This window comes from Sciurus carolinensis, chromosome 11 (genome assembly GCF_902686445.1).
Source record: "Sciurus carolinensis chromosome 11, mSciCar1.2, whole genome shotgun sequence".
Lineage (NCBI taxonomy): Eukaryota > Metazoa > Chordata > Mammalia > Rodentia > Sciuridae > Sciurus > Sciurus carolinensis.
Window position 1 is genome coordinate 30,502,500 of NC_062223.1, and position 72,089 is coordinate 30,574,588.

General features: G+C 34.8%; 1 protein-coding gene and 5 pseudogenes across 1 annotated transcript; 5 read left to right on the top strand and 1 right to left on the bottom strand.

Moving 5' to 3' along the window:
• Window positions 1-10,515: 10,515 nt before the first annotated feature.
• Window positions 10,516-11,446, top strand: LOC124960594 (olfactory receptor 4P4-like; annotated as a pseudogene).
• A 9,154-nt stretch (window positions 11,447-20,600) lies between these two features.
• LOC124959420 (olfactory receptor 4P4-like) lies at window positions 20,601-21,539 on the top strand. Its single transcript, XM_047517893.1, has one exon. It carries the CDS (start codon window positions 20,601-20,603, stop codon window positions 21,537-21,539), a length of 939 nt encoding a protein of 312 aa, XP_047373849.1.
• A 6,348-nt stretch (window positions 21,540-27,887) lies between these two features.
• On the top strand, window positions 27,888-30,085 carry LOC124959421 (olfactory receptor 4P4-like; annotated as a pseudogene).
• Window positions 30,086-43,875: 13,790 nt separating this feature from the next.
• On the top strand, window positions 43,876-44,796 carry LOC124959422 (olfactory receptor 4C11-like; annotated as a pseudogene).
• Window positions 44,797-53,868: 9,072 nt separating this feature from the next.
• Window positions 53,869-54,801, top strand: LOC124960734 (olfactory receptor 4C16-like; annotated as a pseudogene).
• A 7,407-nt stretch (window positions 54,802-62,208) lies between these two features.
• Window positions 62,209-63,133, bottom strand: LOC124959424 (olfactory receptor 4S2-like; annotated as a pseudogene).
• Between the last annotated feature and the right edge of the window lie 8,956 nt (window positions 63,134-72,089).

Sequence of the window (72,089 nt, forward strand, 5' to 3'; positions counted from 1 at the left end):
TTGATGTGTACATGGGCAACATGTTCCAATAGCAAAATGATTTTACTTACTGTGAAAATTTAACTATTTCATTTATACCCCAAATTAACAGGTCTTACAAGAGTGTATGTTAATATGACTCTGACTTATTTTTTTAACCCTCATAATTGTCAAAAAAAATCAGGGTGAAAGGGAATAGACATAAGTATTGTTAATAGGATATTCTTCATTTGTGAGATCCATGGAAAAATAGTGGAAGAGACGCTGGCTGCATACTTAGGTTTAGGTATGTGTGTATGTGTGTGTGTACGTATGCATGCATGCATGTATGTATGTATTCTGGTTACTGGAGAATGAACTCAGGGATGCTTTACCAGTGAGTTACATTCCCAGTCCTCTCATTATTTTACTTACTTGATTTTATTTATTTCATTTCATTTCATTTTAGACATTGTCTCACTAAGTGTGAGGCTTGTTTCAAACTAGTGTGATCCTCCTGCCTCGGCCTTACAAGTAGCTGTTATTACAGTTGCATATCATCCATAACTATTTAAAGCCTGGATATTATGGATAGAAACCAGACCATATTCTGTCTTTCATGTCCATTATCTGTAGCTTGACTTTTTACATTGTTTCTTTCAAGGTACCTTACTGAAAATGTTTTTGTAGTTTTATTAATACAAGAATGTAATGTACCTTAGCATTCCTTCTCCTATTTGGCAATACTGTTCTTGAAAGATCAAGGTTGGTAACATTATGCAAAAGTTCATTCTACAAAGCATGGTTAATTTTAAAAACTTACATTTAATGCTTTTGATGTATCTTTGGGAAGATGGGATTCAGATGATTTAGGCTGGATGTGGCTATGCTGAATTCCAGAATTCAAGGTGGGCCCAGGTTCCTCCAGGTAGCTTTTCATTCTCATGCACAAAGTAGCAATGTTCTCTTACTTTTCCAGTAAGATTGCACAACTTCCCACCACACAAGAACTGGGTTCAACAGAACACTGGAAAATGAAGCATTCTCACTCAGAAACCAAGAAGTACTCCTATATATGAGACCTGTTTTCATTTCGGGATGTATTCAATTAAGAAAAGGATGATACACAGGCAAATATGAAAAACTTGGTTATATATTTCATTGAGCCTTGCTTAGAAATGTGTCTCCAATGGTTTGTGCTGGTCTAGGGGAGAGGAGGATAGCCACTGAATGAAAAATGTAGGAATAAAAAACATTTTAGTATTTTTCATCTTGAAAATTAGAATCATTTCCAACTTTTTATCAAAGAAGTTTCCAACCAAACTCATGCTGTCATACCCCAGGGTGGCAGTCATGCTTATGCTCTTGCATCCACAGAATCAAAGGCTCTGTGGACCAGTTCCTCTCTCTAGACTGCGGAGAGTGTCAGTTCTCATGTTTCTCATTCATCTTCTTAGGAATCATACAAGACTCTCTGAGCTCCTCCGATGGAGAGTGACTCAGGGTATTTTGTGGACAAGTATGAGTTTATAAAGTCACTGAGTGAAACTTGAGTCCTCTGTCATGCGTTCAACTTTATCTTTGAAAAGCACAAATCAGGAAACTGCAACTTTCTCAGGGGCATCATCATTCTGATGTCACCAATACCCCCAAGCATTAATCCTTTAGTTCAATGGCACAATGGAAAGACTGTTCTGGAAAACAGTTATCAGATGGAAAACATATTTTTAACCCAGTTTTCTAAATTCAGTTCAGTTTTAGCAGAACAGATGGTGCTGTTATAATCCCATTGATGCATACATCTCCTGTGTTTATCTAAAGAACTGAAATCAGCATACTCTAGTGATACTCTAGTGATACAGGCATTAATCATTGATTAGTGTAATCAATGTGCTTACACTAATCACGATAGCCAAGTTACAGAACCGACCAAGGTGCCTGTAAATAGACAAACAGTGGAGTTTTCACTCAGCCATAAAAAAAAAGTGAAATTATGACATTTACTGGTAAATGAATGGAACCAAAGTGCATCACATCAGATTCAGAAAGTCAAGTGTCAAATGTTTTCTTCATGTAGGCAAAATAAGGAAAAAAATAAGGGAATAAAGGGAATGATTATATAAAAATAGAAAGGATACCAGGGAAGCAAACAGAGAGGATAGAGGGGGAAAGAGAAGGAATATAAAAAGTGCAGAATGAAACTGACCAAATTACACTATGCACATATATCAATATACCTCAGTGTATTTCATCTCTCCTTATATCTATAAAACACCACTTAAAACATTAAATAATTTTAAAAAGACAAATAGTTTGTGAATTTCTATGAATTTTTAAAACAAGTGAAGCTCATTTTCATTGAATGAGATTAACATTCAATTGAATATATATTTCAGTAGAAATAGAAAAACCAATCGTGAAATTCATTTGGAAAAATGAGAATCCCAGAATAGACAAAGTAATTCTTAGCACGAAAAGTAAAGCAGGAAGCATCATAATACCAGAACTTAAAACTATGCTACAGAGCCACAGAAACAAAAACAGCATGGCACTGGCACCAAAACAGACACATAGACCAATGGTGCAGAACAGAAGACACAGAGACAAAGCCACATAAATACAGTTATCTCACTCTAGACAAAGGATCCAAAAACATTCACCAAAGAAAAGATAACCTATTCAATTAACGCTGCTGGGAACAAAATGAAATTATACCCTTATCTCTCACCTTACATGAAACTCAATTCCAAGTGGATCAAAGACTTAGGCACTAGAACAGAGAACCTGCACCTAATAGAAGAAAGAATAGGCCCAATTCTTCACCATGTCAGCTTAGGACCTGACTTCCTTCACAAGACTCCTAAAGGACAAGAAGTAAAATCAAGAATCAAAAAATGGGATGGAATCAAGTTAAAAAGCTTCTTCCCAACAAAGAAAACAATTAATAACATGCAGAGAGAGTCTACAGAATAGGAAAACATCTTTACTATATGCATCTGAGATAGAGAATTAATCTCCAGGATATATAAAAATTGAAAAAAATGAACACCAAAACAACAAATAACCAATCTATAAACAGGTCAAGGGACTTAACAGACACTTCCACAGAGGAAATACAATTGATCAACAAATATATAAAAAATGTCAAAATCCTTAACAATTAGAGAAATACAAATCAAAACTACCCTGAAATTTCATCTCACAACAGTCAGAAAGTGCATTATCAAGAATATAAACAACAATAAATGTTGGTGAGGATGTGGGAAAAAAGGCACACTCACACATTGCTGGTTGGACTGCAAACTGGTGCAAGCACTCTGGAAAGCAGTATGGACATTCCTCAGAAAACCTGTAATGGAACCACAATTGGACCAGCTATTCTGCTCCTAGGTTTATACCCAAAGGACTTAAAATCAGCATACTACAGTGACACAGTCACATTGATGTTTATAGCAGCTCAATTCACAATATCTAAAGTATGGAACCTACCTAGGTGCCCTTGAACAGATGAATGGATAAAGAAAATATGGTACATGTGCACAATTGAACATTACTCACTTAAAAAAGAATGAGGTTATGGCATTCGCCAATTACTGGATGAACTAGAGAATATCATGCTTAGCCAGTCCCAAAGAACCAAAGGCCAAATGTTTTCTCTAATATGCAGATGCTATTTCACAATAAGTGGGGTGGGGAGGATAGGGAAGATTGAGGTATTTTGGATTAGACAAATGGGAGTGAAGGAAGGGGAGGGCAGAGGGAAGTAGGAAGGATATTAGAATGAATTAGACATTGTTAACCTAAGTGTATATATGATTACACAACTGGTGTAATTCTACATCATGCACAACCAGAACAATGTGAATTTATACTCCATTTATATATATGATGTTTCAAAATGCATTCTACTGTCATGTACAACTAATTAGATAAATTTAAAAACAAGTGATCCCAGAATCAGACAGTGGTGGCCCTTAATATTAGCAGTACCCCAGGGAGGGCAATAACAGGGCAGGGCCTGAGCAGAAGAGTGGATGAGCGAGTGAGTATAGGTATCATCACTTCCTGTGACCTCCACAGTTCAAGGGGTCCTCAAGGAGACACAATGCAACCTTTCAGGACTTCCTGAATCTGTCCCTTGTATCCATAACCTGGGAATGCTCTCCAATTTCACAAAGAAATTCTGCTCATGAACTCAATGTGGAGTTGTTACAGGGCCAGTGCATGTGGATGCATGACCCTTGTGTGTTTTTATCAAGTCACGTTTGCCAATAGGCTAATATCCACATCCCCAAAGCCTTGAAGAGGTTCAAGAAGCTGTCCATAGCAGGTAACAGTGGCACAGTGGCAGGTGACGAGAGAAGGTCCTATTCTTGTTTTAACACTAACACTCTTAGAGAGGTTCTCTCTAGAAGAGAATGAATGTTTGCTTTAAGTTCTTCTTAAACTTTCCTGTGGTTTCTGATTTCTTAAAAAACAGGTATTATTAGTTTTATAATCAGAGAACAAAAGAAAAAAATGATTTAAGATATAAGATCCTTTAAAAATAGTGTCTGAGACCTGAACGGTGTCTGAAAAGGTGTGAAATAGTATTATTCCAAAGAGGTCCTAAGACAAGATGTGAGCTTGGCACAGTGTTGTGCACCTATGTTTCCAGGTACTCAGGAGGTGAAGGGAGGATAACTTTAGCCCATGAATTCAAGCAAGTCTATGTAACATGGAAAGATCCAACTCAATAAATAAATACATAAGAGAATGAAAAAAAGAACTGGTCAGCTATTGAGAGATCAATTTATGACATTAAGCAGAATAATCTAAAAGTTATAGAATAAATATTTGCTAACTAGATATATTTTCAGAATATATATATATATATATATATATAATTTTTCTTATAAAACCAGAAGATCAAAATAGATTATTCTGTGATTATTCAAAGTGATGGCTTTACACAGACTCAGACTGAAATAAGATAGGACTGGGGATACAGCTTGGTGGGACAACAGTTGCCTTGCATGTGTAAGGCTCTGTTCAACCTCCAGCACTGAGAAAAAGAAAAACAAACACCACCACCAACAACAACAACAACAATGAAAAAAACAGGGCAGAAGGAACACACTTATTTATATCAGTCAATTTCAATCAAAGTTTCAAAGAATATACTTGTTATTTAACTCACAACAACAAATGAAAAAAAAATTCTAGCCCTAAATTAGAAATACATATTTTAGGGGAAATAATGAAAAAACTATTTGCTATTTAGTTTACAAATTATATTTAAAATAAATAAGCCAGCTGGCTATCAGTGGATGAATGACTAAGTAAGTTGTGTTATATTTACACAACGGAATTTTGCTCAGCCCTAAAGAGGAATAAAATTATGGCATTTGCTGGTAAGTGGATGGAACTGGAGAACATCATGCTAAGTTAATTAAGCTAGAAACAGAGAGCAAGTGTTGAATGTTTCCTCTCATATGTGGAAGGGAGACCAAAATAAGGGGGAAAAGAGGAGGGGGAAAATCTTATGAAAATAGAGCATAGATCAATAGAGAGAGGAGGAGGATTATAGGGCAGAGGAAGAATGGAAAAGATAGGAATGGTGGAATGAAATTGACCAAATTATGCCACATACACACATGAAAATTCTGTGAATATCACTTTTATATATTTATATAAAGCACTAATTAAAGAGGAAGACCAGTAGAGTAGAGAGCAGTGAACAGTGAGAGAGAGAAGGAGAGACAAAGAGCAAGTACTGGGGACTGAAGTGGAGCAAATTACATTTCATGTGAGAATGATTATGTCAACATGACTCCCAATAGTATGTACACCTATAATGAAGCAATAAAAACATAAAACGTACCTTAAAAGCTAATGTTATAATTTCCTGGCCCATTTCTTGATTGCATTGTTTTTTTGTTTTTGTTTTTGTTTTTTGATGTTTAGTATTTTGAATTCTTTATATATCCTGCAGATTAATGCTCCATCTGAGGTGCATGTGGTAAAGATTCTCTCCCATTCTGTAGGCTCTCTCTACTTGTTACTGATTGTTTCCTTTGTTGTGGAAGCTTTTTAGTTTGATTCCCCACCGCATTTTGATTCATTGTACACAAATGGGGTACAAAATTTTGTTTCTATGGTTGTACACAATGTAGATTCATACCATTCATGTAATCATACATGTACATAGGGTTATGATGTCTGTTTCATTCCACCATTTTTTATACCCGCTCCTCCCTCTCATTTCCCTGTATGTAATATAAAGGCTTGTGTGTCTATGTGTTTGTGTGTGTGTGTCTGTTTGTGTGTGTATGTGTGTGCACACATATGCATATATAGATACAAATGATATTAATCTTTAATTTTGTTTTCTACTTCACTATAATGTGATTTTGAGTTAGAATATATCCAACTATTTAAACCTTGAATCACTGTTACACTTTGAATATGTAAACACAATTGTGTAGGCTCAATATTTATACTTTGACACATGCTTGAATTATACTTCTATCTTAAACAATATTTGAATTGATAAGCCTCTGAAATATTGCCTTTATAAGGACTCAGGTGTATATCAGAATAATAATTTTGAATAATAAATTTATATTGGTGCATTATATCTAGGATTGTGTTGATTTTGCCATATTTGTACATGCACTTGACATAATTTGTTCAATCTCCTTCTCCAGTACCTTGCTTTTTTCGCCCCCTCATCCATAACTCTACACTACTGATCTTAATTCTGGTATTATTGCTATTAATTTAATTAGTGCATTATCATTATATAGATGAGTGGAATTCACTGAGGTAGATTGGTACATACACAGACCATAATTTGGTAGATTTTGTTTCCAAGTATCTTCCAATTCCCTCCTGCCTCTCTCTTGATTCCCTTTCTCTGCTCTATTTATCTCCCTTTTATACTTATGTTATCCCTCTTTTTAAACTTTATTTCCTCTCTATCTTCTGTATATGAAATAAACATCAGCCCCTTGACTTTGGGGGACTGGCTTTTTCCACTTAGCATGATGTTCTCTAGTTCTATCCTTTACCAGAAAATTACATATTTTAATTCTTCTTTATGGATGAATAACACTCTATTGTGTATGCATACCACATTTTTAATCTAATCTTTTCTTGAGCACCTATCCTGGTTCCATAACTTGGCTATTGAGAACTGTGCTGTAAAAAGCACTGGTATTCCCACGGGCAGCCACTGAGACCAGGGCAGGGCAGCCAGAGACTTCTCCAAGAAGCCCTGTTCCCTCCAGTGGCAGGCTCCTTCCACGGGGCGATTCAAGATGGTGGACTAGAGGGTGACTGCATCTCCTGTTGCTCCAGAACCCAGGATTCAAGAAGGGGAGGCATTGAGAGATTCGTACTAACATAGAGCCATGGGGTTAGTCTCCCCCACCAGGTGAAGCTCGGCCCAGGCGGCAGGCCCGGACAAGGGCGACTTCTCAGAGCAGGGCAGGGCAGCTACAGTCTTCCCCAGGCTACCCTGTACCTCCGGAAGCAGGCTCCTTCCCGGAGCCAGCAGCGAGCTCCGGTCCGCAGGCAGCCTCTGGTACCAGGGCAGGGCAGTCAGAAACTTCTCAAGCAGCCCAGCTCCCTCCTGCGGCAGGCTCCTTCCATGGCTGGCTTCTGGAAGCAGACAGCCCAGTGAGAGCCTTTCCCCACAGAGCCAGATCCAAACCCTGGAACCAGTTGCAGGCTAGGGGCAGCTTTCTTCGGAAGCACTGCATTATCAAGTTCCTCCAAGAATACAGGCTACTGAACGCTGCGAGGTGATATACTGGAAATCTACAAGGACGCTATAAACCAAAAGAGGAAATCTGCAATATCTCAGAGTCCCACTGATATCTGACCAATATGAGAAAACAAGGGAAGAAAATGTCCCAAACAAACCTAGATACTATATCATTAAAACCCAATGACAGCACATCAGAAGAAATGTCAGAAAGGGAGTTCAGAATGTACATAATTAAAACAATCAGAGAAGCAAACGAGGAGATGAAACTCTACACCAAGAATACAAATAATCCAATCAACAAATGGGCTAAGGAAATGGACAGACACTTCACAGAAGATGTACAAGCAATCAACAGATATATGAAAAAATGTTCAGCATCTCTAGTAATAAGAGAAATGCAAATCAAAACGACCCTAAGATTCCATCTCACCCCAATTAGAATGGCGATTATCAAGAACACAAGCAACAATAGGTGTTGGCGAGGATGTGGGGAAAAAGGTACACTCATACATTGCTGGTGGGGTTGCAAATTAGTGCAGCCACTCTGGAAAGCAGTATGGAGATTCCTCAGAAAGCTTGGAATGGAACCAACATTTGACGCAGCTATCCCACTCCTTGGCCTATACCCAAAGGACTTAAAATCAGGATACTACAGAGATACAGCCACCTCAATGTTCATTGTTGCTCAATTCACCATAGTCAGATTGTGGAACCAACCTAGATGTCCTTCAATTAATGAATGGATAAATAAACCGTGGTATGTATATACAATGAAATATTACTCTGCCATAAAGAATGATAAAATTATGGCATTTGCAGGCAAATGGACAAAATTGGAGAATATCATGCTAAGTGAGATAAGCCAATCTCAAAAAACCAAAGGATGAATGATCTCGCTGATAAGTGGATGATGACATAAAATGGGGGGTGGATTAGGGTTAGGGTTAGGGTTTAAGGTTAAGGAGGGGGACAAGAATGGAGGAAGGAAGGACTGTATAGAGGGAAAAGAGTGGTGGGAGGGGTGGTGGGGAAGGAAAAAAATAATAGAATGAATCAAACAACATTACCCTATATGAATTTATGATTACATAAATGGTACGCCTTGACTCCATGTACAGAGAAATAACATCTATCCCATTTGTTTACAATAAATAAAAATAAATAAATAAATAAAATAAAAAAAAATTTTAAAAAGCACGGGTATTCACATATCAGTACAACATGTTGATTTTACTTCTTTTGAATACAAATAAGGAGTGGGGCATTTGAGTCATGTATTGTTTCCATTCCTAGTGTTTTGAAGAATCTTCTCAGTGTTTTTCAAAGTGGTTGTACTAATTTGTAGATTCACCAATAATGGATAAGTGTACCTTTCCTCCACATCCTCACTAGCAATTCTTATTTTTATTATTTTGGGGGAGGGACCTGGCATTGAACTAAGGGGCACTTGAACACTGAGCCACATTCTCAGCCCTATTTTGTATTGAGGCAGGGACTCACTGGGTTGCTTAGTGCCTCGCTTTTGCTGATGCTGACTTTGAAAATTTGACCCTCCTGCCTCAGCCTCCCAAGTTGCTGGCATTGCAGGCTTGTCTCACCACAGACTTCACCAACAATTTTATTTTTATTGATGATGATTGTCATTCTGACTGGGGTAAGATGAAATCTCAGTGTAATTTTGATTTACTTTTATTCCCCTATTTATTTAGGATGTTGAGCATTTTTTCATATATTTCTTGACCATTTGTATTTCTTCTTTTGTGAAATATCTGTGTAGTTCATTTACTCATTTTTTGATTGGTTAATTTATTTTTGGTGTTAATTCTTTTTAGTTCTTTATATATTCTGTATATCGATCAAATGTTGGAAGAATATCTGGTAAAAATTGTCAAGTAGTCTGTAGCCACTCTCTCCATGCTGATCATTACTTCCTTTGCTTTGCAGAAGCCTGTGAATTTGATGCCATAGAACTTATTGATTCTTGATCTTTTTCTTGAGCTTCATCTTATTAATGAAGTCAGTGTTTCTGTCTATATGTTGGAATATTGACCGTAGTTTTCTTTTTGTAGTTGCATTGTTTCTGGTTTAATTCCAAGGACTTTAATCCACTTAGAGTTTATTCAAGCACAGGGTGAGAGAGGTTTAGTTCCATTCTTCTAAATATAAATATCCAGTTTTACTACACCAGTTTTTAAAAGTCTATCTTTTGTCAAACATATGCTTTTGACCATTTTAAGTGATTTTTAATTTTTCATAAACAGCATGTTTTATTTGCTCTTTTTATATATATTTTCACAGTATAGTATATTTTGACATATTCTACATATATGATGTATAACTTATTCTAATTAGGATTCCATTCTTGTGGTTGTACATGATGTGGGATTTCACTATTTGCATATTTAAATGTGAACATAAGAAAGTTATGTCTGATTCATTCTGTCTTTCCCATTCCCATCCACTCTCCCTTCCATTCATTCACCCTTTTCTAATCCACTGAATTACTATTCTTCTCTCCACTTGTGTCTTTTTAAGTTTTTAGACTGAATGTATTTATTTTTATCATGTCAAGATTGAACAATATTCCTGAAAAGTTGTCTTTTGAACTCAATCTGACAATAATCCAAAGAGAATAACACACTTTTATTAAAAATGACTTTCATTTTTCAACTTTGAAATCCTCTTTATGAAACATAGCCTCCTGATGTTAACATTGTCATCAAGACTCTCCATGAAATTTCTGACATTGACCTATGCACTATGTCTTTTCAGGTAGCTGTTATGTATTTTTACTGAACTGGACCATGGGCAGTAGGAATAATGTCACTGTATTTATTCTCCTGGGATTTTCTCTAAACAGGAACATTGAAGTTCTCTGCTTTGTATTATTTTTAGTTTGCTACATTGCTATTTGAGTGGGAAACGTGTTCATAATGATTTCTATCACATGCAATCAGGTCATCAACCAGCCCATGTATTTTTTTCCTTTATTACCTCTCACTCTCTGATCTTTGCTACACAACTACCATGACACCCAAACTAAATACGGACTTATTAGCAGAAAGGAAGACAATTTTCTATAATAAATGCATGACACAGCTCTTCATCATTCACTTCCTTGGAAGCATGGAGATCTTCATCCTCACGCGGATGGCCTATGACGGCTTCGTGGTCATCTGAAAGCCCCTGCACTATGCTGCCATCATGAGCAGGCAGACGTGCAACACAATCATCCTGGCGTGCTGGACTGGGGGATTTATACACTCTGTCAGTCAGTTTCTTCTCACTATTTTCTTACCATTCTGTGGCCCCAATGAGATAGATCACTACGTCTGCAATGTGTATCCTTTGTTGAAATTGGCTTGCACTGATACATCCAGAATTGGTTTCTTGGTAATTGTTAATTCAGGACTGACTGTTTTGGTAATTTTTGTGATTTTGATGGTGTCCTATTTTCTGATATCATACACCATCAGGGTTTACCCTGCAGAGAGCTGTGCCAAAGCTCTCTCAACTTGCAGTTCTCACATAACAGTTGTGGTTCTATTCTTTGTGCCTGCCCTCCTTGTTTATGTCAGAGCAAATGTAACTTTTCCAGTAGACAAAGTGTTTGCTCTTTTCTATACCATCATTGCCCCCATGTTCAGTCCTCTGATCTACTCACTGAGAAACTGGGAGATGAAGAAGGTCTTGAGGAAAATGTGGTGCCATCAAGTGATTCTGGAAGGGAAGTAATTTCTATGAAAGGCATTCTTGAATTTCACTTTAGAGCTGAACCCTAAATCTGAGAACTAGTATGGAATAAAAGCAAAATTACATGTAAATAGGAGGAATAAGTTCTAATATGTAATGGCACAGTAAAGTAACCATAGTGAACAATTATTTTCTGTAGCTATTTAAATAGCTAGAAGAGAAGATGATAATAAATGTTCAAGGTATTAGATGGCCTAAATACTCAGATTTATTGCATATATGTATTAAATTATCACTGTACCCATAACTATGATATAACTATGATAGATATATCATGTTTTATAAAAAAAATCATATAAAGCACATACAAAATGTGAGTCAAAGTTCAGTCTTTCCAGCATTTGTTCAGACCTTTGTTGGGCAATGTTATTGTTATCTTTTAATATTTCCTTTTCCTGTATTTCCAAATACTTGCCTTAAGTTCTCCTTAATGTGACTTTGTATTTTGAGTGCTTACCTGTGTCTTTCCTCCGCTCCATTTGATTTCTAATCTAGGCCTACCTAGATAGAGATGTCTTCCAGAAAATAGAGCATGTGGCAGGGTTAAGAGAAGGTGACACTAATGTGGATTCACTACAAAGCACTACTGGCAGAAGGTAAACTTGAACAACCAACAACAAACTACTTGGAACATCAAATGAAGAAACATAGCTGCACATGAAGAATGACACAAATATTCTGATTAATAAAAGACTGACAGAAAGAGTAATATCATATAACTGCATTTATATAAAGTTGAAAAACAGGTAAAACTAACCTATGGTAACAGAAGTCAGGGTACTGGTTACCACTGGAATCCTGAGGAAGGTAACCTCTGGGCGATAGCTGATATGCCCAGTCATAATCTGGAAATCTATGGCTGTTGCATGGGAATGTTCCATTCTTGAAAACTCAGAGTGTGATTTATGATTGTGCAATAAAATTAAAGCAATAACTGATAAGCTAAAGAAAAATTTAAAGCATTAAGTAGCTACATTGGAATATCAAAACTAAAATTATTGTTATATTCAGCATATGAAGTTAGATGACGACCAATAGATGGTATAAAAGCAAAGAAGTGAATGAATGAACAAAATAGAAAGAAACATCTAATGTCACTTTTCAGTTTAAAATATGAACAAATGTCACAGTTCTTATATGAACTGGCCATTTGGAACTAAGGAAAAGACCTATCTAAAAATGATTATATCTGTGTTGGTGGGAACACTGTGCTGAAATAAAGTAATGCTCCTTACAAAATGTATGCATCTTTCTGAATGTGAATATTCATGTATTTTGCTGTAGGAAATTTGCTTATGTGATTATGAAGTGTTACTTCAGATTTTACTGGGAAACTATGCAAAGTATACTTCATGGAATTCATTACATTATAAAATATGAAAAATTCTGTACTCATGAGCACTTCAAGAACAATGTGTATGCTGAAAGAAATGAATGGATTTACATTTGAGAAAAAGAAGTATAATTAATGAAAATATTCATATTAAAACAAAATGAAGGATAATTACAAAGACACAAAAAGTGATGTTAAGGATTCAAGGTAGAATTAAAGATGCACAAACAAATGAAATAAGAAATCACACTGAAAATAGATCAATGAACTTGTAAATAAAATATAAATTATAACATCCAAGCAAAATATGAAACAGTAATTAAAACAAGAGTGGTTCTGTTAATTTAGAATAAAATTAATCAATTATTTAATATAAAACTCTGGATTCAGAAACTTTTAAAGCAAAATTTATTAAACATTATGGGAAATGACAATTCTAATACCATAAAATCTTGTTCAGAAAAAAAGAGTGGAAATTCACTTCATTTAATAAAACTAGTATGATCTTATCATAGAAAGCAAATAAGAAAGAGTTGTAACTCCGATCTCACATATGAATATTGAGGTGAATCCTAGGCACATTATTAGAAAAACTAATCTAGCAATGTATGAAGTACTCTAACTCATCTTAACTGATATTTGTTTACCAAGAATGCAACATTTTTTACATTAGTAAGTACTCTTATATAAAAGGAGAAAACCTATGTAATTATCTCAACAGATATTTTAAAACAATATAAATTCTTGGCAGATGAAATTTTTATATCTGGTATTGGTTATATAAAAATGAACAAAGAGTATACTATTTAATGTGAAAGGTGAAAATATTCCACTTAACAAAAGCAAATCAGGGACCTCTGTCATCATTTCTATTTAATATTGTACTTTAAAGTCCTATTCAGTACATAAAGATAAAAGCTTTATAAACTATCATTTACAATTTACATGAATGACTGTATTAAAAAATTACTGCATCTGTATCCCAGCAACTTGGAAGGCTGAGGTGGGAGGATCACAATTTCCAGGCCAGCCTCAGCAACTTAGAGAGAGATTAAGCAACTTAGGGAGCCCCTGTATCAAAATTAAGAAAAAAATTGGGGGAGGAATGCTGCAAATGTAGTTAAGTGTTTAAGCTCACTAGGTTAAATCCCCAGTATGAAAAATAAATAAATATATAAATAAGCACCACGACCACCAACAAAAACAGCTTAAGTTAAAAGAATCATTAAGGGATCACTTTACTTTTTTTATGTTTACATAACTATAACTGATAACAAAACCCAAATTCATTTCTATTTACTAGCAAACATCAGAACATAAAACTTCAAACAGATGTATTTTTCTATAGAAACAAACATTAGGAACTCAGGACTAAATCTCACAAATCACACACAAAGTATACACTTGTTTAGAAGACATACAGAAGACTTTGCAAAATGGAGAGATGCTTGTTGTATAGAAAGCATTTCCTCCAAAACTGGTATATAGAATCTATGAAATTATAATTAGTTGCTCAGTAGTATCTATGATGGAACTCATTGGGCATATTCTAAAATATCTGAGAAATAATCAAAGGCATGTCTATACTGAAGAATAAAATGAAGAAGAATTGGTTATGAAGAGTTGACGGGAATTTCAGGGTTGATGAAAAAAGAATATATGACCTTGAGGTGGCAGTAATACTTGTTGAGTTTTATTTGATACTTTTGGACAGTTTTCTCCCAGAATGAGACCATCCTCAGCAACTGGGAGGGGACCTGCATTCAGAATGGGAGAAGAACAAGGGAACTCTGGGGGAGTGGACAATCACAGAAGCTCATATGTCTAAATGGTGTTACTCAGCAGGGAGGTGAGAGCCATTGGGTCAGGGAGCCCCAAAGGGCAGTAGACACTGGGGTCTTTAAAACTACAGAACTTATCTTTCCCATGGTTTGAACACGTTGGGTACAATTTCATGAATTATGCAAAGCAGGGAGACTCTGGATGACTTAAGATCTACTTATTTAGGTTTATATTAAAATAATGGAAAGGGTAAAGAGTTGAGTTTAGTGATAATGAACTTTTAAACTAATCAGTCTCAGCCTGCTGTGAGGAAAAAAGAGTTGATATACAGATGCTATCTTTGAATCATTTATATAATATTGACCTTTGAAGATAACATCATTTAATACATCCATATGAATTTATAATGTGTCATATTAGCACAGACAGGCACAACTAGTCCAATGTAAAGTGCACATTGGAACTACAGTGAAATAAAATTTCAGCTTCCCTAGTCTCAGACCATTCAAATTATGAATGGTCATGTTCTAGCAAGAATAGTAAACGCTCTTGCTCTCAATGTATGGTAACTCTCAAACATTACTTGTGAATATCAATTTTCACAACCTAATGGATAAAGATTAAATATTCAGTAGCATACATACATTTCCTGTGACTCAATTGATCATATTATTTGTGTTCATCAGTGATATTCTTACATATTTCTACCAAGATCAATTTCTAACAGTTTGGATGACTGTTAGAAATTGTGGATTAGTCAAAAAAAAAATGATGGATCGTTGAAATATAGAGGAACATATAAATCAATTTTATGTTTTTCATAAAATAAAACTGTTAGGTCAGAATTTGGGCGATTTTATGGCAAGGAGCAGAGCAACTGAGGCAAAGGGCAGTGCGCCACACAACGACCAATCAAACAGGCAGGAAAACTCCACTAACCCTAACCTTCACCTGTCACTCAGCAGGACCCCTGCCCATTCTGGCCTATGAAGACCCTGGTTTGGATCTCAAAAAATATAATTTTGAGGTGAAGGCATCATTCCTAAACTGGCAAAATCAGACAATACATTGTCAGGTCGTGTGTGTGTGTGTGTGTATGTGTGTGTATGTGTACATTCATGTCTAGGTATATATGAAACTGTACCCTACAGTCCAGCCCACGGGACCCCAGGCTCTAGCTGGACCCAGGGCCCTGCCCCATCTCCAGAGACCCTAATGCTGGGCTAGCTCCCACACCCACAGTTTCCATGATTACTTTTAACACTTGGATGCTAAGACAAAGGGTTAAATCTGAAAACTTTTTGTTACTGGGAGAATGAAGGAAGAGCTGGGTTCATTCAGATTTGAGATAACAGTTTAGAAATAAGCAATTTCATGAATTATGCAAAGCAGGGAGACTCTGGATGACTTAAGATCTACTTATTTAGGTTTATATTAAAATAATGGAAAGGGTAAAGAGTTGAGTTTAGTGATAATGAACTTTTAAACTAATCAGTCTCAGCCTGCCTTGAGGAAAAAAGAGTTGATATACAGATGCTATCTTTGAATCATTTATATAATATTGACCTTTGAAGATAACATCATTTAATACATCCATATGAATTTATAATGTGTCATATTAGCACAGACAGGCACAACTAGTCCAATGTAAAGTGCACATTGGAACTACAGTGAAATAAAATTTCAGCTTCCCTAGTCTCAGACCATTCAAATTATGAATGGTCATTTTAAACTGAAGTGGGACAGAAGAGGATGGACACCGGAGGAATTTTCAGGATAAAAGTTTATTGACTGCAGGGTCCAGAGGGCTGTCACCTAATAAAATTCTCCACTGAACCATGAGTATAGAATGTATGTGACCTTTATACCCAGTGTGTGTGAGGGGGGTGAGGGGGCTAGGAGGGTCACATGACAAGTCCTTTTCATTCCCTCTTCTAGATGGACCTTTAACAAGTTCTTTTTCTGCAAACCTGGCATTTACAAAAGAGAGGAAACTATCAACCACAATGTCCTTTCGTCAAAGTTTGTGCTGATAAAAAGCTTTCTGACAGATTAGGAGGAATTTACATGCCACAAATATGGTGGGGTTTCTGCTTAATTATGGTAAGTGTCTTCTGGGTGTACATCTCTAGCCTGCTTCAAAACAACTTTTGTTTTTCTTTTTTTTTTCCCCCCCCCGGGATAAACAGAGCTGCAAAACTTGCTTCTCATTCCCTTGGCTGTAGGCTTATCTGGTACTTTTTATTTCCTCTGCTCATACCTTAGTTTCCTACTCTTTTCTCAAAATTTGTTTCCACATCGAACTCAAACTTTAGGGCTTAACATTGAATGAAAGTGGACTCTTGGATTGTGCTCAGACTCCTCAGAGCACAAAGGATTAATAACCACCACAGAGCTATTTTTAAGGACCTGAGAGAATTTAAATTATTTTTAGCTGCATATTGCCCAACTTTTCTTCTGGGAGATGTCTCAGGCCTTAGAAAAATAAGAGAGGTTTGTGGTTATTCTGGCCCTGGTAATCTACTTTAAACGCTTGGATATTAAACAGAAATTTATATGTGCATTTGCATCTCTGAAATCATAAAGGATATGCAACTTTAAGATAGAAAACACAGAACTCTTTAAGTACAAATGCCAAAGATGCTTTCATTTCCTTTTGTTTAGAAAGTCATAGCGAATATTTTCCTTCTTGAATCAAAACTGGGAAGTCCTACAACTAGGACTCCTCATGTGGGCTTATGGATCATCTGGTAAGTAAACTTTCAATCAGCTGACAGGAGGTAAATGCTAGTATGGAGAGAGGAAATTAGAAGTCCATACACATATAAGGTATACATTACATTTTAATTTATAGGTATTCTATGTGTGCATTTTCTTTTTAAGCATTTATAAATATTTTATATACCATCCAATATTTAAGGCAAATGCATTGAATGTTGTCATAGTCCTTCAGCACATGTGCAAATTATGCAGTCATTTTTTTTCTTAGGTTTTAGAACATGAAGGTAATAACAAAACTATTCAGTGTCCCATATAAGATTTCTTAAAGAGAAGAAAAAGACATTGTCAGATAAGCTAAGTAACTCGAACTTAATGCAGAAAACACCTACAGAAAAAAAGAAATTCAGTTGAAAAAAAATGGAGAGAATACATTAGAGTAAAAATTTATTTTTGTTTTCCTGCTGGCTTTATTAGTTGTGATGAATATACTGTGAGTGTAGTGTGTAAAATATTATGTTTCAGAATACCATAGTATCACACAATACTGGACATTGGTGTGGAGCAAATTAGATGTGTACAAATGATAATAAGGTAAAAAGTAAGTGAGAAAAGAAATATAATTAGTTCAACTGAGGTTCTGTACTTTTTATAAAACTTCTGTGCTTGGGGGGAAACACCAGTTTGACCTTAACTTTTTGAGTAAAAATACTTCGTTGGAAGAAAGAACTAATAGAAAAGGAAATATATCCCTGTAATAATTCTAAAAATAATTTAGACCTGTCAACCACCTTATTAGTATCAAGACATCAAGAAAAATTAAAATATGTCAAAAATAATCATTATCAGCCAGTATTTATCCAAGGTATAAATAATACTTGCTTTCCTTTCTTGTAAAATAGACATAATAAAAGAACACTGGGTATTTGGTTTGATCATTGACCTAATACATATGAAATACTTTAAACTGCATCTTGGACATGGTCAACACCAACTGAAGAGTAAGTATTGTCATTTTTTTCTCTTCTAGATCTGTGCAAGATCTTAATAATAATCCATTTGACATGAATGATGATCACTTTCATCTTTCTTTTCATTGTTCAGTGTATTTTTGTTTTTTCTCTTTCCATTATATATATTATATATTCAATGCATAGTAATAAGAGAAGAAAAAAGTGAAAGTAAAATGAAAGAAAAACGAATAAGCATCGTAACGCAGTGAACTCCAGGTAATCCAGTCTGTGCAATCACTGAAGATTGATAGTAGAAATGTTCATGTCAAAAAGGAGTAGCTGAGTGTCAGGCAAGTTCTTGATCCAGATCTGATGGCAAAATCTCTCACCTGGTCTCTCCTCTGAGTCCAAAATTCACAGAATGACAGACACTGACTCGGTTTCCAAATCATCAAGGACACACACTATAAGGTACTGTGGTTACTGTGCGAAGAACAAACTTAAAATAATTAAATAAGATCTATCAACCCGCTGCTCAAAATTAAATGTTCATAATGAGATTAATGGGAGTGTATTAGGGAGAATTAAGGGGATAAAAATCATAGTTTGAAGAGACCACTAAAACTTCCTGGAGGTAGAGGAGAAAGTGATATCTTTTGAGCATGACTACAAAGAAAGGAACCAAATATTTATAGTTTCAAAAGCATGGTATGCTGGATGAATCAAAAGTGGGGAGAAGGCTATTTTAATAGAGATGAATGTCTCTGTGACAATCAAGGAGGCATGCCCTGGAAGCTGTGTTATAATGTCTTATTAATAGGAAGAGAAAGGTCTGAGAGTGGGGGATTCCAAAGCTCAAACCCTAACAGGTGACTTAAATCACTTATTTATGAAAAGAAGACATGGAAAACCAGTCTGTTACCTGATGCATCCTTTTATCATATTCTGAGACTCAAGTTATCAACCATGAACAGACCTTATGGAGTTCCAGAAAAATGATACAATCCTTATCTTTTAAGAAATAAGACTGTTTAGAGTTTAGAAAAGAACTGGATACCAAGGCATATAAATTGATATAGCAAAGTTTGTTTGCAAAGAATATTAATGTTAGAGAAACAGGGAAAACAGTGAGTCATTTAATTATTTTCCCATTGTGTAGGTGTAGAATCTATTTAAGATCAGAGAGAGAGAGAAAGAGGGTTTTTCAAATCATCCTGCCTATTAAGTAATGAAATTTTTCCTAGTACAAATTTTATTATTTTCATCAATATATAAATTATGTTATGCTTCAAAGCTATATAAACAAAATTTTAAAGTTATCATAAACCCATGGAAAGGATCCAAGGTATACTGAATAGTATAAAAACATATTGCCAAATTAATGGGAAATGAATGTATCAATAATCTGAACTGTGGCTATTTTTAAAATGATTTTTTTCTGATTATAGAATTCTAAAAATAAATGTGATATTTTTAAAAATGTTCCTTGGGATGCAGTATATACACAATCATTATTTCTAAAATCAATACTTAGTTTTTTTTATAAAATAGAACTAAAATAATTGGTCAAGTCATGTAATCACTAATATACTTTAAGTAATTATTGAAATCCTATGTATGCTAAGTGCCATTTATAACATTTTATTATTGTTGTTTCTGCCTCTGGCAGGAAATATACATTTCTCAACTCAAAATATTTAATAAGTACTATTTTTTAATCATCTGTGTAAGTCAAAAGAAGTATCATCTCCATTGGATTTCAAAAAGTATTATATTCTCTTTCTTCCTTACCACACTGTTGATAAATGTAAATGTTGTCTAGTCCAAAATCAGGACTGAGTAGAAGCAAATGCAATATTCATCTTGGTATCAGACCATTTAATAAGCAAGATATAATATCTTAATACAATATTTAAAGAATAAAATTTTACAATAAAAAATTAAAAGCTTAAATAAAGGTGGGATTCCACCTTGGCTTGCAGGATGCCCCTCATGGGCTGCACTGTTCTGAAACTTTGAACAGGCATGCCACTCCAGGACAGGACATGCTTCCTTATGAAGCTAACCTTCCTGTAACATGCAGAGGGTGACTGCACATCTTTGTTTATGCCTTAAGCAAAACCAAACATTAAAATTATTTCCTTTCAGCATAAAATACAACTTTAATAGGATGGTAAGTTACATAGCTTGCCTAGCCATATGAACTAATTACTTCATAATATAAGGAATACGGTTAAAAAAATGAATTCATTTTATAATACTGAAATTCATACTGAGGTAAATCAATATTTCCCATGCTGATTTGTCATTTTTTTCAGCCAAATCTATTGTGCCTGAACTTCACTGGATCATGGAAAATACCCATAACATCACAGAATTTATACTGCTGGGACTATCCCAGAACAAGAAAATTAAAAACCTGTGTTTTCTATTGTTCTTATTTTGTTACATAGCTATTTGGATGGGAAACACACTAATAATGATTTCTATCACACACAGTCAGCTAATGGACCAACCCATGTATTTCTTCCTTAATTATCTTGCTCTCTCAGATCTGTGCTATACCTCTACAGTGACACCCAAGCTAATCACAGACTTGCTGGCAGAAAGGAACAAGATTTCCTATAATAACTGCATGACACAGCTTTTTACCATGCACATTTTTGGTGGCATCGAGATCTTAATTCTCACGGCGATGGCCTATGACCGCTATGTGGCCATCTGCAAGCCCCTGCACTACACCAGCCTCATGAGCAGGCAGAGATGTAACGCTCTGGTCACTGCTTGCTGTGCTGGGGGACTTCTGCATTCCTTGGTTCAGGGCCTCCTCATCTTCAACCTACCCTTCTGTGGCCCCAATAAAATAGACCACTATTTCTGCGATGTGTACCCTTTGCCGAAATTGGTCTGCACTGACACACACACAGTTGGAATCCTGGTGGTTGCCAATTCAGGCATGATGGGTTTGGTGACCTTTGTGGTTCTGATGCTGTCTTACTTTCTGATATTATGCACCATCAGGGCTTACCCCACAGAGAGCCGCAGCAAAGCTCTTTCCACTTGCAGTTCCCACCTAACTGTTGTGGTTTTGTTCTTTGTGCCTGTTCTCTTCATTTACATTAGACCCGCCACCACTTTTCCAGTGGACAAAGTGTTTGCTCTTTTCTACACCATCATTACTCCCATGTTCAACCCTCTGATCTACACACTGAGAAACATGGAGATGAAGAAGGCCCTGAGGAAAGTTTGGTGCCAGAAACCATTTTTGACTGGGAAGCATGTCATCTGAGACACACATCCGTTTCTCAGTACCTTTCCACAGGTTGATACCTGCAGTTCAGCTTTCTTGTCTTTGGTCCAGGAGTGAATCTCCAACTATTCACAACTGCCCTCATCCCAGTTGCATCTGTCCTAAAGTTTATTGACCTTGCTTTCTGTGTTTCACATCAAAAAGATTTATAAAGTACATTTTCTGTTTGTTAAAGATATTTCATATCATTTTAGAAATTTCAAAAGCAAAAATTATGTACATAAGTTCTAAAAGATACATTATTTGTATTTATAGTAATGTTTATATAGAAATGGGAAGAAATGGTAATATAGAAATAATTTCTAAAACCATTTTAATGACATTATTTTAAAAATCATGAAATTTTATTAATGACAGAAATATTTGCTAAAAATTTCCCCTTTGTATTGTAATGAAAATGTTATGTGGATATAGGTTGGGTAAGCATGTAATTTACTTTCCATCTTGAACAAATGAGTATAAGATTACAATAAAATATAGAGTTGAAATGATATCGTGTTTGGAAGGCAGGATGTCTATCTACTAGCAAATGTATGGGAAGTATGGACATACTTGTCAAAAAAATAAGTGCAGAGATATTGCGGAAACTTCACTTATTACTTGGTATCATGAAATTGGAAACAGAATTCAAATTCTACTTTTGAAAGTTGACCCAGAGTATGTATAAATTAATTTTGTCCATTACCATCAAAATTAGAGTTACACATTTACACTTTACTGTAGAATTCATACATCTGGATATTCATAGATGCCTATAGAATTAAAATTTTTTAATAATCAAATGTCTTGTCTTTTTATATTTCTGAATAAAATAGGACTCGTTTGAGATGGAGAAGTGGTTCACTGGTAGAGCACATAGCTGCCATGCATAAAATCATGGGTTCAAATAAAAATATTATTCTAACATTGTATTGAAATGCTTAAAGTATGTATTATCTAAATAAACCAAACCCAAAAAACCAAAGGCTGAATGTTTTCTCTAATATGCAGATGCTAATTCATAATAAGTGGGGAGCACTAGCTAGGAATAGATTTACTTTTATTAGGTAGAGGAGAATTAAGGGAGGGAAAGGGGTATGGGGCTAGGAAGGACAGTAGAGGGAAACGGACATTATTACCTCATGTACGTGTATGACTGCATGGTTTATGTGATCCTACAACATGTACTATCAGAAAAAAGTGAAATTACACTCCATTTATGTATGATTTGTCAAAATTTGTAAATGCATTCTACTGTCGTGTACAACTAATTATAACAAATTTAAAAAATACAAATTATCTCAAAAACTTCAGGAAGAGTGATATTTAAGAACTTAGACTACCTGATTTACTATAAACATACTACAAAGCTACAGGACTATAAATATACTATAAAGCTACAGGACTCAAAGCAATATGGTATTGTCATAAATGCAGGGAGGTAGATCAATGTAACAGGTAAGAAATTTCAAAATCAGATTGATACATCCATGTTCCAAGAATTCTCAACAAAGGTCTTTCGGCAATTCAGGTGAGACAAGATCATCTGTTCAAACAATGTTGATGGAGCAATGAGCTTCTGTATGTGGCTAACAAAACCGTTTACCTATTTCTCCTGTCATGTATGAAAATAATAAAAATGAATCCAGATACATACATAAAATACAAATGTCTAAAGTCTCTAGAATAAAGCACAAGAGAACACCTTCATGAATTTAAATTAGTCAGAGTTCTTAAATAGTATACCAAAAGTATCCTAAAAAAGGGAAAAAAAAAATGGCTACATAGATTTCATCAAAATTAAAATATTTGCTGTAAGAATGAGATTGTTAATAGAATAAAAACAAATTATATATTGGATGAAACTATTTTAAAATTATATAACTGCTAAACAACTATTCAGTATACATGAACATATCAGAAAACCCATCAAGAAAATGAAAGAGCCAACAAAATTGAGCCAATATTTTGAACACTTAATTTACCCATAAAATGTATACATTGAGAGTAAAGTACACATAAAGATGGAAAGTACCATTTAACTTTAATGCAAATTAAAGCACTATTATCTTATTACCTACTCAGTAGAGTGCCTGAACGTAAAACTGAAGATTATGAGAGGTTTCAAGAATGTGGGGAGATCAGAATGAACAACCCCATGAAATGGAGACTTAAAATGTTAGAACTGTTCTGGAGAACAGTTTGGGAACTTAATTAACATATTGAACATACACTTCCAACATGACCAACCAGTTTTCTTCTTCATATTTACTCAAGAAAAAGATTCATTTTTCTGGAAAATATTGGTACTCAAATTGTTATAGCAACTAATCAATGGGAGTCAAAATATAGATACAATTTGAAAAATCTGACTCTGGGGAAATGGCAAGCAAATTATGTCATTTTTATACAGTGGAATACACATCAGATGTGAAAAGGAAAGTGCACTGATGTTCACAAAGACATGACCAAGCCTCAGATTATACAAGTTGGTTGAAATATAAAGCAAGTCCATTGGTAGGCAAATATGCTTATAGCTCAGAAAATTCTGGAAAATGCACATTAACCCTAAGGGGCATTCTGTGTGTGTGTGTGTGTGTGTGTGTGTGTGTGTGTGTGTGATGGGAAGAGATATGCACAGCTATTTTCTTCTTTGTATGACTACTACAGCTTCATGGAGCTTGCTCAGTGTCAGGCATTCTGTTTAAATGACAACCTGTAACACACAGTCTTCTCACATTATTCATCCTGAAGTGCTTGAATCTACAATTTCCTCATGTTACTTAATTTATAAACCCTGGATATAAGTAATCAACTTAGAAATACCTGTGTCTTTCACCCAAAGAACACACAGATTTGTGCTTTTCCTGTGCATTAGCTGTTTGTGCTGTCACTCAATCTCCAGAAACTTGTGTTTGTATTTGCACAGTAGAGTTGATAGCAATTATGCCAAAATATACATTATTGTGTGCACTACATGTTATGACAGACTTAAAACTTGCAGTATTTCTCAACAAGTTATTATGATTATTCTATAATAGGTAAGATTTTATACTAGATAAAATGTAAACATAGACTCCCTGAAATTTTACATGTGTGAAGGAGATTAATAATATATGGATTTGCATATGATGGAGGGGAATTGATGAACTGAACTTCAGTGAACATGTTTTGGGTTCATCCTGTATAAGCTGTGTGTATGAAATGACATAGGAGAAAAAAGTGATAAAGTAACAGTTATCTGTACATTGAGTGTTGGTTTCTTCTGATGTTTTCATTATGTTCTCAATTTTATACCATTTCTACCTTCATATGTAGAATGCTGTTTTTGTTTTTGTCTTTTCCTCTTCCATTCCCCAACCACATATTCCATCAAGTTTAGGTCCTGTTGACCACCTGATAGCAGCTCTGATCTCACTAGCCACTATTTTTATCACCCATCTATTCTAGGTATGAAGGTTTCCCTTGATAATTACCTATATTACTTACATTTGCGTTGTAAATGCCTGCCTTGCTAACTCAGTATTACTTCATGCTATATTATTTTCCTCATTCTTTCAAAAGCTGGCTGAGTGAGCAGGCAGTGTTTCCTGATCAGCATTGTCTGATTGGAACATTTTGTTAACTCCAGAGAAACAGTGTCAGAGTCAAGATTAAAGGCAGAAGAAACTCAAGGCACCAGGGATTTCACATTGGACAGTATCACATGGTGAAGACCTTTTCGGAATTCCTTTGAGAATTTAGAGTTTAAAAATGTATTAATTCTTGTCACATAAGTTTATGTTATGCTCTTTTGAACCAAATTTTCTTCAGGGAAATTCATGAAATAATTTGCTCCTAGGACTTAAAATGTCATTTTCTTTGGTTGTATTCAAAATACTTTGTTTTTTGACTAAAGATTCACTTCTTGCCTGCATAATGATTAAGGAATATGTAAGTTCCAATTATCATGCACATTTCAAAAGGTCATAAACATGTCAAAATTCCAAAATAATTTTAGAAAATGAACATGAATGTTTGAATTGCTGGTTGGCAAATCTTAGCATTTTATTTCAGATTTACATACAAGGAAGAATTAGATTAAATATCTCAGTCTAATAGTATCTTACTGTTGAAACTGAAAACTGATGTGACCATTTCTTAGACCTGATTGTCTACAGATTATCTATGCAACTGCTTTTGGAGATAGACTAATTCATTTCATTTCATTTCATTCTTAAGACTATAATTTTTATTATTGAATGAGAAAATTTAATTAATTTAAAATGATCTGATAAATTTTATTTTTAATTGTACATTATTCACAAGCAGATTTCCAGTTGAGAAGGAGAAAAGGTCATATCGGCCTAGTGAAACCTTAAAGCTGCAATGAACTTCTTAAGTCCCATTCTGGTGCTTATATATATCTTCTTCCATATTCTTATCAAAGAACAACGCAGAGAATGTGGGAACATCTTCAGTGATGAATAATTTCCTTATTTTCAAGACACTTGTCTTCCTGAAATGAACTAAATTTATCTGATTCCACCAAGATAAGCTATTATCTAGCATAACAAATGGTGATAACACTGGAAGAAAATTGGAACTCATGGTAGAAACTCAAAAGAAATGTCTTAAGTTCTAAGAAATGTCTTAGGCATAATCAAAAGTTAATGCAGAGTTTTTTTGTGCAAAACTGCCAAAGAAACAGTATAAGAAAAAACTCAAGCTAATGGCACGAAGAAATATTTTATGATAACCAAATTCTCAGAGTAATTTTAATCCTTTGAAATAATGAATTGTCAAAACTAATATTAATTCTGATCACTCTCATTAAATTTAATTTGGATATTTTTCTTATTGTTCTGCTTTTTCTTTTCTCCAAAACCAGGGTGAGGACCAGGGCTTTGTACATGCTAGACAAGTGTTGTACCATTAAGTTATGTATATACATCCCCAGTTCCTTTGTTGTTCCTAAAATGGATTTAGTTGTGTATGTGTCCATGAAAATTTTAATAACTGATCACTTGAAAATATAAAAATGGAAATTAATATGTGTGGTTAGGAACATGCATGTCATTACAGTTTTAATTTTTTCTTGAATTCCTAAATATATTTCTAAATTATGTAATAGTTTCACAATTTTTATAGAAGTAGAATGTGAGGTTTTATGAAATACTTCGGTTCCCAAATTATATGGAAAAAATGAAAGTTAACTCTGCTTATATGTTTCCTTACAAAATTTTACTGCTATACAGAAAAAACCTTTAATAAAATTGTTGAGAATTCTGTTTCTATGCTTATACTTGGTGATCAAATTCTCTCAGAATTTTGGCAACAGTGCTCAGATTTGAGCTTCTAAGTCAATTTTAAATAGCTACATGCAAAGAGAAAAAAGCAAATACAGCACTTTTCACTTAATATCAAACATCTGAATCTTAAAAATGTCTGAGATAACAGTGCATCATGTACAACCACTAGAGTGGGATCCTGAATAGAATAAGTTATACTCTATATATGTATAATTTGCCAAAATGAAAATGTATAATTAAAAAAATTAACAATAGTTTGAGAATTACTGCTAAAGAAAAGCAAGTTGAATCAAAACAGCTCACCATCCACTTAGTTTGATATGCATTTTTCTGCCTCTTTTTTTGTTGTTGTCATTATTTCAGTCATTTTTAGAGTGAATGCAAACATTTCTTCTTTTCACTATTAATGAGAGAACTTGGAAAACATGGACAAGACACTTATCTGTTTTAGCGGTAATAATTCTCCACACCTGACTGTATTCACATGTATCTGTTAAGTCTGCTGACAGGGCTGATTAAAATATTGTGTTCCCTCATAATAGAGAATAGGATTTTAGGAGCTGCTATGGATTGAATATCTATAATGATTCAGAAAGGAGACAGATCCCTAAGGAATACACTAATTGCTAAAACCAAAGGAAATTTATTTCAAACTGATTTTGAATAAAAAATGATGGACCACATGTTTATATAACTGCAAGAAGTGTTGACATAAATATTCAGAAAGCCATGTGGGTGTTTCGCTAATCTACTACCTGCCATATCATTTTCTACAGAGATGAGCATCCAAACCACTTTCTCTCACAGTTGTTGAACATGATAACCCACATCAATCTGTATTATTTAGTGGTCCTCAGAAATTACTTATATCCTCTTGATCTAGTCTATTTATTGAAAACCAGGGGTTTGGATATATTGAGATACATCCAGTTTAGGTAGTTCAATACCTACATGTGTAACAATGATCTTTAAATCAATTTGTCATAGATAAGTAAGTATGCAAAGTAGAATTATGACCTAATTAAGTCTCCTAAACAGAGACTCAGCATAGTTTGTAATGAGGTAAGGAGAAAATTGGCCATTGAAGCACTAAAGAAACTTTGCTTATGCATTGTTCATTTCCTAACACTATGAGCTGGATAAGTATTTTTGTTTTATAAAACAAAAACAGCAAAACAAATATAGATTAAGAAGTTTTCAGCAATCTATGAGTCAGAATATTAGCATGCTGAAATTTTTCTCCTTGATGAAATTAGAGTTGAATATTAAATTTAATTATTTTTTTCACAATTTGTTCATTTTTAATGCCATACTGATGATCTAGCTATCATCAAAAAGCTCATAAAGAGAGATCTTAAACTTTTTCAATTTATTTTTATTGTAAACAAATGGAATACATGTTGTTTCTGTTTGTACATGGAGTAACGGCATACCATTTGTGTAATCATACATTTACATAGGGTAATGATGTTTGATTCATTCTGTTATTTTTTCCTTCCTCCCCACCCCTCCCACCTCTCTTTTACCTCTATACAGTCCCTCCTTCCTCCATTATTGCCCCCCTCCCACCCCCCATTATGTGTCATCATCCGCTTAACAGCGAGATCATTCGTTCTTTGTTTTTTTTTGAGACTGATTTATCTCACTTACCATGATATTCTCCAATTTCATCCATTTGCCTGCAAATGCCATAATTTTATTATTCTTTATAGCTGAGTAATATTCCATTTTATATATATACCACAGTTTCTTTATCCACTCATCAATTGAAGGACATCTAGGTTGGTTCCACAATCTGGCTATTGTGTATTGAGCAGCTATGAACATTGAGGTGGCTGTATCTCTGTAGTGTGCTGATTTTAAGTCCTTTGGGTATAGACCAAGGAGTGGAATAGCTGGGTTAAATGGTGGTTCCATTCCAAGTTTCCTAAGGAATCTCCACACTGCTTTCCAGAGTGGCTGCACTAATTTGCAACCCCACCAGAAATGTATGAATATACTTTTTTCCCCACATCCTCTACAACATCTATTATTGCTTGTATTCTTGATAATTGCCATTCTAATTGGGGTGAGATGGAATCTTAGGGTAGTTTTGATTTGCATTTCTCTTATTACTAAAGATGTTGAACATTTTTTCATATGTTTGATATGATTGCTTGTAGGTCTTCTTCTGTGAAGTGTCTGTTCATATCCTTAGCCCATTTGTTGATTGGATTATTTGTATTCTTCATGTAGAGTTTTTTGAGTTCTTTATATGTTCTGGAAATTGTGCTCTATCTGAAGTATGAGTGGCAAAGATTTTCTCCCACTCTATAGGCTCTTTCTTCACATTGCTGATAGTTTCCTTTGCTGAGAGAAATATTTCTGAATTCATTCTGTTGGGACTTTCTTATGATCAAGACATACACATATTTTGCTTTTTTCTCTTCTTAACTGCTATGTTGCCCTTTTGGTGGGAAACATTCTGATCCTCATCTCCATTAAATGCAGCCCTCTTTTTCACAACCCAATGTACTATTTCTTCAGTCACCTGTCTTTTGTGGATATCTGCTTTACCTCCTATGTGACTCCCAAATTTATCAGTGACCTACTAGTGAAAAGGAAAACCATTTCCTATGGCCACTGCATGTTACAGGTCTTTGCCATGCACTTCTTGGGAATGACAGAAGTCCTAATCCTCACAGTCATGGCCTTTGATCATTACGTAGCCATCTGCAAACCCCTCCACTACATCATCATCATGAACAGACCAAAATGCAATTTCCTGGTTTTAGCTGCTTGGGCTGGTGGGGCTGCCCACTCCTTTCCTCAGGTTTCCATTGCAATCCTATTGCCTTCTGTGGCCGTAATGAAATTGATCATTACTTTTGTGATATTTTTCCTTTGCTGAAAGTTGCCTGTACCGACACCTATATCACTGGTGTCCTTGTGCTTGCTAATTCAGGAGTGGTTACCTTAGTGACATTTGTGGTATTATATATTTCTTATCTTGTGATATTATTCACATTAAGAAATCACTCTAGTGAGGGAAGATGTAAAGCCCTCTCTACATGTGGGTCTCATATCACTGTGATAGTTATATTATTTGAACCTGCACTCTTTTCTTACTTTAGACCTGCAACCACTTTTTCTGAAGATAAAGGGTTTGCACTATTTTACACTATCATCACTCCTGTGTTTAATCCCTCAATCTACACTTTGAGAAATACTGAAATGAAAAATGCCATGAGAAAAGTCTGGTGTCAATCAACATAACTAATGAAAATAAATAAATAAATAAATAAAGAGGCATTATGTGGAATCAAAGAGATTGATTCAGAGTTAGAAAATGAAAATGTCTCACAGATTAATTATGTCACCAGTAAAACTTTATCAGTGAGAAAACAGTTATTTAGAAGTTTTGAAGCAATTGATATATGAAATGATAATTCTATTGTACAAAAATGTGTTGGAAATTTAATCAATTTTACATAATACTGTGATAAAGGACTATATTATAAAACTAATCTGGCCCATAGCAGTTATGACACTGCTATATTGAACAGTGAATTACCAACAGCAAAAAAGAAAAATTTTAACTTAAAATTCAGATTTTTAATACCAGAAACATAGTGAAATATTTTTTTGCAGTGGTGAAATTAAAATGCATAAGTTAAACATCAAGTTTTAATTTATGATAGGATGTTCTCCTAAGGACCAAAGTAGAATTTGAATTGTGTGTAGTCAGAACTTGGTATAATAGAATCTATTTAAAGAAGTTCTTAAATGTTAACTGCCCTGAATGTCCAACAGGGGAAAAAACATGAAATTGTGAAAATAGTGTAAAATCAATAAGGAAACTAAAAGCAAATTCATTACTGTTTTACATATTGGTTTAAGAGCTTTTAAATGTGCAAAGGAAATGAAACATAAAATTGAAAAAAATTAGTATTTATTGAGTTGGGAACCCAAGATGCTTTCTAACCATATGATAAACATGCTAGAAAAACTCAGTTTGGAGCTGACACAGACATGCAAAGAATACTGTTTTTTAAAACCACAATTCAAAATCATGAAACAAGACAGGGATGCCCTCTTTCACCACTTCTATTCGACATTGTCCTTGAAACATTAGTAAGAGCAATTAGACTGACCAAAGAAATTAAAGGGATACAAATAGGAAAAGAACTCAAGCTATCACTATTTGCTAATGACATGATTCTATATTTAGATGATCAAGAAAACTGGAATAGAAAACTTCTAGAAGTAATAAATGAATTCAGCAATGTAGCAGGATATAAAATCAATACACATAAATTTAATTGCATTTCTATTCATAAGTGATGAATCCACTGAAAGAGATATTAGGAAAACCACTCTGTTCATAATTGCCTAAAAAAAATAAAATGTTTAGGAATCAATCCAACAGAAGTAGTGAAAGATCTCTACAACAAAAACTACAGAACACTAAAGAAAGAAATTGAAGAAAACCTTAGAAGATGGAAAAATCTCCCATGTACTTGGAAGGCAGAATTAATATTATCAAAATAACCATTCTACCAAAGATGCTATACAGATTCAATGCAATTCCAGTTAAAATCCCAATGACATTTTCATAGAAATAGAGAAAGCAATCATGAACTTCATCTAGAAGAACAAGAAAACTGATTAGCCAAAACAATCCTGAGCAGAAAGAGTTAAGCAGGAGGTATCACAATACCAGACCTTAAACTATACTACAGAGTGATAGTAAGAAAAATGGCATGGTATTGGCACCAAAATAGACAGGCAGACTGATGGTACAGAGTAAAAGACACTAAGACAAACCCACATAAATCCAGTTATACTTCCTCCTCATCTTAAATAAATTTTAATTAGCATTCAATGGTAATATCTTCCTGAAATACTGTATTCTTCCACACTGGGATATCTAATGCAACTACCATAAAACTGGAAATACCAGAAGGACATGCAAAAACTGTGGACATTAAAGGACTGAATGATGCTTTTTTCCTCTCCCTTTTACATAGATCCAGTTAAGAGAGAAATGGTGTTTTGATTAATCCGTGCTTATAGAAGTGACTTAATTTCATAGTAGAAATAAGTGCTAAAGTGATAAGTAATAGAGCGATCAACACATACTTAGGACGCAGTAGTTTATGATCTCTGCTGGGAGTCTGGATCTCATAATCCTCCCAAGGATTTTGGTCATGGAGTAGGGGAGCCAATCCTTCACCCCCTCTGCATTAACACAACCTTTCCAGGTTACCCATGCTTAGTCCTCTGTGTATTCACACCTACCTGTTCAGACTCCTGGCCCACTGGCAGCTGGTCTTCCGAACTGCCAGTCTCAAAAGGAAAAGAGAGTTGGGCTCCCGTTCACTTTTCCAACTTGAATTCGTCTGAGTAAAACATTTTCTGTGCCAGTTTCACTCCAATTCTGCTAGGTACACCCCAGGCTACTTGAACGGTACTTGTCTGGATAGTATAGCCATGTTTCCTGAGATTTTCAGGCTCCCTCAGCAGCAGCTGCAGCATGGCCACCTCAACATGGCTTTGCCTCAGCTCTCTGCAGCCAGTTGGGAAATACAGGGCACGTTTTAAGCACCAGTGCACAGTGCAGCCTCTGGATCAGCTAAGGGCAGGCTGTTTTTCTAATCTCAGATTTTCCATACTATTCTTTCCATATTGTCTCTCTGCATTCCCCTTCCTCTGTGCTCAACGAGTGCCACAACCAGCTTAACTCTGATGTCCTCTTTCTTCTTTGTTCAATGTACCCAAATTTCTGAGTCTCTACTATACACTGACTGTAAAATTTTGAGTTTTAGTGAAATCCCACCTTCACTCACCTCACAGAGAAGCAGTTCTCCTGCTGCTTGAATCCTGAACCATAGAGCAACTAGGAATGCAGCCTTTCTCTAGCCCACCATCTTGAATACCCACAGGCACGGTGATCTTTCTAGGAGTCACTTTTCTTCACATCATAATTTGTAACATGATCTCCCATGTCTGCATAACTATTTGCAAAGTAAATATATAAAACTAATTGATAAAAATGTATTTCTCATTGCATGACAATATACACAGTATTTAAGAAAGTTTTGTTGATATAAATGTATAATTTAAGTTATTTTGTTCAGTTTTACAGGAATTGAATGGTAATTGAAATATTATCATTATTTTATTGTATTACAGAGGATACCTTAACTCAGCTGAGGTCCACTTGTATTGCACAAGCTCATGACAGAAGTCACAGGATTTTCAAGTATAACTAGAATGGATGCATGTTAGCAGTCTTTGATGGGGCAAGGGAAAACTGGAGGCTAAAACCAGCTGTGATGGACACTTGCACATATTTTTTGTAGATATATCTTATCTTGCTTAAATAATAATATTTATTTTTCCCACTTGAAATTAATTTACTCTTCTACTGTTTGAAATTTATTACAAATGACCTCTAGGTGATAAATATGTAAACCATATTCTCATTTTTTATGTTGTTTCTGCTCAGATAAAGTGTGATTTTATCTTTGATAATTCTATATCTACATATCATTGATGAAATTTTTCTCCTGCAATGAGTTGTTTTTAGAATTTTCCCAATTCTTATATTTATATGGAAATAACAAAAGAATTATGTTAACCTCCTAGAATTTGAAAGAAGAACAAGGAGAATAATACTACCTTATTTCAAGGTATAATGTGAAGCTTCTATGGTCAAAGAACTGTGCTGTTTTCATAACAATATCCAAATAAAAAAGAAACTGACTAGATTGTTTGTAGCTCAGTGGTAGAACATTTTCCTAGCATGGGTGAAGCACAAGTTCAATCAGCAGCAGCACATAAAAATAAATGTAAAATAAAGGTTATTTTTTAAACAAACATGTGATATATATATAAATATATATATATATCAGGAACAGACTAAAAAATCCTAAATTAGAACAATGATAAATGCTCAAGTTTATAGGCAATTCAGGAAAAGAAAGTCCTTCCAACAAGTCTTCATGGACCAATAACATAAAAGCAAAATGGCAACAACAACAAAAATTACAAACAGAAAAAAATTTCCTATTATATGTCATATTTAGTAAAACTTTAATTAAAAATGGATTTACATACAGATGCATACTTTATAAGAAAGAGTAAGATGTTTGCAATCTTATGTATGCAAATAATGTTATATAATGTACCAAAAGTATGAGCCATCAAAGTGACAAATGGCACTGAATCAAAGCTAAAAATTTTTGCAGCATAACAAGTTATACTTCTAGGGTTAAATTCAGATTTGAGTGTGTAAGTGCAGCAACTGCACACGCTCTTGAAGTGAATCCTTCTACATGTGTGTGGACATGGGTTAAATCACCTGCTCTCTCCTCTGTATTGATAAAAGGTTATACTGAGTGAAGTTCGATAAACATTGGGAATACATTGACATGAGCCCCAGTAAAACACTGGATTTTAATACTGCATACTGAATTGCTAGAACAATTCAAATATTCAGAATAACAACTTTCAAGGCCTCCCAGCAGTTATTAAATGTTGAAATTCCCCTTTCCTCCTTCTATTGTTTACTAGATGTTCCAGCTATTTCTTAAACTAGAATTTTCTTTGTGTCTGATCTCATAAACTAAAAATATTTCTCAGGTCACAATGTGCAATTTTTGGTGCAAAGAAATAATAAAGAAACTAAACCACCCAAAAATCTCTTCATAAATTGTTTTCCATTAAATTCTTAAGTGGTTTAATCCTAACCATATTTCATACCATATAATTAGATTTTATGAAGTTAAATTTTCTTAAATTTTTGAGGAAACATAAATCTGTGGATTTGTATATGGTACAGAAGTTGAGAATAATTGAATATCATTGTGTACAGGTGAAGCTGAGTTTACACTGTGAATATTAAATAGATATAGAAAATGGAATGATAAACATTTTATAGCATTCTTCTGATTGCTTTTTAAAATATTTTTAGTTGTAGATGAACACAATACCTCTGTTTTTATTTATTAATATTTATGTGGTGCTGAATATCGAACCCACAACTTCACCCATTCTAGGCAAGTGCTCTAACACTGAGCCACAACCCCAGTCCCTACTGATTGTTTTGAGATCTTTTTTAATTGATATATTAATTTGTTCCATGCACAGTGGAAATAAACATAAACAATGTTTACTATTTTATTTTTTCCCTAATTTTTTTGCTCATTTCACAGTCTTGCATTCCAGTAATGCTATTTATTCCCCAGCAACAAATAACTTGGTTACAAGTTAGAATCTTGGGGATCACCGATTTTATTGACCTATTGGTACACTAAGAATTTTAATAATTATCCATATTTGAAAGATGAATGCAAAGTTAGATTGAATTAATCCAAATTCTATAGTTCTATAGCTATGATAAGAAAACTTAATATCTATGTTCTTTTTTATGTTTTCTATGTTTTTATTTATTTATTTATTTATATGAGTGCATTATAGTTTTACATTTCAGTGGGGACCATTTTGATATAATCATACATGCATGAAAGAGTTTTGCTCCATTTCAGTCCCCAGTGCTTCCCTCTTCCTTCCCCTCTTCTCTTTCACCCATTCCCCTACCTCTATTATAACTGGTCTTCCTTCTATTTACTTATTATTTTTAAAAAATTGTGTTTCATAGACGTACATGAAGGTGGAAATCACTGTTGCATTCATTATGCTCATAGCACAATTTGGTCAATTTCATTCTGTAGTTCCTCTTTTTTTTTTTTTTCCAATCCCTCCTCCTAGCCCCTCAATCCATTGATTATATTACTCCATTTTTCTCCCATCTATTTTCTTGGGATTCCGCCTTTGTTCATCTTATTCTGCTCTAACTTCCCCATATAAGGTAAACCATTTTACTCTTGACTTTTTGAGTCCAGCTTATTTCACTTAGCATGATATTTCTCCTCTTCTACCTATTTACTCACAAAAACCATATTACAATTACACACTTCTTTAAGACTGAGTAAAAATTCATTGTGTGATCTGCCTTTTCCCTTTGTATTTAAACAAATGGTAGTAAATATATTCCTAACTAAATATTCCTTTAATGAAAAAGGAAATCTCAAGAGAAATATTTTTTAAAACAAATTGAATAAAAATAATGATATAACAGATTGATACGTGTGGAGCATTTCTGAAACACTGCTGACTAGGAAACATGGCACTAAACACTTGCAGAACAAGAGATAAAAAGTTTGAAATGAATAATCTTTGGATGGTATTGTGAAGAATTGGGCAACAAAGAAGACAGGATCAGTACATTTGAAGAAAAATCAGTAGAAAATATACAAATTAAATGCCAGGGACAAAAAATTTTAAAAGCTGAACCAAGATCCAACATAGACCAAGTAGGACTCAAAGATCTAAACTCTATAAAAGTAGAGTTCCAGAAAAAGTGGAGAGAGAGAGAGAGAGAGAGAGAGAGAGAGAGAGAGAGAGAATGAGGCAAAATTTTTGAGAAAATATACATAAAATTCCATATTGTATTATGAACAATAATACAAGACAAGCAGAGAAAATGATAAATCATACCTCATGGGTAAACAAATAGATGAAACCCATATATAGAAAACAGAGTAAATCAACCAAACACTAAAAGTCATTCTACATTATATAAAAATTAAGAACATGAGCAATAATGACACATTTATTGGAAACCGTGAAGACAATCTTATAAAAGTTCAAAGTCCATAAAAACCAATAAACAAGAACAATAACAACAACAAAAATGTCAATGCAAATATGTTAAGTGAATGTAGTTTTGTCCAATGTAAGCTAAATTATCATATTTTCAGATAATAAAAAGTCAATAAATACACAGCTAAGGTGTCATGTTAAAGAGAACACATATCTGATGAAAATTCAGTGCTCCAGGAAGAAACATGAATTATGTAACTAAAATAAATAATTATGTATGAAGAAAACTGTTCTATATTTTTTAATTGAGAACAGTCAAGATACTAATTAATTAATTATTGCTTTTAAAGTACTCGTTGCCAAAACGCTTATGATAGTAGCACAGAGCCCAAGAAAGTTTCTGGAATCCCACTATTGTGAGTCTTAAATCACATATGAAGTAGTTTATTTAATCAAAGGAAAACGTGATGACTTTATAGAACTACCACATTTTATAAGATGTTTTTTCTTCATTATAATATTTTAGCATAATCTCTAACCATACTAATGGAAGAACAATAGGGACAGGTAAAGTTTTAAAGCCAATAAGAAAGGTAGAATTAAACAAGAAAAAAAACCCAAAACTATAACTGAATAGTTCAAAAGAAAGAAAAGAACATATGGGAAAGAAAGAAAAAAAGAGAGAGAGAAAGAAAATAAAGAGAAAGAAAGAGGGAAGGAGGAAATTACAATAATAATAAACTTAGATTAAAAAATAAATAAATAATAATGTTAACTGCAAGCATCCTGTATTTTAAAGTCAGAAGTTGTCACATTCAATAAAACATTTGTCAGTAAAGAAAGCTAGTGGATTACTGCTACACACAACAACCTGATAAATTTCAAAGTCTAGGACCAGAAGTTTCAACACTTGTTTAATATATATGAAGTTCTATAAGAGGCAAAATGAATATTTATTCATAAAAATAAGAATATTGAGAGGATTTGAAAGACTTTTACTATAAAAGAGTAACAAAAGCTCCTGGAGTTACTGAAAATATTTTACATTATAAGTGTATTAATAGTTACTTGCAAATATTAATTTATCAAAATTTACCAAAGCATATACTTATGAGGTTTGCATTCTATCATATGTAAATTTAATCTCAATTGAAAAGTGTTTTAAAAACACTCCATCTCTAAGTTCCATGGGAAAAATGTCTGCCAAATACTGTTACCATTTTATAGGAAAACCAACAGTAGAGCAATTATAAGTAAGAATATTTAGTGAGATTATAAATTACAATATCTGGCAAAACTGTAAAACAATTAAAGAAGACAGGTTTTCAGATGAACAAAAACTGATAGAATTAATCACCACTAAGTCTGCTATATAATGAATATAATAGGAGTTCTTCAAGTTGAAATAAAAAGAAGAAAACTATACTACAATAGTATTTTAAAATATGCTACTAATGCAACTAATGGTAAATACAAAGATAAGTATAAAATACTCAAATACCATAACAGGTTTGTAAGTAGTATAAGTAGTATGAGTTCTCCGCTCTTAATTTGTGGTCTGAAGACAAAAACAAAAGAATAAATATAATTACAAAAATATATTAATGATACAATAGTATATGTCATTTAAATATAATTTGTAATATGAAATAACAAAAGTAGAATACTTGAATAAAATTAATGTGCAGTTGGTATGAACTGAAAACAGTTTGTCATTAACAATCAGGAAAATATGTATTAAAGTCATATATATATGGAATATATATATAATATATATATATTCCAGGCAGATATAAAGTCCACTATAAAATTAGAATATGGGAGATAATACTAACCACTTTAAAAAATAAAGTGTGGCTTATCATATAAATAATTCAGTATTTCCATTTCTGAATAGAACCTCAAAATTTTTGAAAACAGTGATTTGAGGAGATATTCTCCAAGTTCATGGTCATAGCAGTATTATTATGAAATGCAATTAAACCAGATGTCCATCAACAGATGAATGAAGAACTAAAATGTGCTGTATGCATACCATAAGACATTATTCAGTGTTAAAAATAAGGAAATTCTAACAGAATCTAAAACATGAATGAAGATTGAGAACACTGAGTAACATAACCCATTCACAAAAGTGCAAATGCTGTCATGATCCCATTTATATGAGGTATTTTGAGTATCTCATATAAGTGAATTACATTCAAAGAGAAAATAGAATTATATCTTCCAGGGACTGAGAGAATAGTCATGAGGACCTATTGTTCAATGAGTAAAGAATTTCAGTTTTTTAGGATGAAAAGATTTCTGGAGATGAACAGCAACAATGGGTATATATAATATAACTGGGCTTCATGCTAAGGAACCAGACAGTTAAGAGAGGTGCACAGTAAAGATGGTAAATTTTATCATACATGTATTTTACCACAAATTAATAATAACAAAATAGACAAAGATGACACATTGATCTTTTTCTTCATTAAAAGACTATTTAATAATGAATGATATATATTCCAAAAACTACTCCAAATATTATATTCATTTAAATCTTACTGAGAATTTGAAAAACTACTGTGATTTCTACCTTAATGTGCATATTTTCTTTCATTAAAAACAAGTATTTCAAATACATTTATATTTTTAAGCATTTTAAAAAAAACAGTTTGAAATGTTCCCATACACTCACATTTAATTTCTAATATTCTTATATTAATAAGATGCATTTTTCAAAACAAATAAATCAGTATCAGGATGTGAGTATTAACTGAGATTCATGCTGTATTCACATCTTATTTTTCAACTCCTGCTCATTCTCTCTATCCAGCACCCTGTCTGAGATAACACACTGATTTAATCATCATCTTTTCTTCAACACATCTTGACAGGGAAGATTTGTCATCCTTTGTTATTGATAATCTTGGCACAGGAATGCAAATCAGACATTTTGAACTAAATTCTACAATTGTGTGATTAGTCTGGGATTATGGATTTGGGGCAGAAGGGACAAAGATGTAAACTCATTTTCTTCATGTCACGTCAGTGGGAATGTGCTATCAGTGTGACTCACTCTTGTGGGGAATTTTGCACCAAGGTCTGTAGCCACTCATCCCCCATTTGTATTCTCTTGTATGAAGAAGGTCACTATTCACAACCCATGAGAAAAGGCATGGGTGCCTATAATACTTTCAGGACACCTTATCTCTGTAAATACTTCAAATTTATATTCTTACAGGTTTTTCTCTATTTAGTTATTGATCCAGTTATAACACTGTGGACTCTTGGATGCAGATATTTTACTTCAGGTTTTATTTCAGCACTGTTTCCTTATGTTGCTGCTACAGTTTCAAGGCTTTGACTCCTGCAGACTCTTTGAGTTGGTTGACCCATGTCTCTGTCCCACATGCCCATCACTGTTAGCCTGTGTGTGTTTCGCACATCCTCATTCTCTACCATTGATGATGCTCTGGTTCCTCTATTATATTAGTTCAGATCTGGAAGCAGACATTCTATCAAGAATCCCTGATCATGTTATTGAAGGATAGTATTGGAAACAAAAACACAGGCCCTACAGATTTTTTCTAGCCCCAGAATATCACATCACCCAAATTAGTACCTTTACTTACAAGAATAAGTCCCTTCCTTTATCCCATTATCTGAGATAAGTTGTAGATTAAGTTCTTTATCACATCCGACTCATTTTTCTCCTAGGAGGGAAGGGACACTTGAAGGAATTTCTTCCCATGACTCCTATGGTTTGTGTCATTCATATTCATACATCTCCAGGGAAAGCAATGGTAGGAAAGTCCTCCTGAAAACCCTGTGAGTGTGTAGATTTCAGAGAATGCTGAATAAATATGGAACCAACTTATCTGCCTTATAGCATTCAGATGAGAACACAAACATCTTGGTAAGACCAAAGACATCCTGATTCCCAGAACAATCAGGCATTGATTTGGAAGCACTTTTCAAATTCTCATTTGAATAGATAGCCTCTGAATTACTTTGGAAAGAGGGCAAATGGGCATTCTAACCTTGCATAATCTTGTCAAAGTTGGTAAGATTGTTATTAATTAATTAGTATTTAACCTAGCAGAAAATAAATCAAAGTAATGTCACCCCCAGTATCTAACACACACCAGACCCCTGTTGAAGGATAGGACCTTTAGGGTCTTTTATATGAATGCTTTACCATCTAAAGTGAGAACATGGATGAAAAGCAAAAACAAACCATGGAAAAACAGGCACAGTAGTTCCTGATGGAAATGGGCACTACTAGGTATGGTTGTTGACAGACAGAGCTTTAATAGACATATAGAAATAATATCTGTTTTGGGTGTTCTAGGTAATGCTGTCGGTGATGATGGTCTCACTGATAGTTGGATACAGATTCCCATTCCCCCAGTCGCAAATAAGTATAGACTAGTGTGAAACACTATTGATATGTATCTATAGTTAATCTCTTAGTTCTATTGTGTTGTTCATGCCAATGTACACCATTCTTATATCAATAATACACACACACACACACACACACACACACACATAGATATATAATTCTATACGACAGGGTCAGCATATTTACCTGTCTAAATCTTCCCACTCCTACAGATATGGATCAAAATAGAAAATAGTTATTGATATACATATACGTAATTTTATAGCATTTAATTAAAAAAAGCAAAAGAATTTTTTTTTCATTTTTGTTTGATAAAGGGCTCTCATGAACAAGTATACATGGAAAACATCTCATGAAACTTGTAAACATTTACATGAAGGCAGCTAGGTGGTTTATGATGCTCTTAAAGAGCTCAGAGTTTCACAACTACTTCTGCAGCAGACTCACCAGCTTAGTTGGGCTTCTGGAGCTCAGTGCTACCCTAAAATCACCTCTGCACCTCCTATGTACAACAGAAGATAGTTGTGATGGCTTCATGATATGTCAGGTGAAAAACAATCTCTTGGGTAAAGTTTTACATTTTTATTTCTACTGCAGCATGATTATAACACATTTTCAAGTATTGCCAGAATGCATAGTAGTTTTAAAGTAGGTCTTCCTCACACCTTAAATGCCAAGAAAGTAGTATTCCCTTAGAGGCTATAAATATGATTCTAATCCAAATATATTTATGTAATTATGCATATGTGTGTAATGTTTATTTTCCTATTAATGAAAATTGTGCCATCCTGATAATACAGTATTGAAATTGCAAATTTCATTTTATAATATATTTTAGAAACAAGTGTGTCTACATGTGTGTATATAATATATACTTAATATGAATTCATGTTTTCATTAAAATGCTATCTTTAATTCATTGACTTTTAGATGAATTGAAGTTTCTTCCTATGTTTTGCTTTCATTGAAAGGGCTCCAGGTTTCTATATGTCAGAGTGACCTTGACTGTTGGAAAAGAAGCTCTGAATCCATGTCTAGATGCAGTTGTGAGAGTCAGACTTTGAGATCACTTTCTGAGAACTTACAAGCACTTGAACCCCCATGAAAGGTAGGTGGAACTGACTGTTTCTCACACATTTTTCAGCACCATTTGTTAAGAGACAGTTACCAAAATATGCTTTAACATTCCAAAATAGGTGCAATAGATATCCAACTGGAATTTCAATTTTAATGCATTAAAATGTGAATGAAAACAAACATCTGTCCTTATGATTTATCATTTTAATAAAATGAGGAACCCTTAACATCAAATTTTGTCTGTTTATTTGTATTCTCTTTCTTTGTGTTTTTTTTTGTTTGTTTGTTTGTTTTCGGGTTTTTGGTTTTGGTTTTGTTTTATTTTACTGATCAGTGAAATTCATTTATATTTAAAGAAGTCATGCTTTATATGACATATGTGTTACAAATATATATTATCATTTTGCAAATACAATTTGGCTTGAATGTATGTATTACAAGGCCAATAAAAAGTTTGTTTAGTATTTTGCAAATTAAACTGAATATTAATTTTCTCTTTGTATATACATTATCTTCCTAGAAGTCAAGGTATAGAATACTGGAGAGTTACATTTAGTAATAATTCCACTCAGAGTTTAATTTATGACTGAAACAACCAGAGATGGCAATCTACCATGTACCTACATTCCCAGATGATTTGAGTTTTGTAACAGAATCTTACGAAATTGTCCAGAATGGCTTGAAAGTTGAAACCTCCTGACTTAGGCACCCCAAGTTGCTGGCATTATAGGCAAGCACTTGAACCCCCATGAAAGGTAGGTGGAACTGATTGTTTCTCACACATTTTTCAGCACCATTTGTTAAGAGACAGTTACCAAAATATGCTTTAACATCCCAAAATAGGTGCAATAGATATCCAAATGGAATTTTAATTTTAATGCATTAAAATGTGAATACTGTATCCAAACAGAGATTATTATCTGATTCCTTGATGCTGCCTGTAAACTTGTAATTTTAAGGATTGTTTTGATTGATGTGAGTTGTTCTCCTTCTTCTTCTTTGATATTAGTCCCAGTGTTGCCTTAGTTCATACAAAAACTTGCTGGAAGACACAGAAAAATGATGAAAAGTGAAGAATTTAGTTTTGAATAACAAGTATGATATAAAGGGTGAAATAATTTTATAATAGAGGTTGAATATAGAATTGAAAAGAGCTAGAGGTTGTGAGATAACTTTTATTCAAGGCAAAATATAAAAATGTCCTATACTGGATAACACTGACCAGATGACTCCACACAACTGTAATTTTACGTTCACTGTCTCTCTGTCTTTTTTCTCTGTGTGTGATTGTGCCCAGATTCTATTAAACAATTACGGTCTTTTATTTCTATAAATAAAACACCTAGAAAACCTATAAAATTTTATAGGACACCTACATATTGGTTCAAAATTATTATAGGTGCCATATATATATAGGGTGAGGGAACATAATGGATTAAGGAAGACAATCGCAAATGTTTAAAAACCATGACTGGGATCTCCAAAATTCTACATATGATTACTTGAACTGGGAGACCAGGCGGAGCAAGGTTGAAACCTGATGCAGCCAATGCAGCACAAGTGTTCTGTCTCCAATGCACCACCCTGGCACTGATAGCTCCCTGCTGAACACTGATGAAACACATTCAGCTTGGAGAATTATCTGCTCATATCAAAACCCCTAAAGCCATGTTTACTATGCTTGAAGAAACATTTACTGTTTCATTATATCTCTATTTCATTCATTTCATGTGCAGTCTGGTGAATGCCTTAAATGAATTCTAGAAATTCAATTTTATTCAGAAAATTTCACAGGATTATTAATGATAACAATCATTTCATGACTGAGAATACATATTTAAACTGAAGTTTACTCCTTTTACATTTGATTCTTTTCTCCTTTGCAGATTGAAGGTTTCCAACCCGCCATGCCCCCACATCAACTGAGATGATGCACCAAAACAACGTGACTGAGTTTATATTGCTAGGATTGACACAGGATCCTCTGAGGCAGAAAATGGTGTTTTTAATATTTTTAATTTTCTATGTGGGGACTGTCGTGGGGCATATGCTCATTATTGTGACCATCAAGTGCAGTCGGTCTCTTGGGAGCCCCATGTACTTCTTTCTGTTTTATCTCCCCTTTGCTGATTTCTGCTTTTCCACATCCACAGCCCCTAGATTGATTGCGGATGCTCTTTCTACAAAAAAAGTCATATCCTACAATGAGTGCATGACACAGGTCTTTGCTCTTCACTTATTTGGCTGCATGGAGATCTTTGGCCTCATCCTCATGGCTGCTGATCACTATGTGGTCATTTGTAAGCCTTTGCATTACCCAAGGATCATGAGGAAGCAGGTCTGTCTCATCTTGATTATTCTTGCCTAGATAGGGTCTTTTATACATTCCACTGCTCAGATTATCCTGGCCTTGAGATTGCCCTTCTGTGGACCCAAATTGATTGACCTTTACTGCTGTGATCTGCAGCCCTTGTTGAAACTCGCCTTCATGGACACTTACATGATCAATCTGCTCTCGGTGTCTAACAGAAGGGCAATTTGCTCCAGCAGCTTCATGATTTTGATGATCTTGTACATTGTCATCCTGCATTCACTGAGAAACCACAATGTGGAAGGGAGGAAAAAAGCCCTCTCCACTTGCATGTCTCACATCATTGTAGTGGTCTTATTCTTTGGTCCCTGTATATTCATGTATACACGCCCCCCAACCACCTTCCCCATGGACAAGCTGGTGGCAGTACTTTATACCATTGGAACACCCTTCCTCAATCCACTGATCTACACACTGAGGAATGCAGAGGTGAAAAATGTCATGAGAAAGCTGTGGCATGTTAAAACTGCATCCTGAGCAAGGATATATTGAGGGCCAATTTTTAAACTTAATCAGTTATGATTTGATTGAATAAGTACAGATATTAAACATGTTCATTTCTGAATATTGTAAGAGTCAAGTACTTACATTGGAATTGTGGGTTCTTAATTTTTCTAGATGACAGACACTGTGAATTCTCTAGTATCATCTTTTTTATACCATTTTATACCATTGGAACACTCTTCCTCAACCCACTCATTTACACACTGAGGAATGCAGAGGTGAAAAATGCCATGAGAAAGCTGTGGCATGTTAAAACTGCATCCTAAAGCAAGGATGAATTGAGGACCAAGTCTTACACTTATTCAGTTGTGATTTGATGAATAAGTACAGATATGAAATACAATCTCATCTGAATATCACCAGTTCTTAATGTTTTTAGTTAACAAACCATATTAATTTTAAGTCACTTTGTGTGTGTCAGAGCTAGGTAGAGTATTCAGGTAATCTTGTTCCAATAGACTTTTTGGAGTCTTTTTTTATTTTCCACTTTCCTGACTATGCCTTTGAGCTATAATATTACATTTGATTTTCTTACTGATGAGTTATGCTCCTGATAGACAGGAACTTCCCTGAAATCTTAATTCTGGCCTATAGTTTTTCTGAGAGTTCATTTCTGGCATTGCTGCCTGTGAGCTTCATCTCACAATACTGTCTGAATACGGGTTTGGTAAGAAAAAAGACATTCATAAAAGCCCAACTGTTCAAACTTGTGAGCACTCCCTACTAATGTAGAGTTCTTGATATTTAATTTCCTCTATAAGAGATTTCCAAGAAAGTATTGGACTTCTTCATGAACATTTTAGGGTCAAGGGATGGATTCAGTGCATCAGAGCTTCACATTTAATTTCACCACCAGTTGGGGTTTGAAAAGTTGCATTCTCTTTAATCAGAGGCTTTACTTGTTATATTCTAAATTTGTTTTTCTTTATTGTTTACTGTGGCTATTAAGATAAACAGCACACTATTTAATGGGTTTTCTAAATGTGCTAGTGAAAAATTTTGATGTATTTAGCTATTTAAGTGATTGACGTTATAATAACAATGACATTATAATTGACATTATAATAACAAAACTGTGGGACTCAAGGAATAGAAGGATAAGATAATAGATGTTGCAAACAAAAATGAAAGTTTTATTTTAAATATAATAAAGATACAACATATTTTCAGAGACTGAAGAGCAAAGAGATAGAAGTTGGTTTTTAGAATAAAATGATATGATCTGTATTACAAAGTTGATGATTGTCTTTTCACTTGTTTCATTTACATCAACTTAATTAATACATTTCATTCTTCTTTAAGGCTGAGTAGTATTCCATTGTGTACATACCACATTTTCTTTATCCATTCCTCTGTTAAAGGGCCCCTAGGTTGGCTCCATCATTTAACTATTGTTAGTTGAGCTGCTATCAACAATGACATGGCTGCATCACTGCAGTATGCTGATTTTAAGTCCTTTAGGTATGCAGTTTGCTGTTTGTTTATTTTTTAACAAAGGGTCTTTCTTTGTTGACCAAGCTGGCCTGGAACTCCTGGTCAAACTAGTTATTTCTTTTCAACCTTCAGATGACCTTGGCATATAGGTGTATGCCACCATGCTTGGCTTATTTTCTCACTTTTAATTTGACTACTAGTGCTTTGATACATAAAAATATCTTCCATTTCTAATTTCACTAAGTATCTTCTTTATCATTTTTTACTTGTTCTAATAAGTTTTACATGACAGTAGAATGCATTTATGCATTTTGATGAATCATACATAAATGGAGTATAATTTTTCATTATACCCAAAGGACTTAAAATCAGCATGCTACAGTGACACAGCCACACCAATGTTTATACCATCTTAACTCACAAAAACTAAACTCTGGAATCAACCTAGGTGTCTTTCAACAGATGAATGGATAGAGAAAATATAGTTGCTTCTTTTTCTGTTTTTGTGTCTACTTCCTTTTTGTTTCCTGAGAAATAATAAAGCCCAGTGCTCACATTGGTTTCCCACAACTGACACATCAGGCACAATGAGGGTGTTATATTTAATAGACCATAGGAATATGAGTCCATCATAGATTTGTTTGATCTTCTCCTTTCATAACACTAATGCACGTGCACACATATATACACACATGCATTAGCATGCACACTCCTAAACCCCGATACAGGATTTTTCAACCTTGGCTTCTGTCAAAGATTATTTTCAAACAAATTAAGTTCTTAAATGCAGGAACAATTAGAATTCACAGTTTCTCTTTAGATCAGTCATGTGGAAATTACCCTTTGACTGGAGATTGGTGTCATTCTACATTATAATGGTCATTGAATTTACCGATATCTCAAATTGTTTTTCACATGAACTCACCCAATATCAAAATTTGAGTTAATATTTTAAAATAATTATTACCAAAACCAGTTCTTCAGTCTTGCCCGGGAATTCTTACTTTTAAATAAACCTTCGACCGTCTTCACTATCAACTGAATATTTTCATTTGCATAACCCATGGCTTCCTGAATTTCAAAATGTCCTCATTAACTTACTGTGGATTTTAAACTCCACAGCCTGAGGCTACATCACTCAGCCAAAAGAAATGTGTTCTAGGACTTTCTAGTTATCTGTGTTTTTTTTTTTTTTTTTAAATGGTATAGAAAGATACGTGTAAATAGTAAAAACCATGGAATGAGGTAATCATTAGTGCAGATCTTGTTACTGAATTTACAAGCATGTAAGCTGAGCAAGCTGCTTAACTTCTATGACCTTCACTTTTCTCTCACGAACTATTGTTGACATACCTCACGGAAAATGTATGTGAATTAAAACTACAACTTATACAAAGTGACAAGCACAGAGCATAGTGTACAAAAAACAGTCAATAAATATTTGCTGAAATAAAATTATTTCAACACAAAAATCTTAATCATAAGGTGTCTTTTTACTCACATGAGTTGACAAAACAAGTGGAAATTAATTTGAAAATTATTTTGCAATCCATGTTTAATGTACATATTAATCCTGATAATATTTGCTATAAATTTATTGTTTGTAGTGGGGGATGTCTAGAGCCCACAGCTTGGAACCTGTGATTTCAGAATGAAACACTAACTTTCCTAGATTGATCTTGTAAATAAATCACAAGACCTAGAAAACTTGTCTTTTATTGCAAGATGAGGGAGTAGAGGGCACTGGATGGGATTGAGTCCTGTCCTGATTATTCACTTCCTTTTTCACTAATGACAGTTTTGTTATTTTCCTGCTTTATTATCCATTGGTGATTTTTCTCTTTTATCCTGGACCTCTGTTCAGCCTGAAGCACTTAATAGGTCAAAACTCTTGTTTGTATCTGACTATTTTGAGGAGGATTTTCTTCCATTTTCTTTTTTTTTCTTTCTTTCTTTTTTTTTTTTTTTTTTTTTTTTTGCAGGGGGCACTGGGGATTGAACTCAGGGACACTCCACCACTGAGTCACACTCCCAGTCCTATTTTGCATTTTATTTAGAGACAGTGTTGCACTGAGTTGCTTAGTGACTCACTTTTGCTGAGACGGGCTTTGAACTCACAATCCTCTTGCCTCAGCCTTGCTGGGATTACACGTGTGCACTACCATGTTGGGCTGCTTGCTATTCTTATAGTAAAGTAGAAAACCAAAACTTAAGTGTATTACAATTGAGATGCTCATGGATAGCAAAGTACAGGAAGCCTTGGGGAATAATACTCTTTTGGATACTAATGCCTTACATCATTCTGTCTTAAAATATCCCTCCTGGAATATAGACAGGAACTATTCTTTCCAGTTTTCTATGAAAGGCCACTATCATTTGAAATACAATGAGCACACCTGACTTCTCTAACAGGTAAGTGAGAGTTTTGTCCATGATTGTAGACAGAGACATCTTTACAAAATAATAAAATGTAACTTTCAATTTTTAGTTCTATAGGTCCTCTAACTGCACTACTGACATATATTCTGGGAAAGGAAAATATTTTTGAAAACAAAGAATAACACAATGGGGCTTCTTTTAGATTAATGTTTATATAGGAAATAAATTAATGAAAACAAGTATTGGGAGATAGATGATTTTTAAACTCAACTAATAATTTATGAGCACCAGGCATGGAAAGTCATCATTATGTGGGAGAAAAGAGATAACTTAATTAAGATTTAGCACTATTTCTTCAAATGGAAGAATATATTTTAAAAAGTGTTAATGTTTTTAAATTAGGTTGCTGGACAGAATACATCCTCAGTAGGTGTGTGGGTACTAGAAAATGAGAAGAGATTATGTCTGATCCGAACTCAGAGAACTGGTTATAGGAAATAATGACTTTGACAAGCTACTAAAGAATGTCAGCTTTTCCATCTCTGAGTGAGGGTCTTAAATACATATTGATTTTCACAGTATACAATTAGACCTTGCCAGTTTTCTAAATGGTATTTAAAGAGCATAGCTTGAACTTCAGACATTTCCGGTACTTATAAGTTGAAACATAAAATAAACAAGATGATGCTTTATAAACTAAACACCGTATAATGAAGGTGAAAGATGATAGATAAATAGATAGAAAGATAGATAGATAGATAGATAGATAGATGATAGATAGATAGATCAATCGATCACAAGAAGGAGTTCCTGAAAATAGTTTGGATAAAGAGCCTTCTCTTTACCGAGATATTTGTTCATGTCTGAATTTCTCCTGTGTTGTCCAATCTACCCTTGTTTATCCACAGTGCTCCTGTACTGTCTGTGGCATTTACAAAGAGGAATAACAGTATATTGATGTGATGATATTTGGGGCAGCCAGATACACCAGTGCAAGGGCAATGGTACTGAATTTTATGATGAGCTCTGGACCATATACAGGGCTGTTCTCCAGGGCAGCTCCTGGCCAGTGAGCAGGAATCATGGTATTCAGTTTCATAAGGTAAGAAGCTCAAGGAGCGTAGATTATATTACTCCCAAATTTGGCTTATGGGGATAAAACACCATGGGAGTGCATATCAGTTTTCCAACAAAGAATGGGAAATTCTGAATAGAATAAAGTGAGTGTAGAGATTTTCCAGATGTATCAGACTGAATCCAGGTTGGGTACTTGGAGAGAGAGAGGCCGGAAGGAACAGCAGAGCCCCTGGCTATGGTCTCCCTCTGTAGCAGGAATCACAGGAGACCCCTGACACTGCCTCCCTCCCCCCTCCATCCTCCACACAATGCTGCCTATCTTGCTTTCAGCACTTCTGGTGCCAACCAGGCCAACAGGTTATCTGCTTATTAATGTCATTGTGACAAGTTTTTTCATTCTAAGTTTGGCCAGTTCTGACTGAGGATTTGAGGCCAGTACATTAGTTCTTAGGTGATTTATTTTTTGATGCTTGTTTTTGATGATACCAGGGATTTAAGGCAGGGGCAATCTACATCTGAGCTACATCCCAAGTTTTTTTCTTTCTTTTCTTTTTTTAATAAAATCTTGACAGGGCCTCTCCCTAAGTTGCCAAGTTGACCTCACATTTGCAATCTTCCTGTCTCAGCCTCCCAAGTAACTGGGATTAAAGGTGTGCACCACTGTGCCAGGCATTATTAGTAGTGACATTTGTCTCCAAAGCATTGTGTATATACACATACACACATGAAAGTATGAATTAATACCAGGAAGACATGTAAAACCTCTTCCTTTCTCCTTAAGGAGGAAAGTTTCTTGAGAAACAAAACAAACAAAAATAAGACAAACACTCTAGAATGATCATTTTGTGAGTTTTACATCCCCAATGTCATACATCACATCATGGTGTTTGTCAAACTTGTTTGACAAACTTCAAAATCTTGTACTTTGGGTTGTGGAGTTAATTTACAAAGTTATTTAAAATAAGTCTTAGGTTTTGTTTTGTTCCTGGCTTTATAAAGTAAGAGCATGATTATGTCTTTACATACAGGATAGATAAAAAAACCCAGAAAATTAATAATGTGAATGTGTTTTGTAATGAAAGCAGTACTACAACAGTGACAAATGCAATTGCCTTTCAGAAGTGGTAAAGAGTGGTTAATTCAAAAACATTTGGAAGATACACACATTGTACAGGTGTTGGTTTGGAACTTGGGGAATAATATCATGATAATACCTATTTTTCCAATACTCTTATTCTAGGAAGGAAGCTTGTGTGGTAAGCAGTGATATGTGATGTTATTTTACAAGCTGTAAAGAATGGTTTCAGAGAGGAGGAGTGAGAATTTCCCTCATCATAATACAATAATTAATAGCTGCCTTGGACATCTTTCTCGGAAGTTAGGTCCTAAAGTGAACTAGATGGAAATTGAAAGGCACTTCTGGAAAGCAAAGAGCAAGATCAGCTTGGATACTCTACACTCTGTGTTTTTAACTTTTGGATTCTTCATTTCCCCATCATAAAGATGCCACAGGATGTGCATATTAATCTTCAGTATGCTTCCAAAGCAGCTGAACCTAAGGTGATGAAAACAAACCTCAGTAAATATTTAGTGGTTTGAGAGCTATGTGCCCTATTTTCTGGATTGCAGGGTATTGAAGATTGTAAAATAAGCTTTGTTTAAGAGTCAACAACCTTTAAATATATTTGGGGGTTGCAGAAAAAGGTTTTCAAGGATATCAAGAAATACATGATGAATGTAGTATAGTTGTCTGGAATATAAAAGGATTGAAATGAGCTTCATGGGCACAGATGTTGCTGGGAACTTAATGTTATTCTGATACTATTGATTACATTTTTTAAAAGGACCCAAAAATTATTAAAAACTTAAATAGATCATATGTATGCATAATTTATCTTAAAATACATGTACAAGTATAAAAAATAAATAAACTTCTCTAGAAAATGAATAAGCTAAAGGGAAAAATGTTTTATATATATACACACACACATATATATATAGCTACATATTATGTAGCTATAAACCATATCTATTTTTGTAACTAAGTTTAATAAATATGAGATCTCTTACACACAGAAACACTTAGATGGGTTTGAGGGTAGCATACATATACATATATTTGGGTATAGGTAGATATAATAGTTTTATATTTTTACACACACACACACACATATTCACACACTGATAATGATGGCTAAAATCATGGAGAGATAGGCACTTTTAAATCCTCTTACTTCCAGTGCCTACTTACTACTCATGTCAATATATGTGATAAATCCCTTTGTGAATATATGCAGGAGAAAATGAGCTTATTGTAATGGTTGTGGTATCAGGACTCAGGTCCTTTGTAGTTAAAATCCTTGCCCAATGTTATATAGTACAAAGGGTTTTGTTTGGTTTTTCCTCTGAAAATAACTAAGTCAGACACTTTCCCAAAAGTGTTTTAGATTTGGAGAAAGATGTATTCAAGTCTATTGAAATTAAAATTTACCAAGGTAGAAAAGAAAAAAAAAAAAAAAAACAAGCAGAAGTATAATTTTGTGTCAATTTAGTTCATCATAGTATGTGTTTTGATTCACTCACATCTTTCAAAATAATTGCTATTATGAATGAGATATGGGGACGACAATAGGTTAAGTGTGTCGTCTGTATTTTATTTAAATACACAGCATTTCAACTTATAATTTTCCTTCAAACATCATCTTGACTAAAAGTTCATGATAATATTATTTTTCCAAATTTGGAAAAAGAACTCATTTTTAAAAGAAGTGTATGTATATATCTGAATGTACCACAGTGAATTTTATCTTTCTGTATATTTATAAAGCACCAATTTAAAATAAATAAATAAATAAATAAATAGAAGGTAGACCAGTAGAGTGGAGGACAGGAAAGTGGGGAGGGAGGAGAGGAGAAAAGAAAAAGTACTGAGGACTAAAATGGGCCAAATTATATTCCATGAATGTGGGATAATGTCAAAGTGAACTCCACTATTATGTACAACTGTAATGTATGAGTGAAAACAAATGAACATTGAGTATGACAGGAATGGAAAGAAATTGAACAAAATTCATTACTGACTATTGTGCCTCATTTTAATCTACATCTCCTTGTGATTTCTGCTTTCCTGGTATGCTCCAGAAATGTGAGGTTTGAAATATTAAGATCATGATCTGGTCCTAACCAAGTGATCAGTAGTAACAACCACACATAACCAATTCATTTCAAATTATGTTAAAAACATGAACCATGAAAACATTTAACTGTCAAGGAGAATAACCCGCCCTTTACATTAGAAATGTCTTTTGGGACTCTGAGGGCTCTAAGATCTCTTTTCAGAAATGGGAGAAATACAAGCAGAACTGGGATCTTGGAACTATAACGAACAGGAAAAACATTCATTACAGTTCATTTATAGGTCAAATACTAAATGTTATAAAGGTGCTTGATGGTTGAACAAACTCATTGACAAGATCAAGTGGTTCTTACTCCTCTTTTCAAGCTGTCATATATGCTGGGAAATAATGGAGAGAAGTAGAACATATTATGTAGCTATAAACCATATCTATTTTTGTAACTAAGTTTAATAAACATGAGATCTCTTACACACAGAAACACTTAGATGGACTTGAGGGTAGCATGTGACTTCACATTCTTTCATAAAATTCCAAGGGCAATCAAATGAGTCCTAATGCTAAGTGTTCCACCATGCAGACATACTGCTGAGATTTTTTATAAGGAAAAAATGAAGTAAATAACAACATGGTGTAATATCTAAGGAGCAGAATCAATCAGAATTATGCCAAAGCTAAGAAAGAGTTGTAATTGAAGAATCATGTAGGAAAGTATCATATTCATGTTTATGAATGAGATATGGGAAAGACAATAGGTTAAGTATATCTTTAAAAATATTATCCCACCTAGTGATCAGTAAAAATTGAGGAATCAAGTGTTGAGATGACTTATTAAGAAATCATATCTGGAAGGTACCCAAAGATTAATGTTATATTTGCTTTGAATATCTCATAATCACACACAGCACCATGAACTATTTTGCTCAACTATTTCATAACTTAACACAACACACCATAAATGAAATCCATTCTGTTTTGCAGATAAACCTTCTTACACTAGTCTATTCTCTTTCATGAAATCATGCAGCTGAACAATAATGTGATTGAATTCATTTTACTTGGGTTGACCCAGGATCCACTGAGGAAGAAAATAATATTTGCATATTTTTGTTTTTCTCTTTGGGGATGTTGGTGGGTAACTTGCTGTTTATCAACACCATCAAGACCAGTCAGGCCCTCAGCAGTCCAATGTACTTCTTCCTTTTCTACTTGTCCTTATCTGACACCTGCTTCTCTACTTCCATAGCTCCTAGAACACTTGTGGATGCCCTTTCAAAGGAGACCACAATTTCCTTCAACCAGTGCATAATCCAAGTCTTTACATTGCACTTCTTTGACTGCATGGAGGTTTTCATCCTCATCCTTATGGCTGTTGACTGCTATGTGGCCATCTGTAAGTCACTGCACTACATGACCATCATGAGCCACTGGGTCTGTAGTGTGTTGGTAGCTGTGGCCTGGGTGGGGTCCCGTGTGCATTCTTTAGTTCAGATTTTTCTTGCCTTGAGTTTGCCTTTCTGTGGTCCCAATGAAATGGATCACTACTTCTGTGACTTGGAACCCTTGTTGAAGCTCGCCTGTACAGACACATTTGTGACCAACCTACTCCTGGTGTTCAACAGTGGGGCCAATTTGTACAGTTAGTTTTGTCATGTTGATGTTCTCCTATGTTATCATCTTGTATTCTCTGAGAAACCACAGTGCGGAAGGGAGGAGAAAGACCCTCTCCACCTGCATCTCTCACATCATTGTGGTCATCTTGTTCTTTGGCCCTTGCATATTTATATACACACGGCCTGCAACCACCTTCCCCATGGATAAGATGATAGCAGTGTTTTATACCATTGGAACACCTTTTCTCAACCCTCTGATTTACACACTGAGGAATGCAGACGTGAAAAATGCCATGAGGAAGTTGTGGAGTAAGAAACTGGTCTCAGATGATGTGAGATGAATGGAGGTTTTCAATCCTCATTAGTTTGGATTAAACTAGAAGAAGTAAATAAAAAAATTAAATTCTGATAGCAGATTTATCAGAATAGTCCCTAGGAAAAGATGTGTACACGGACACTGGCTAGTTTGAATTGAATATGTGTAGAAAAGGAAACAGGATGAGGTACAAACAGGTATGTAAGGATTAGTGCCTTAAATATTGTTCACATCTGTGACTCTATTTCTTTCATTTGCCTAATATCAATTGATATCTCTTGTAGAATTTATCTAGTGGTTTTCTTGCCTTTTTTTACAGTAGTGCTTGGTGTTCTCTGCTTCTCAATATTGTACCAAATGTTCAAATCCACAGACAGATTCTCATTCTTCCACATAGTCTGGTTTATTAGAAAATTAAACCTGTTATATCTGGTTATAACTTATTTATTCTTCCTGTCCATTAGAATGTACCATATGCAAATAAATGTAAAAGTGTCTTGTTATCATGGATTTTATAGATAATCTAGTAATCCCCTAACCAATACTTAAAGGTGTATAATTTGGACTCATACCATACATTTACATAGAACCTTCTGGAATAGTGGCAGAATATGGACAGAAATTTCACCTTTCCGAAGAATTCCTTAGATCTTAAGGACACTTAGTTGTTTTGTTTCCTTTGGCTAATAAATGCATTCATTTTCTAAAAGATAATTTATGTTCCTAATATGATTCCTTATAATTTGAGGGATTCTCATAAAGTATTGTTAATTCCATTTGTGGAAATTTTCTCATAATATGGTGTTATTATCATTGTGGCTCAGATGACTCAAATAAAAAATGATTATATTTACATGGATTAGAAACTAAGATTATAAGTAGTTAAGTCAGATATAGTGGTGCACTCCTGAAATCCCAATGACTCAGGAGGTTGAGATAGGAAGATCGCAAGTTCAAGGACAGTTTCCTCAACTTAGAGGGACACTGTCTCAAAATTTTGAAAAAAGACTATGAATGTAGCTTAGTGGTAGAGCAACCCTTGATTCAATCCTCAGTACTGCAAAGTAAATACATATATATAACCAGTTGATGCTAATGAATTTAAAAAAATGAATGGATTTTAACAAAGTTTTTTATACCAAAAGGATAATTTTAAGTTTTGTAACAAATATTTACTATAAGTGTATGAATTATGAAACTTCCTTCTGGAAAAGGTAGAACTGAAGACAGTACAAAAGAGTAAGTAGTTGCGAGGGGTTCAGGAAGAGAAGAGTAAAGACAAAGTGGAGTGCATAAGATTTTCAAGACAGTGTAATGGTAGATACATGACAAGAGGTATGTCATAAAACTCTACATACTAAAAGTAATTGGCAACATAATCTGTGCATTTCATTAAAAATGAATCAATGGGGCTGGGGAGATAGCTCAGTTGGTAAAGTGCTTGCCTTACAAGCACAGGGCCCTGGGTTCAATCCCCAGCACCGCAAAAAAAAAAAAAAAAAAAAAAAGAATTAACGATGGTTTTGCGGTACTGGGGATCGAATTCAGGGCCTTGTGCTTGCAAGGCAAGCACTCCACCAGCTGAGCTATCTCCCCAATGCAAGAGGCCACAGCAGAGAACTATAAGGGGCCAAGTGAAGTTATCAAGGATTCTTTGCACTTTCTGTGTAATTTTCATGTGACTCTAAAACTTCTCTAAAAATAAAGTGTATTTTTAAAAGTTATGCTCACAACAGAAAGACTAACATCTCATTATCAGTTTTTAAAATGTATTATTGGAAATTAAAAAAAAAATGGTATAAGTGCATCTTTTATTAACACATCGATGCACTCAAACCTCCCAAAGTTTTCCCTAGTGCGCAACACAGATGACATACATGACTTTATTAAATGCACAATACGATAATTTCTGTGTGCCATTTTAAAATAATGACAAGTATTAAATATTCATAAGCATTAATTTTAAAGCTGGTACAAATTATGAATAATTTGCATTAAAAGATTAAACTACTTTCCATAGGAATATTTTAGCATGTTCAAATGTAAATATCTAAAAAGGGCCTTTACTATGTTTGCCTGTTTTATTTTTCTCTTCAAAAACAACTTTTTATGAATGTTTTATTTTGAATAAATATAGGTGAGGATATAATTTTGTAAGTATTTGAAAACTTCAATAATAAAATGTGACATGAGAACCCCGATGTGTATGTACCTATACAGAGACTGCAAAATATAAAAATCAAGGACTAGGAGAGTGGAGAAAAAGACACTTAAAGAATTTTTTCTTTACAATTAATAGAACAAGTCCAAAAATTCCCAAGTGTATAGAAGGCAACACCATTTACTATTTGACACCTACGGAAAACTCAATTTAATAACAGTAGAGTAACATTATTTTCATCTGTCTTCAAAATATAAATAAGGATAGATTATGTGATAAGACATAACATTAGTGCATGGATTTTAAGGAGTTTAAAATCATGCATGATATTCTGTTCAATTAATTACAGGGTAAATAAACTAGAAATCAATGACAGAAGAATAGCTGGACATCTCCAAAGACTTGGAATTAGAGACACTCCTAAATATCCCTCAGATCAAGGAGAAACTCAACTTCAAAAAGAGTCCACTGAATGAAAATGAAAATTTGCACTAAATAAAAATGAAAATATAGAATATCAAAACTTTTTGGGCAGAACTAAATTAGGATTAAGAAAAATTTCTTTCTTTTTTTTTTTTTTTTAATATACTAGAGATTGAATCCAGGGCTTCACAAATGCTAGGCAAGATCTGTACCACTGAGCTATAACCCTAGTACCAAGAAGGAATTTAGGCTTAAAATACACATATTAGAAAGAAAAAAAGTCTGAAATAAGTAATAATTAAATGGTATAACCATCAGGAGTGGACAATTCAGAATAAAGGTTCAGTTAAAGACTAATCAAAAGAACATGCACAGAAATAAAATATTTTTTAAATTAAAGAGAAAATTTTTTTGAGAAATGAACTGTGCTTGATGAGTGACATATAGTAGGTCTATATCAAATGACCTCATCTTATGAAAGGTAGAGTCCTGTGTGTGTGTGTGTGTGTGTGTGTGTGAGAGAGAGAGAGAGAGAGAGAGAGAGAGAGAGGGAATAGCACAGAAAATATATTTGAAGGAATATTTGAAATATCTCCACATTGGATTATAAATATCAGTGGTCCACAAGTAGGAAAATAAAGGTAAGCCATAAATAGGTACATTACATTGAAAAAAAGTTATAAAGAACTAATGTTAAAATTAGGCAGAGACAAAAAATCATATTGTATCATTATGTACAAATGAGCAAGGATAAGGATGACTGACTTCTATCAGAAAATGTGGAGGTGATATGCAAAAGGAAAAGCACATTTAAAGTAAGGAAAAACAGTGTCAATACAGAATCCTGTACTAAGTGCAGACAGCTTTCAAAACTAGCTAAAACAATGACCTTACCTATTAATCAAAAGCAGAGACACATGACCAAAGACTACATCATGTTGAACAGAAAACACACCAGTTGGGAATTCATAACTCCAGAAAGAAATGGAGAGCACTAGAATATGTAATCACATAGTATTTTTCTTCCTAAATTCTTTAAATACCATTGACTACTTAAAGCTCAAAAATAAAGAATGCTTTATACATTTTAAATAACACATGGCAGAAAAATATATGCAATAAAAGCACAACTCGTAAGTATAAATGGAATTATACCTCTTAAGTTTCTTATATTACATATTTAGAAGTTTTACTTTAATTCAATATGAATTTTAATAATTCTGCCTACAATATATTTAATACAAAATGGACTTATTTTTCATTTATCATGTTATTATTAACCTGTCACAATGATATTTCATTATAATTTCAAATACTAAAACACTAAAAGAACAGTAAGGACAGGTGCCATTTTGAAGCCAGTTTGCAGTCAACTGGGTGTCCCAATCTATCCTAACAAATATAAATATATGAATAATCTTAAAAGTTAACTCTTCTTGGATTTTTAGGAGATATGAGGTTACAAGTCACACTACTATTTCATAATTGGAGAGAAATAAAGAACTGGAATCACAAGCTACCAGAGAGAAAACCCAGGGTGGAAATCTCAGCATTAACAATGCTGGTGTAGGAAAGAATCAGCTGTTAACTGGGAAATATTTCAAGGCTCCGAGTACATAAGAGATGAACTTCAGGGGCATCCCCTGTGAGTTTTACATGCTGGAAATGTATGCATCTCTCATAGTAAGCACTTGAGGAAATTCTCTTGTCCTCCTGTCAGAAAGATGATAAAGGAACCAGTCTGAACACTGGAATGAATTCTGTCTGCCTTAACAAGGTTTGTCTTCAGGAAAAATTAGCTAACAAGTTGACCTGCTGGGGTGTTATCAGAGCAAACTGACCTAGAGATGTAAAAATCCAACTCCATCCCCCTCAGCCATCCAGTCCAAATCAGAAGGGGGGCTATGAAGAACTTGTGAACCACAGTGCATGAAACAGGCTCTCTGCTACACTGAGACCTGTCATAAAACTATAGTATGCGTCTCCTCCCTGGCAACTTAACCCACAGTGCTAAAGAGCTATTTATATGCCTATAGAGAAAAATATACACAGCATAATAAAAAGTAAAAGCAAAGCAAAACAAAAACAAAGAACACAGTTTAAAAGACAATGTAGACAGTAGAACCACTACCAGATTGGCAGTGATGTAAGTTTTTTTAGACCAGAAATTAAAACAAATATGATTGATATACGAAGGACTTCTAGTCATTTAAATCTTTTAGAATGAAAACATAAGACTGGTTGGCTAAAATATTTATTTTGCACAGTTCTGGAGAATAGGAAATTCATTATTAAGGTGCCACTTGGTTTGGTTCCTAGAAAGAACTTCTTGCTGGTTTTCAGATGTCCATGCTCTGCCATGTCCTCTTATGGCAGAGGGCACAGAGGGAGGGAATTCAGGCTCCATTCTCTCTTGTTGTTGGGGCACCAATTCCACACATGAGGACTCTGCTTTCCCAACTGAATTCCTCCTAAAGCCTCCATCTCCTAATGTCTTCCTGATGTGGGTTAGGATTTCAACATGTGAGTTTTGAATTCATGAATTCAGTTCATAGCAAGGTTCTCATGGATAAAGCACACAGACTGCAAGATCAGATGAGAAATGTAAGCAGGAATTGGCAGACCTAGTATCTAGGTCCATGAAATGTGTTTTGAATCCTGGCCCCACAGAGATGGGACTCTTGATTATGTACAGGGTAGATGGACTTCAGCCTGTGTCCACAGGGGCCAGTCTAATGTACTGGGCTTCTAAGTACTAAATTAGGCCTTGCTCTTCTAACACTGAGATGAACCTATAGACTGAGTGCTTAGGGCCTGTACTGTAGATTGAATCACCAGATGAGATTGTGAATCTGTGGTGACTGGTTTGGAGCCTGGTTTACAGGGGTGATCCTGGAATTTTAGTCCATGGGAAATACCCTGGCTTTGAGATCTGCTGGGATGAACTTGGACTCTATTTGCCTTGGAGAGGTCATGAACCCTAAATACTGAAGAATCTTGGACCATTCAGACCATTCTAGAGCTTGAAAATGACTTTATGCTGAAGTAGGTATGGAGACTGGGTACGTATAGCCTAGGGCCAGCCTGGTGCTACCCTGTTACTTGAACCTTTGAAGATGGGTCCGAAGCCTGAGCCCACCGAGGAGAGCCTGCATGTTAGCTGATCTGGAAGCTAGTTCCCTCAGGGATTAACTGAAACCTGGTCAAAAGGAATGGTCCTGGGGCCTGAGATTGTGGGAGCTGGTCCAGCAATGGGAATTACTAGGACAAGAATGGCCCCTTAATCTGTTGTTTGTGACAGGACAGGCTTTGAGCGTGAGGCCAAGGTGACTGACCTGACACTGATTAAACATGGAGCTGTATGCATAGCACCAGTGTGGTGCCAGAGGCCAGGGGCACGATCCTGAAACAGAAATAGTGCTGGAACCTGGGGTGATGGAATCCTATCTGGCAGGAGGGAGGGCTTGGAAGTTCAGACAATGGGTGCCGTTCTGGACTCTGTGTCAGTAATGTTTGTCCTGGACTCTGATTCAGTGATGATGACCTGATGGACAGGGTCACGGGGCAAGCCTGGTGCTGGAGTGGGCCAGAATCCTGGTTCTGTGGGACAGGCTTGGATCTGTGGCTGCAGAATCTAGCCTGGCAATAGGGCAGACTGGGAAATTTAGTCCAGGGGTGCCAGCTGGGACTTCGTATCAGAAGGGTCAGCTTGAAGACTGAGATTGTGGGAGCCAGTCTGGCAACTAAGGTCCTGGGACCATTCAAGTCCCTGGGGCTAAAGTCAGTATTTTGATGTGACTGGTCGAGCGCCTTGGGTTATGAGAGTTGGACAAGTGGTGAAGCAGGCCCCAGGTCTCCCAGTCAGGCCTAGATTCTGGGCCTCTGGTGCTGTGGTGAGCTAGAGCCTAGTCCATAGGTAGTGAAACTAGAATCTGGTACCGTAAGAGTCTGCACAGCACTAGATTTTACTGAGCAGCCCCTGCCTAGGGGTCTATGGTCAAGTTCACTGCTCACTTCCCTCTTGTTTCCTGACTGGAAGAGTATTGCTCTTCATGCCTGGGGTTGGGAAAAAGGGTGATACAGAGAAGGAAAGTGTCTGCCTTTTCCAATTCATCTTTTCTAATGTCTGTATTACACTCAGATGCCATAAAATCTCACTTGGTTTCTTAACTCCTGTGAAAGGATATTTGTACATTGGCAGTCATTCAGATTAATGTTTCTGTGGAGGGAAGAGTGATAGAAGTTCCTATTTCATAAATTTTATAATGGCATTACCTCAATTTCAAACTTCTCATTAGTAAAATATATCACCTACAGGTTACTAAGAATCCCTTACAATAACTTCCATCAATCACAATGTGAATAGGAAAACTACAATGTGTTCCTCTATTTTCAAAGCTTAAAATATGCAACAGATACATCTTTTTCACATTTTGTCATTTTTTAATTGCAGTGGAAGCCTCAGAAAAGAAGTTCTTAATTCTCTGTATCTATAACAGAGGTCTCAGTTGAAATATCTGTTTTCTAAGACAAGGCACAACTGACAAACCATACAGCATTTCTAATTTGAATCCATATCAGTAACATAATTTTCCTTTTGTCTTGGTTTATGAAGGGCATAATAACTGTTAGAATGTCAGAGCCAGGAATGACCTGGAGATCATCTAGTTCCTTTCTCTTGTGTACAGTCTTAGAAATGTAAAGCAACAGAAGGAGAGTCGCCAGAAGTCGTCTCTCTTCCATGTGCTGCTGTGGGTGACTCACAGCACCTCTCTGCATATGCCCTCTTTACTGATGTTGATTCAGTGTAGAGAACAAGATCAGGTCAAGGGTGCCAACCCCAAGGCTTCAATTCACTTCCGACAATCTCTGTGGGCCCCAATCTTTCCTCATGTTGTTCTTCATGTCTGCATTTCTCAGTGTGTAGATGAGAGGGTTGAACAAGGGGGTGATCATGGTATAAATAGAGCAGACACTTTGTCATCGCTGACAGAATTGGTCATGGGGACATAGGTGAAGATGAGGTGCAAGAAGAACATGAGTACAACCGTGATATGCAAGCCACAGGTGGAGAGGGCATTGCAGCGACCCTCAAATGAGCGAATCCTCAAGGTGGACAGGATGATGACATAAGAAATTACCAAGGCAACAAAGGTCAGAATGGACAGCACCCCTGTGGTGGTAATGATTATGATCTTCAAGAGCCTCGTGTCAGTGCAGGCCAACTTCAACAGGGGGAAGACGTCACAGAAATAGTGGTCTATCTGATTGGGATCACAGAAGGGAAGTTGAATAATGATCAACACCTGTATCAGTGAATGGATAGAAGCTCCAATGACAGAAGCCATCACAAGGATGTAGCATGCCATCTGCTCATGATTACCACAGAGTAAAGGGGTCTACAGATGGCTACATAGTGATCATAGGCCATGGACACCAAAGTAAAGATCTCAGTGGCTCCAAAGAACTGGGCATGAAACATCTGGGACACACAACCACTGAAGGAGATGGTGTTCCACTGAACCAGTAAGTCTGTGATCAGTTTGGGAGCCACTGTAGAAGTGAAGCAGACATCCATGAAGGACAAATAGCTGAGGAAAAAGTACATGGGTTGCTCACCAAGGTGGCTTCCCCTGATGGTGAGAAGAAGGGCCAGGTTTCCTGAAAGAATTGTAAGATAGTAAAGTGAAAATATCACAATGCAGGTAGCCTTTATATCCTCATTGGTAAATAGTCCCAGAAGAATAAATTCAGTAACATTTCCATATTCCATTTTTTCCCATGGGCTTGATTATTTAAAGGGAAAGGATAATATACCTGAAACACTAGACCTTTGGAAATCATTGATTTATTTTCAAAATCTTGTGTTTATTCAGAAATACATATATTGATTGTTTATTATGAATCAACAAGTATAATTGGCATTAGGGATACAGAAGTGGATAAAATATATAAATATTTACTCAGAAATAGAGGGCAGGTCATTACACCAGACTCAATAGTAACAAGGACAGCATTGAAAATCAATCGTGATGGTGATGAATTCCAAACCCTCACACTTATCATGAACAGCAGGGTGAATACTTTAAGTACAAAACCCAGTTTTCAGTTCAATTTTAAGATGACATTTCAGTATTACTTAATACTACATAAATTTACTTAATAGGAGTTTTGAAATCCCCAGGGTGTTTAAAAAGCCAAAAGGTTGTCTCTTCTTCAGGATGAATACTGTCATTCTCAATTCTTTTAAATCGCTAAATTTAAAAGTGGATCACATCTAGTGACATTGTATTTCAGCAAATTCAGTATGCCAAATATTAAACCTCTGGATAGCAATCTCATAAATTCCCTTTAGGATTAAAATAGTGTGTTTTAATAAATGAATGGAGAGGGAGAGCAACCAGCCAATCTGTGGAGAAGAGGGTTGATCCATTGTATGGGCCTCCAGAATAGTTATTGCTTCCTGGATTTTTCCTTTTGTCCCAGTTCATTTTTCTGTTTCATCCAGGAGTTCTCAAGTTCTCATCATGTGAGTCCTGTTGTCAGATTTTCTAGCATTTCTTTTGCTAACAGCAAACTTGCAGAGACACTTGCATTCAGAGATTTTTCTTCACTTCATTTGTTTTACTGCCTTGGATCTCTGAATTTAATCATGTTTCTTCCCTCACCAGGTTTGCCTCATGTTCATTGTCAAATCCTGGAATATGTCAGTAAAAGAGAAAATATTTTTGATACAAATGATCACACTACATCTCTTACTTCCATTCTACAACCTGGAGTAACCTGATGTAAAATGTGTCACACAACTGCCAAACTGAAGCCAAGTTTTATAAAAAGTGAATCCTACTGACTGATGAAAATTTGTCAGCAAGCTTGTAAAGAATTAGAACAGCAAGGAATCTGTGCCTTTTGTACTGTATGAGTTCCTATGAAAAATGTTTTGGAAAAATTGCATTTGATATACAAAGAGATTTTCAATAGAACTTTAGACATTTTATGGACAAGTGATTTATGACCATAAAGTTAACAGCTTCTGGTTTAATTTCTTTTGCCAGGGGCTGGGTGGGCAGTATTCTGTAGTTGTGCTGTGAAAATCCAATTGCAATGGACCTGAAAGGCGATATGAATTTTTTGAATAAAAGCTTGAAAATTCTTTTAAAATTTACCATCCCTGCAAAGGTAAACTTATCATTGAACATGGAATTTTGGTGAAAATGTAAACAAATTAAAACCTGTAAACATATTTATGGTTTATGATTAGGAAAGATAAATGTAGTAAAAAAGGTAGTTTGTTCCCAATTAATCAATACAGTCAATATTTAAACACCAAAATTGTGACAAAATTTTTAGTAAAATTTGAAAAGTACATTCCCCAAATTCAGCACGAGTCAATATCCAGCATGGATAAATAAAAATGTCTTTTCAGATATTGAAGTATATTAAAATGTATGACAATTAAAGAAGTATTATGAAATACAGATGACATCACTCAAACACAGGCAATAAACAAACACATAAATAAATTGGATTTAATCTATGTTTAAAATAACATTTCAAAATACTGGATTTCTCTGTAACTAATATTAGAACTTGACTCTCCACTTTAAAATATATTAGTCACAAAAGATTATTTTTCAGATGCTTGAACTATGTAAATGTATCAAATAGAATAAGAACAAATATTTAAGGAGTAATTAAGTAAATTAATTTATACCTTAGAATAGGACAAATTTTAAGCAAAAAATTCAAATATATATTATGCTTACATATCATATATGACAGAGTTCCACATGAAGAAAGTGACAAAATGTTCTAGAATCTTTACTTAGTGATACATTATATCCCCTGTTTGAGATCACAGTAATACTTACAACAAAAAAATCATCTTTTTAAATTTTTTCATTTTTTTAATTTTTCAGACTGCATTTTGAAAAATTGTACACAAATGGCATACAACTTTTTATTTCTATGGTTGTGCTCAATGTGGATTCATACCATTTGTGTAATCATGCAAGTAAATAGGGTAATGATGACTGTCTCATTCCAAAATCTCTTTTGAACACAACTTTAAATGAGCTGAAGTTTAGTCTATTTTGGAGTCATTCTAACATGGAGTAAAGTGGGAGGCAGGGCCTTATCTCAGGTAAGGCAGGACTCTTCACAAATAACACAATATAACATTACATCTGAAACATGAATCAAAGGCTAAGAAAACATAACTTTCTTTTTTGTGGAAAAGTGACAGAATGATTCCATGTTTTACAATGTCACCTTTAAACAAATTAGGTGCTCCTTATTATCTTATTTAAAATGCATTTAAATTCTAATTCCAGTGTGAAGTGTAACATGAAATTGTATATATAACTTTGTGACAGCAGGTTTCTTTATCCAGTCAAGAAAAATGAAAAGACATAATAGATACCAACTGAATTTACCATTTTTATACAAATCTGAGACTTTTGTTACATCTAATTTTAGTTTGGGGAACACCAACTTGGCAAAGTGCTCTCCTAAGCTTTTCATTTACCTAAGTTTAATTTTTAAAGTACAATTTAGAATCCAGAGTGTATGGTAACAATAATCACAGGTCTGCATGAGTTAACAAAAATCAAAGGATTGCCTGAAATATCTTATACATTTAGGAAACAGTGTTAATGATGAGAACTTTACTTAGTCAAAGCAAACAGATATAAGACAGATCTTCAAATGACAGTGTGACCCTTTTATGTCAGATGCAATGTATAAAAGATAGTATATATTGGTTCTTGTAAATAAACATATAAACTTTCATTTTATAAATGTTTACCTAACACTCAGACAAGGTTTAGACAGAGTTCTCTGATGCATACATATACCTAGTCATATATTTAGGGTGTCAACTGTATTGTTATAACCTAAATAACAGTTTAACCAGTTACAAAATAATAATTTAAGATTGTAAAACAGATACAAACTCTAAACTCTAAGACTTAATTTCCCCAAGTAATAAAACCTAACAAATACAAGAAATTATCTTAATAGATAAGAGCAGATCAATGTTTTGATCTCATAGACCTACAAATCTTTCTAACCTCCTACATTGATAAACTTTATCTGTTTTCACTGATAAGACTGAGTTACTGTCCTCATGGTTTTCAGATACTGGATGAAATTCTAATTACTTTTGTGCTAATTGTTGCAAAAGTAATGTGTGCTGTCTTGCTTATTGTTGACTTAGCATGATCCCTGTCCAATGTATTCTTTGTCCAGTCACCTGCCATCTTCCACTGTGGACCTCTGAGCTACTCTGGTGCTGAATGCCCTTAACTGTCCATGTCCTGTCTAAGAGAGAACAAGAACTTTGGTTTACTTCTGCCAACTTTACTCCATTTCAGCAGGAAGCAGTTTGGAGATGTCATTGCCCATTTTTCCACAGAAAAGGAATGTGGAAATTGACAGTGGGAAAATGTAACAGTGGTCCACATTATGCTTTGAATGCAGCCCTTACTGCTTTGCCACTGAAACTTATGTTTTAAATGGACATATTTCTTTCTCTCCCTCTTTTTCTGCTTCTGCCTAATCTCTTCCCTTACCTAATCTAAAGGGAAACAGGACTACCTTTCTTCCCATTCCTAGAAATATTCATGTCTCCTTGAATACACACCCACCTAGGTACAAAGTAATCCAGATTGAGGATGGTACCAGAAGACCTCAGAAATGACTACCTACAAAATTAACAAGTGAATTGCAACTCCAACAGAGAAAATATGGAATGTAGACTTTGACTCACCTCTTTAAAAACCCCATGTTCCTGCTGATGGGCAGAATCACAGCCTTTGGGTCAAGGAGATTCCTGTGTTTTTCCTTTGCTAAGAAAGCAATAAAACATCTTTTTCATTTTTCTCAAAAAAAAATGACAAAATGGTAATTAATCTTTATAATTCCTTCATCTCTATAAAATGAATCTTGTCATTGAATTTTTGAAAAAGAGCAAAATTTGGATAATGTACAGAAGGGAAATTTCAATGGCATAATAGTATATATAAAAATTCTCCCACTCATTACAGTCATGGCAAAGAAAATTAAATGACATTGAGATAATTGTGTCATTCATCAGCCTTGTAAAAATAAAATGCAAAAGCCTATCTAAAAAATGTGATAATTGTTTAGAGAATAACCTTTGACCAAGTGAAACCACTCCACAAAGACATCACAAGAATATTTACTGAAGCCTTGTTCACACTTGAAAAAGGGAGTTGATCTAAATATCTCCATTTTAGAATGATATTAGAATATTAGATATTAGAATATTTTAGAATGATAAAATAAGCTGTGATATATTTCATTATGAAATAATAGGTAGAAAGTTAAGTGAGTCTACACAGAAAATATAATTTGGATGAAACATCAAGATATACTGTTGAAAAGAAAGCAAATAAGATACATATAGATGGAAAAACCATGATAACAATTTTGTTCCAAAAATCATAAAGAATACCAAGGAGTTTCAATGAGTACCTGTTTATAAATAATTAGGAAAAGGTATGGAAGGAAACATATACATCTGAGGAACTAAAGGGGTGTTGTGCAAAAGGGATTATAATCAAAATATAGTGTTCAAATTACTTTATTAATAATTAAACATTAAATTAATATTGTTTCATTAAAATTTTATTGGAATTCAGTGAACCTTTACATAACTTGTTGCTAAGTAGTTACTGCATTGTTTCCTTAATTACTTAAATGACTGTAGATATAGATGCTAATACCTAAATATTATATTTCATGAACCACCATATAAAATGTAGTATACCTAGCTAGATACATTTCTGTGCCCCACATATATATAGGGAATATATGATTTAAGGAAACAGGCAATATCCTTATATCTGCATCTGACTATACGCTTATTTCTGAATTTGATTTTTGTGTAAGCAAGAGTAAACTCTTGGTATACATTTAAATTGCCAATATGATTTGAATAAATTCCATGATTGATCTCTGTAATTTAATAACTGACACTGAGGACTCAATGTATAAATTTCTCTTGTTTGACTTTTTTTTTTTTTTTTTGTCAGAAAAACACTATCTCTTATCATAGTTTTAAAGGAACAGAGAATAAATTTGGAACAGGTCAGAGAGGATGCTGAATTCGCAGGGCATATTACAAAGACTGACAGTAGCTGACACCTGTGCACTGAGGAGACATACCATCAAATTTAAACTCTCTCTGCTGTAATAAGTTTCATTCCTCTACAAAGAAATGAAAAAGGAAAAAAATACCTGTGAGGTTAACAGTCATCTTGATTTCTGTGGTCTACAGAAATTGTCCTTTTAAGGAAACAAGATTTACCTCTAACTCCTATAACATAATTCATAATTTTATCTAAAAGGGAGGGAGGGAGGCTATTGTCGTGGGTGAGTGTGCTGCCTTGATTTAGACTGAGTGGATTCCAATGTATGGTCCACCTTTTAATCATTGAATAATTAATCAGGCAAAATCACTGTTTTTGAAAAAAAATAGTTATATATGAATACAATATCTTTATTATATTTATGTATTTTTATGTGGTACTAAGGATCAAATCTGGTGCCTCACATCAGCTAGGCAAGCGACTCTACCACTGAGCTACAACCCCATCTCAGAGTACATCACTCTTTGAGCCTGGGTTTTTCCATCAATAAAAAAAGTGAAAATGTTATTTAACACATAGGATTCTTGTGAAAATCAAATAAAAATGTTCATATAAAATAGGTAAAAATATGTGAATTTGGCACATTTTAATAACTAATTATTGTCCTTTATTTTTAAATTTAAAAATATTAATGTTCTCAAAATTTTTAAGATCAAGGAAGCCTGGAATATAAATTCTCTTCATTAGATTTGCCGAGCCACCAAGTACAGATTTCTACAGATTTTCAAACTAATTTTATGACTACTGGAGTGATAGTTACCAGAATATGGGGTATATAATAGGATTTCTGACTTCACAGGTGTAAGAACTGAAATCAAGCTAACACATTTATTTGAGAAGTCTTCTAATATAATATCTACAGGGAATCTCTCTTAAATAAATAAGAATAACAGAATCAAACACTTCCACAAAATCATATCTCTATATTATACTTAGATTATTTCATAGATTATATTCTCTATTTGTTAAAGAAGTGATATATATATATATATATCATATATACACATGTATACCATATGTATTTGTATATACACATTCAATTTTTTTCCACCTTTTGACCCAGTTATCCCACTCCTCGGTATATACCCAAAGGACTTAAAATCAGCATACTACAGTAACACAGCCACATCAATGTTTATAGCAACTCAGTTCACAATAGCTAGATTGTGGAACCAACCTAGATGTCCTTAAACAGATGAATGGATAAAGAAACTGTGGTATGTATACACAATGGAATATTATTCAGCCATAAAGAAAAATAATATTATGGCATTTGCAAGTAAATGGATGAAACTGGAGAATATCATGCTAAGTGAAATAAGCTAAGCCCAAAAAACCAAAAGTCAAATGTTTTCCCTGATAAGTGGAGAATGATATATAATGGGGGTGAGGGTGTGGGGAGGGAGAGAAGAATAGGGGAATTTTAGATTATGTAGAAGGAAATGAGAGAGAGAGGGGTATGAAAAATGGCGGAAAGAGACAGACATCATTACCCTATGTACATGTATGATTACATGAATGCTATGATTCTACATTGTGTACAACCATAGAAATGAAATGATGTACCACATTTGTGTACAATGAATCAAAATGCAGTCTGTAAAAAATTAAAAGATAAGTAAAAAAATACATAAAAAATAAAAAATAAAAATTAGAAAAAAAATAGTAATTTATTTTGATTTGAACTTCAGTTGTGGCTACTGAAATTTTCTTCTGTAAACCACAATCAACTTTAATGCCAAAATTTTGTGGAATAATGATTGACTAAGAGCAGGAGCAGACATCCTCAGTTCATCTGTCATGAACGTTATTTGTCATAGAAAAAGCCCACCCCCAACTCTGTTGGCATCTATTTCATCTTGAGAAATTAAGGAAGCACTGTGGCTCAGTGACAGAGCACTGACTCAGCATCTGCAGTCCCACAGAATAAACGAGTAAGAAAGTTAAATTTATCAATTAATTGGGTGATCCAAGATGGCTGACTAGAGGGTGACTGCACCCCCAGTCACTCCAGAACCCAGAAGTTAAGAAGGGGAGGCATTGAGAGACTCGGACTGAAATAGAGCCACGGGTGAGTCTGCCCACTGGGTAAAGCTGGGCCTGGGTGGCATGCCCAGATAGAGGTGGCCTATCGGAGCCGGGCAGGGCAGCTAGAGTCTTCCACAGGCAGCCCTGCGCACTCTGGCGGTGGGCCCCGCCCACACAGCCAGCTTCACCAGATTCTCGGAGCAGGTCCCCTAGTGAGAGCCTTTCTGATCAGAACAAGCTCCAAGTCCCGGAGCCAGTGCAGCGTACTCCCACCATACTCTGGCATGCAAGCAGCTTCAGGGACCAGGATAGGGCAGCCAGAGACTTCCCCAAGCAGCCTGGACCCCTGCAGTGGGAGGTGCCTTTCAAGGCTAGCTTCTCGGAGCAGACCGCCCAGTGAAAGGCTTTCTACATAGAGCCAGCCACAAGTCCCAGAACCAACAGAGAGCTTCGATCCGCAAGCAGCCTCTGGGATCAGGGCAGGGCAGCCAGAGACCTCCTCAGGTGGCTCTGCCCACGCCGGCCACAGGCTCTTTGCACGGGGCAATCCAAGATGGCGGCCTAGAGGGTGACTGCATCACCAGTCGCTCCAGAACCCAGGAGTTAAGAAGGGGAGGCATTGAGAGACTCGGACTGAAATAGAGCCACGGGTGAGTCTGCCCACTGGGTAAAGCTCAGCCTGGGTGGCAGGAACAGATAGGGGTGGCTTATCAGAGCAGGGCAGGGCAGCTAGAGTCTTCCTCAGGTAGCCTTCCACACTCCGTTGGTGGGCTCCTCCCACACAGCCAGCTGCATTGTGCAGGCCCCCAGTGAGAGCCTTTCCACACAGAGCCAGCTTCAAACCATGGAACCAGTAGGGGGCTAGGGGCAGCTTTATTCGGATGCAATGCATTATCAAATTCCTCCAAGACATCAGGCTACTAAAGGCTGGAAGGTGAAACACTGGAAATCCACAGGGACACTATAAGCCAATAGCAGAAATCTGCAATATCTCAGGGTCCCACTGACAGCTGACCAATATGAGAAAACAAGGGAAGAAAATGTCCCAAACAAACCTAGATACTACGTCAATAAAACCCAATGACAGCACAGCAGAAGAAATGTCAGAAAGGGAGTTCAGAATGTACGTAATTAAAAGGATCAGGGAAGCAAATGAGGAGATGAAAGAGCAAATGCAGGCATTGAAGGAGGAGATGAAAGAGCAAATGCAGGCATTAAATGATCACACCAATCAACAGTTAAAAGAGCAAATACGGGAAGCAAGAGATCATTTCAATAAAGAGTTACAGATACTGAAAAAAAAGCAAACTGAAATACTTGAAATGAAGGAAACAATAAACCAAGTTAAAAACTCCATAGAAAGCATAACCAATAGGATAGAACACCTGGAAGAAAGAACCTCAGACATTGAAGACAAATTATTTAATCTTGAAAACAAAGTTGGCCAAACAGAGCAGATGGTAAGAAATCATGAACAGAATCTACAAGAATTATGGGATACCATGAAAAGGCCAAATTTAAGAATTA

Bases quoted from the DNA above. Each gene is read 5' to 3' on its own strand.
- LOC124959420 (XM_047517893.1), top strand. From the start codon at position 20,601: ATGGAAAATACCCATAACATCACAGAATTTATACTGCTGGGACTATCC.